This window comes from Zingiber officinale, chromosome 4A, assembly GCF_018446385.1.
Source record: "Zingiber officinale cultivar Zhangliang chromosome 4A, Zo_v1.1, whole genome shotgun sequence".
NCBI lineage: Eukaryota > Viridiplantae > Streptophyta > Magnoliopsida > Zingiberales > Zingiberaceae > Zingiber > Zingiber officinale.
The window spans coordinates 156954554-157015501 of NC_055992.1; the positions used below are offsets into that span (position 1 = coordinate 156954554).

The 60948-nt window shown below is 38.6% G+C and overlaps 3 protein-coding genes across 3 annotated transcripts; 2 read left to right on the forward strand and 1 right to left on the reverse strand.

The window, feature by feature from the left end:
- Positions 1-28312: 28312 nt before the first annotated feature.
- LOC121971842 (ATP-dependent Clp protease proteolytic subunit-like) lies at positions 28313-29316 on the reverse strand. Its single transcript, XM_042523308.1, has one exon. It carries the CDS (start codon positions 29249-29251, stop codon positions 28496-28498), a length of 756 nt encoding a protein of 251 aa, XP_042379242.1. The 5' UTR covers positions 29252-29316; the 3' UTR covers positions 28313-28495.
- A 989-nt stretch (positions 29317-30305) lies between these two features.
- Positions 30306-52282, forward strand: LOC121971843 (exosome complex exonuclease RRP44 homolog A-like). Its single transcript, XM_042523309.1, has 24 exons — positions 30306-30466; positions 30542-30682; positions 30766-30923; positions 31252-31307; positions 37148-37270; positions 37351-37481; positions 37572-37812; positions 37882-38035; positions 40407-40647; positions 40768-40924; positions 40991-41059; positions 42458-42583; positions 42732-42784; positions 43563-43669; positions 44190-44244; positions 44361-44460; positions 44532-44643; positions 45411-45531; positions 45633-45692; positions 45774-45879; positions 46743-46838; positions 50236-50317; positions 50399-50464; positions 51813-52282. The coding sequence occupies exons 1-24, from the start codon at positions 30413-30415 to the stop codon at positions 52009-52011; spliced, it is 2808 nt and encodes a 935-aa protein (XP_042379243.1). The 5' UTR covers positions 30306-30412; the 3' UTR covers positions 52012-52282.
- Positions 52283-52565: 283 nt separating this feature from the next.
- LOC121971844 (mitochondrial import inner membrane translocase subunit TIM17-2-like) lies at positions 52566-59306 on the forward strand. The gene is made up of 2 exons (XM_042523310.1): positions 52566-53415; positions 59055-59306. Exon 1 carries the CDS (start codon positions 52674-52676, stop codon positions 53382-53384), a length of 711 nt encoding a protein of 236 aa, XP_042379244.1. The 5' UTR covers positions 52566-52673; the 3' UTR covers positions 53385-53415; positions 59055-59306.
- The last annotated feature ends 1642 nt before the right edge of the window (positions 59307-60948 follow it).

Genomic DNA, 60948 nt, shown 5'->3' on the forward strand with positions numbered 1-60948 from the left:
GAACAAAATTTTACATGTACGAGTTTACTAACTAGATCTACTCTTAGATCTATATGTTTAGAAAATTACCCTTGATGCGTGCCCTTTTCGAATCCCGCTCGTCCAAGGAAGTGCCGGATCTCAAGATTGTCAACGCAGACAATTCTCTAGAAGTATCCACACGAACAAGATGTGTTCTCTAACACACAAGGATGGAGAAGAGAACACCACAAGTGTGCTAGCACTTCTTGATGCTCTCGGATGGGATTGGAAGAAGAAGAAAGGAAAAGAAGAGAACACACTCCTCTAAAAAATCTCTATGTGACTTTCACTAACCTTTCTTCTTGGATTAGACTCACTCTCCTTTCTTCTCCCTTGCTTGAAACCCACGACCAAGAGAAGAGAAGGAGCAAAAAGAGAGCTTGAGGAAGAAGATGATGTGAATGTGAGTGAATGAAAAATTCATTCTCATTCAAAACCAAAAAGGTAATCCCCATTCTCATTAAATGTGATCATTAAAGAGAATAGATTTGTAACCCCCATGAAGTGACACATGTGATGATGTGGCACATCATCATTAGTTTTCCTAATGCCAAGTCACAAATGATATGACATAAAGTCAAGTCAAACTTGACTCTTCCTCTTCCTCTCAAGTCAAGTCAAACTTGACTTAATCTCTCTTATGGTTGATCTAATCCAACCATTTAATTCAAGCCAATTTAATATAATGAATCTAATTCATTTAATTAAATTGATTCAATGAGTCATAATCTAAATTAGACTCATTGAACACATGAATTAACTTGAGTCCAACTCAATTAGCCCAATTAGGATTACTCTTAATCCAATTTGATTCATCACATGAATCTAATCCTCTTGGTTCATCATATGAACCTAATCTCCATCCACTTGTTCTTTGTGTGTGACCCAATAGGTTCTTGTAACGTTGGCAATGCCCCTAAACTCATTTAGAAGCATAAGTAATGAGCGGTATCTAGCAATATATCATTACTACCCAAGTTACAAGAATGTTGAGATCCAACATCACCTTGTGACTACTAATTGTGACTCCTCACAATATATGACAAGTGTCCTTCTATCCTAGACATCTAGATTGATCAATGTGAGGCATAGACCGTGTCATCCTCTGATCAATCTAAATCTTGAACTCCAAGTAGACTAGGACTGGAATTTTTTATAAAATTCCCGACCCTTCCCGACTCCCAACCCGTTCCCGTCCCGAATTGTTCCCGACCCGAATATTTCCCGACCCGTGTGGTCGGGATTTTTCCCGACCCGACCCATATTCGGGAAAAGGATCGGGTACATAAATTCTACCCGACGGGATTCCCGACCCGACCCGAATATATTAATAATAATTTTTAATTCACCGTTTTAAAAAAAAAATAATATAGAAAATTAGATTTAAAAATTAAAATATCTAAAACAGTAAAACACGAAAGTATGATTTTAATTTTTAAAAAACACACAAAAAAAGGAAAGTAAGTAAAGTAGTAAACAGTAAACTAGATTAGCGCATCTCAAATTCTCAGAATCTCATTCACTTCTCGAGTCCTCGTTCACTTCACGCCGTTCGCCCTTCTCCCTTCACCCTTCGCCGGTCGCCGTTCGCCCTTCTCCCTTCACCCTTCGCCGTTCCCCTTTCATCGTTCACCCTTCGCCCTCGCGGTCTCGCCCTTCACCCTTCGCCGTTCGCCGACTTATTCCATTGGAACCCTAGCCCACGCCCACACCGCCACACGCCCACACCTCCTTTTCGATCCGCTGCTTCTGCCTGTCCATTCGAGAGCTCTCTTATCTCTTCCATTTCTCTGCGTGTTCGGCTAGCTACAGCATCCCTAACAAGTCCAAGCCGCGCTGCCTCCTCCGTTCCCGTATCAGGTCTTCACGACTGACGTTTCCCTCCGGACCCTCCCTCTCTTAGTCTGTGCTCTACTGGCCAGTAAGCCAAGGCAGCAAAGAGCTACATTGATCTATAAAGGTATTTGCGAAAACTCATGATGGTTATTAGGTTATGTATCCGAACCCCTTTTTGGTTATATATCTGGAATTAGAAATGTTTAAGCCAAAGTGAAGGTAGGCATAGAAGTGGATGTTATTGTAGAAGATATTATGATTTATGAAACGTCATGCATCAGTAGAGTTATACCAAGTTGTTGCATCAGTAAAATTTCAAATAAATTTTGGATTCTCTAGTTTCTTTTTATATTGGAGTCTGATCATTTTAATGTTTTTAGTTTGATGTGGTTAAAATGTATTCTTGGTAACCTTTCTTCCTTTAAAATGAATCCAAGATATAGTGAATAGGAATGTAATTTCTAATTGTTCATTGTGATATGCCCAATAAGTATAAATGGATCCTGGGGCAATTTTTGCTTATAGTTGTCAGATTGCCTATGGATTTTGGTCCTAGATCATGTTGAATTTTGTATGGTTATGGTAGTTTATGGAAATATCATGGTCAATTTTTTTTTGTTATTATATGACTAGTGTTCAAGTTACTAGCATGAGTATTACTGTAATAACTTATGTTTGATGTTATTGTATTTCTATTTTTCTTAAATCTTGCTCACCTAGCATTCTCTTTTTAGTAATATTTGAATATTTCTAACTGTGCAGCTATCTGATTCTGAACGATATTCATATTATTGTAGCCGTTCATAAGTTCATTCATGGATGCATCTAGCGGAAGTGGTAGCTCTCCTTCCATCACTCAACCTCACACAGTATCTCCATCCAAAACATCAATCATTCATGAGGAAATAGTAGATATTGGAGGCAAAAGGAAAAAAGTAGCGGATGTATGGTCACACGCCAAGAAAATTATAAGGAGAAATGACAAAAATGAGGTCACTGCTGTTGTTGCTATTTGTAATTATTGCAAAGCTGAAGTTCCTGCCCATAGCAAAACACATGGGAATAATGGCATTGATGGGCATGTGAAGAAATGCAAAAAGAATCCTCATAATGCGGTGAAGTCAGGTTCTTCTCAACCAATCTTAACACAGTCGTCCATGAATAATGCTTTGACACCCCACATCTTTTGCCAAAAAAAGCTTGAAGATAAGGTTGTTGCATTTGTTATTAAAGATGAGATGTCATTTAGGGTAGTGGAAGGGGCAGGGTTTGTAAAGATGATGAAGGAAGCTCAACCTCGATTCAAGATTCCCAACAGAAAGAAAATTGCATCTCTTGTATGGGATTTATATGCACTGGAGATGGCTAAGATAAAGAGTGTCATTGGTGATCAAAGGGTAAGTATCACGACCGATACTTGGACCTCAATTCAGAATATCAATTACATGGTAATCACAGCTCATTTCTTGGACAATGATTGAAAGTTGCATAAGCGAATAATAAATTTCACCAAGATTACCTCTCACAAAGGAGATGACATTGGCAAAGTTTTAGAAACGTGCTTGAGCGATTGGGGGATAGATAAAGTTTTCACTATCACAGTTGATAATGCTAGTACAAATGATAAAGCGGTGGAGTACATGGGAAAAAGGCTAAAGGAAATGGGCACTCTATTATTTGATGGTAAATACTTGCATTTGAGATGTTGTTGTCATATTATAAATTTAATTGTCAAGAGTGGGTTGAAGTTTCTTAATGAGTCAGTTGAGTCCATTAGAAACTGTGTGAAATATATTCACTCTTCTGGGGCACGGTTGGACCAATTTAGAGAGTGTGCTATCCTATTGAAGATGGATAAAATGTCAACCGTTCCAATGGATGTGCCTACGAGATGGAATTCCACCTATACAATGCTTTTTGTTGCATACAAGTTTAAAAAAGTGTTTGGTAGGATGACAGAGAATGTTCAATTTGTTGAATACTTTGAAGAGGTAGATGGTTCGGAGAAGAAAAAAAGAGTGGGGCCTCCTATGGAAAAAGATTGGGAGAAGGCACAAGTCTTTGTGAATTTTCTCAAGAGGTTTCATGATACTACATTACAACTTAGTGCTACCAAGAAAATTACATCACCCTTGATTTGGGAGGAAATAGTTGCAATGAGGATGATCATTGATGAGACAATACTTGATACTACTGATCCTTCATTACAAGAAGTTGCTAAGAGAATGGAGAGTAAGTTCAATAAGTATTGGGGTAATCTTGAGAAGGTGAACAAGCTTGTTTTCCTAGGTCACATTCTAGATCCTCGTTATAAACTTCAAATGATTGGGATCCATTTGGGAGATATGAAATTGGATGCTAGTAAAATACATTCCTTTGTTGACAATTTAAAGAATTATCTAATGGAGTTGTATCATGCATATAAAGGGAATTCACCTTTGGATCATATTAATGGGATTGATGATGGAGATGTAGATAAAGATTTGATGGAAATGTATAAGAATGATCCCATTAAACTAAACTATCATCTGAAAATGGCTCAACTAAGAAAAGCTCAAAAACAAGCAGAAATAACCAATGAGGTGGACAAGTACTTCTCGGATCCTTTTGTGAAATGGAGCTCAAATTTTGATATTTTGGAATGGTGGAAAGGAAATACAACGACATTTCCAGTCTTGTCTAAGATTGCCAAGGATATTTTTTCAATCCCTTCATCTACTGTTGCTAGTGAGAATGCTTTTAGCCTTGGGAGGAGGGTTGTAGATCCATTTAGGGCATCATTGCATCCCAAAATGGTGGAGGCACTAGTGTGCACTAGTGACTGGCTTAGAGGTGAAGAAATTAACTTATACAAGGAGCCGACAGAAGATGAATTCAACTTTTATAAGGATTGTGAAGAAGTGGTCACAAGTAAGTTAATATTTAACTTGTTTATCTTGGTTTATACTATAGAATATAGATTATGCTTATATGATATTTATTGTTTGTAGGTACCGTCATTGCTTAATTGTGGATGCTCCTGCTTACCAGATAAAGGCAGATATTGAATGATGCTCCTCCTAGTGTTTTGTGAATGATGATCTTTAAGACATCTACTTAGTTATCCGCTGACATTTTCATAATCAAGTTACTAGTCATTTATGAACATTTGTATCTTTTTATTACCTGCCACAACTGCTGCTGCAATGATGCATTGTAATGATTCTAAGGCACATGAGTACGTGCATTCTCTTCTTTTGAAGTTTGACAGTTCAGGTGATTGAAATTGAATTCCCATATCTTAATTCTCGCATGTGATCTATAATATTTTAATTCAACACTTAATTTTATATGTCTTGCCTGGTCATTGGAGTATTATTTGTTCTTGTTCTCTTGTTTATTGAATTTGTTTTCTGTTTTATATCATTTGATATCGATCTCAATCTGGTGGCTTTTCTGTGAAAAATGAAATAAAATTTGTTTTTTATGTTTTCATTAAGGGGATTTGAACCGCATCTGAGTGTTTTTGATTATCATATATAATGATTTCCATATCAAGTGATTGTGAAAAATCTAAATGCTCATTTACTAAATTAATTAGATTGTTGGATATACCTTTTTTCCTGATTCTTTTTTTGTTTGTTTAATAATGTTGTCTCTCAACTTTTTTCTAATGTATCTGATTTTGTTAATTTGCTACATCTTTCTCCTGAGAAATTTTCTGATAATAGAAAACTAGTGCGTAATTGCGTATGGTTGCCAGATTTTTCTTTAGTTTGCACTATTTCTCTTAAAACTTGTTTGCCTGGAGACAAATGATTTTTCAGGCAGGATTTAATGTGATTTCATATTGTGACCAAATGTGGCTAAGAACATCTGTTGAGCTAATAAAGGCTACACATGACATCGAATCACAATTGGACAAGGTAATTTTTTTTTTTACTTGTCCTTCAAGATTTCATTTACTTTAATATTTGTCACAAACATATTCCTTGATTGAACTTGCAAGATACTGCATTTGTAGAGAAAAAGAGAAAAACTTGTAAATTATATAGAACCCTCACCAGATTTGATTGTTGAAACTTCCCAAGTATCTAATGTAGTTTCCCACTTTCCCTGTCGCACTTTCTAAGTCATCCATGCTACCCAATAATGTTTATTTAGAGACTAGGAAACTAATGCATTTACTGTTTTTCTCTATCAGTATCAGTGTGTCACTAAACAATCAGTGTCGGCGATGTATGCAAATATTGATCAATGCTTACATCCAAAAGGGCAATATACTTGCCTTATCCCAATACTTCTTTTTACTTGATACAATTTTCTAAATTGTCGACTTGTTTCTGTTATTATATTTGCCTTTAGCATGTCTGACATAGGACTAGATTAAGTGAATCATGATTACATGCAAAAACAAGTTTCTAAACTGACCCCAGCAAATGTCTCAGGTTTGTTCGCCATTGCTCATTCTCCATGGCGCCACAGACAAAGTTATAGACCCCAAAGTTAGCAAGTTCCTCTACAGCAAAGCTAGCACAAAAGATAAAACCATGAAGCTGTACGAAGAAGGCTATCATGCCATCCTAGAAGGAGAGCCAGACGAAAGAATCGCAAGTGTTATTCAGGAAATTATATCATGGCTAGATTCTCACTCTGCAATGATTTAATTCATTGCTTCTTGACACATGCAATTAATTGTGATTGTAATTCTCGCACTGTGTCAACGAGATTGAATTGAGACTTGAGAGATGCAGCATTAGTTTGTTTCTTTGTTTTGATGTTTCTTCTTCCAAAACTTAATCATCCGATGTTCAAAACACTCTTATTATTCCTAGCAATCTACTCTTCTTATTCCAAGCAATCTACTCTTATTATTTGATCGAACTGATATTTGACTCAAAATGTTACTGTATAATGAAAATATTTGAACATTCGGGATATCATCTCCCTACCCGACGGGTTCCCGAACATTCGGGATCCCGAACATTCGGGTCCCGACACTTGTCGGGTACGGGATCGGGAGAAAAATTGATTCCCAATTTTTATCGGGATGGGAATTGGGTAAGATGCGGGACGGGTCCCTACCCGATTCCACCCCTAAAGTAGACTCACTAAATCAAATGAGCTCAATATCTTATATTGACTCATTTGGGCATGGCCATGCACTTCGTGGTCTCACTCTATCAAGAATATTGATGTCTCTCCCGTCATATAGGAGGGATAGATCCCATCTACATCACTCACATCCCTCCGCATAATTTGTTACATACCCAGTAATCGCCTTTATAGTCCACCCAGTTACGGGTGACGTTTGACGAAACCAAAGTACATAACTCCTTATGTAGGGAACCATGGTGACTTCAGGTCTAAGGACTAGTAGTCATACTAATAGCCACATGAGAAAGTATATGACACTCATATAACGATCCATGATACTTTCTCATGGCGGGTCATTCAGTATACATTCTCCAATGCATACCCATGTGTCAACTTGATATCTCCATATCCATGACTTGTGAGATCGAGTCATCGAGTTGACCTACATGCTAATCTTATTGCATTAACATTGTCTCTGAATGTTAATACTCGACTAGCAATGATTAAGAGTAGTGTTCCTTATATCATCTCACTATCGATTCAACCAATCGATTGATATAGGTAAGAACCTACTACTCAAGGACGTTATTATACTTAGTTTATTTGACACCAATACAAGTAAGTATAATAACAAAAAACAAAATGCCTTTATTTATATAGAATATAATACAACGTGTCCAAAATACAATCATCAAATGATTGGCTCTAGGGCTCTAACTAACAATTTCCCACTAGCACTAGTGCCAATCAATGTAAGCTCTAAGCCCCAATGACCTAGTGTGACCATCATGCTTCCTCTGTGCCAAAGCCTTGGTCAAGGGATCTGCGATGTTAGCCTCTGTAGGTACTCTGCAAATCTTCACATCTCCTCTGTCAATAATCTCTCGAATGAGATGGAAGCGCCGTAGTATATGTTTGGTCCGCTGGTGTGAGCGAGGTTCCTTAGCCTGTGCTATAGCTCCATTGTTGTCACAATAGAGCTCAATAGGGTCAGCTATGCTAGGAACCACCCCAAGTTCAGTGATGAACTTGCGGATCCAAACTGCCTCCTTTGCTGCCTCTGATGCAGCAATGTACTCGGCCTTTGTTGTAGAATCAGCTACTGTGTCCTGCTTCGAACTCTTCCAGCTCACAGCACCACCATTTATGCAAAACACGAACCCTGACTGCGATCGATAATCATCCTGGTCGGTCTTACCTGAAGGGGTGATGTACCTATTTGGTCTGAGTCCAATCCGGACTCCCCTCCCGAGCGACTTCGGTAAGAATTTTACTTGTGCATTCGCCTTGATTGCTAACTGATTTTCTCCTTTTTCCTTTACAGTGGACATTGTCATGGAGTCCGTGATGGCCGGGATTTTGAAGAGGAAAGCGGCGGCGCTTGAGGCCGCAGCTGCCAAGGAGATGGAGTCGCTTGGCATTGAGTCGGTCAGCTCACACGAAGGGGAGAGCGAGACGAATGCGGGGGAGTCGACCGCTCAGGCTTCTCTCCCGGAGCCAGCGGGTGACGCAACTTCTGGCCAAGGGCCTTCCGTCCGGGAGGAAGGTTCTATTCAGGAGGAAGAGCGCCCGCTTAGGCAAAAAAAGGCGCCGAACGGAGACACCACTCCGATCGGCCACTTCCGCGGTCCAGCCGTCCGAACGGACCACTGCTGATTCTCGCGGCAAAGCCCCAGAGGTGGAGGCGATCTCGTCCGATCGGACCCCATCTCAACTGGACGCGTCTGCGGACCCCCTCGAGGCCATACCTGTCAACGCCCTTCCGCCCTCTCCCCGCCGAGTCCAACGCTCGACCATTTTGTCCCAGTTTTCTGCACCGGCCTCCGATCCTTCCCCAGCTTCCGCTCAGACGACTCCCGGTCGGCGCCGTACCATCAGGGCTACACTGCATCTCCCTACCGAGGAGCTTATGGCCGAGTCCGCTCGGCCAACTGTGCCCGAGCACGTGATTACTATGAAGGGGCCCCTAGCCGAGATGTGGGCTGATGCTAGGGCTCGGGCTGCCTTGATTCCGCTCGGCAACTTGGCTAATAGCCATATGCAGCAGACCACTGGGGTAAGTGTGTTTTCTCCCGAAGTTTCTTATGCCATAATTCCAATCGGCTTATTAATGATTTTATTTATGTCAGAGATGGGTAGAGGAGATTGCCGTCTGCAATCGTCTGGCCATGGTGGACGAAGAGTTAAAGAGGCTGAAGGCTTCGGGCGGCCCGTCCGGCTCCCAAGGCCCCTCATACGCCGAGCTGCAGAAAGAGCTCAAGAAGGCCCAGGATATGTTGGTGGCTGAGCAAAAGAAGACGGCCGGCCAGACCCATATTCTAGTCGAACTCGAGCGACAGGTCAAATCACTGGACCGTAAAATAAGCCTGGCAACCGATCGGAAAAAAAGGCTATCGCCGATCTGGAGAAGAAGAACGTCGAGGCTCGGGGCCTGGAGCAACAGGTTAAGGAGCTGACGGAGTAGCTGGCCGGCGAGAAGGCGACCCGATCGGACGAGGTGACGAAGCTTGAGGCTTCCCTGCAAGAACACCAAACAGCCGCCGATGCTTCCCGAGCGGCCCTGAAAGAATACCAGGAGGCTGAGCCAGGCCGAGTCGCCGCCTTGAGGCTAAATTACATCCGTTCGGACGAATTCTCGGAGAAAGTCTGCGAACGGATGTACACCGCCTTTGAGCTTGCTATGACTGCCACCACAACCTACCTGAAGTCCAAGGGTCAGCTCCCTGACTCCGCCAGCATCCCGGCCGAAGACTATGCGGCGCTCCTTAGCACCATCCCTAAGGATCTTTATGATTTTCTGAAATAGAAGTCTGTAGGTAATTCGGCCGTTCGGCCAAAAACTTCCTTTTTGTAATTCGGCTGCCCGACCTTGATTTCTCTAATTTCAATGAAAATTTTATCTTTGTGCAACTTCGTTTTTACTTTGCATGCTTGTGGGTGATTGGTCGGGGTCTATGACACACAACTCGACCAACTAGGCCTCCCGAGCTGGAGTAGGTGGCATACGACTTGCCACTACTTTGCCGCTTATCTTCAAGCGTCTTTCGTTCTAGCCGGGGGGTTTATAGTTGCCGGTCCGACTCTCGATATTTAACGTCGGAGCTCGACGGTCTTCCGGCCGGGGGGTTTATAGTCGCCGGTCCGACTCTCGATATTTAACGTCGGAGCTCGACGGGCTTCCGGCCGGAGGGTTTATAGTCGCCAGTCCGACTCTCGATATTTAACGTCGGAGCTCGACGGTTTTCCGGCCGGGGGGTTTATAGTCGCCGGTCTGACTCTCGATATTTAACGTCGGAGCTCAACGGTCTTCCGTACGGAGGGTTTATAGTCGCCGGTTCGACTCTCGATATTTAACGTCGTAGTTCGACGGTCTTCCGGCCGGAGGGTTTATAGTCGCCGGTCCGACTCTCGATATTTAACGTCGGAGTTCGACGGTCTTCCGGCCGGAGGGTTTATAGTCGCCGGTCCGACTCTCGATATTTAATGTCGGAGCTCGACGGTCTTCCGGCCGGGGGGTTTATAGTCGCCGGTCCGACTCTTGATATTTAACTTCGGAGCTCGACGGTCTTCCGTCCGGAGGGTTTATAGTCGCCGGTTCGACTCTCGATATTTAACGTCGGAGCTCGACGGTATTCCGGCCGGGGGGTTTATAGTCGTTGGTCCGACTCTCGATATTTAACGTCGGAGCTCGACGGTCTTCCGGCCGGAGGGTTTATAGTCGCCGGTCCGACTCTCGATATTTAACGTCGGAGCTCGACGGTCTTCCGGCCGGAGGGTTTATAGTCGCCGGTCCGACTCTCGATATTTAACGTCGGAGCTCGACGGTCTTCCGGCCGGAGGGTTTATAGTCACCGGTCCGACTCTTGATATTTAACGTCGGAGCTAGACGGTCTTCCGTCCGGAGGGTTTATAGTCGCCGGTTTGACTCTCGATATTTAACGTCGGAGCTCGACGGTCTTTCGGCCGGAGGGTTTATAGTCGCCGGTTCGACTCTCGATATTTAACGTCGAAGCTCGACGGTCTTTCGATTCGACTGACGATGCCTTATACTTGCGCTAATTTTCCGATTTTTTACTCCTGCATTTCAAGTATATAGTCGAACGGAAAGTATACAGCATATATTACATTGGCGCACTTTTCACCCCGCCCGATAAGGCTGGAGGTGGTTCACACTCCATGGTCGATCCAGCTGCCGTCTGTCTTCATCCTCCAGATAATAGGCACCCGAGCGGAGCTTTTCGATGACTTTGAAGGGCCCCGCCCAAGGAGCCTCCAGCTTGCCAACATCCCCGACCGGCTTTACTTTCTTCCATACTAGGTCGCCGACCTGGAATGCTCTAGGGATCACGCGCCGATTGTAGTTCTGCTTCATTCTCTGCCGGTACGCCATCAGCCGGACGGACGCCTTGGCTCGCTCTTCGTCGATCAAGTCCAACTCCATCTCCCTCCGCTCGGCATTGTCATCATCATAGTTCTGGATCCGAACGGACTCTACGCCGACTTTAACTGGGATAACTGCTTCGCCGCCGTACACTAAATGGAATGGTGTGGCGCCCGTTCCCTCCTTTGGGGTTGTGCGGATAGCCTATAGGGCGCCCGGCAGCTCGTCCACCCAGCTTCCTCCCATATGGTCGAGCCGAGCCCGAAGAATGCGAAGAATATCCCGGTTGGCTACTTCAGCTTGACCATTGCTCTGGGGATACGCCACGGAAGTAAAGTGTTGTTGGCTCGCTCTTCGTCGATCAAGTCAAACTCCATCTCCCTCCGCTCGGCATTGTCATCATCATAGTTCTGGATCCGGACGGACTCTACGCCGACTTTAACTAGGATAACTGCTTCGTCGTCGTACACTAAATGGAATGGCGTGGCGCCCGTTCCCTCCTTTGGGGTAGTGCGGATAGCGCATAGGACGCCCGGCAGCTCGTCCACCCAGCTTCCTCCCATATGGTCGAGCCGAGCCCGAAGAATGCGAAGAATCTCCCGGTTGGCTACTTAAGCTTGACCATTGCTCTGGGGATACGCCACGGAAGTAAAGTGTTGCTCGATGCCATAACTTTTGCACCATTCTTCGAGCTGCTTCCCGACGAACTGTCGCCCGTTATCAGATATGAGCCGGCGAGGAATGCTGCCAGATAAACCTTTTGACCATCTGCTCTGTGATCTTGGCCAGTGGCTTGGCCTCCACCCATTTGGAAAAGTAGTCGACCGCCACTAGAAGAAACTTCCATTGACCGGTCGCCATAGGGAACAGACCTACGATATTCATTCCCCACTGATTGAACAGACAAGAGACTGTAGATGCTTTCATCTCCTCCACCGATCGGTGGGAGACGTTGTGGTACTTCTGGCAGGAGAGGCACGTCGCGACGGCCCGAGCGACGTCTGCTTGCAGGGTTGGCCAGAAGTATCCGGCCAACAGGATTTTCCTAGCCAGCGATCGTCCGCCCGGATGTCCTCCGCACGATCCTTGGTGCACTTCCTGGAGGATGTACTCCGCGTCCTCCGAGCTCACACACTTCAAAAGTGGGCGGGAGAAAGCCTTCTTGTAGAGTTCGTCTCCAACGAGTGTGAACCGGCCGGCTCTCCTCCTCAATAGCTGGGCTTCCTCCCGATCGGACGGTGTCGCACCCGAGTGCAGAAACTCTATGATGGTTGTCCTCCAATCGCTAGGGAATGCGAGACTCTCCATCCGGTCAATGTGCACCACCAAGGATACTTGCTCAATTGGCTGCTGGATGACGACCGGTGATATTGAACTTACGAGTTTAGCTAACTCATCTTCCGCCTGGTTCTCTGCTCGGGGTACCTTCTGGATAATGACTTCTCTGAAATGGGTCTTGAGCTTTTTTGAATGCCTCAACGTAAAGTTTGAGCCGAGCGTTGTTAATCTCAAAAGTGCCCGAGAGCTGCTGGGCGGCCAGCTGGGAGTCTGAATGGAGTGTCACCCGACCGGCGCCTACATGCCGGGCTGCCTGCAAGCCGGCTATGAGGGCCTCATACTCCGCTTCATTATTTGTGGCTTTGTAGTCCAGCCGGACGGATAGGTGCATCCGTTCTTCTTGGGGAGAGAGTAATAGCACACCAATCCCGCTCCCGAGCCGAGTGGACGATCCATCCATAAATATTTTCCACATAGCTTCGGGCTCGGGATTTTGCACTTCGGTAACAAAATCTGCTAAGGACTGCGCCTTTATCGCCGAACGGGGTTGATACTGAATGTCAAATTCACTTAACTCCGTTGTCCATTTGATGAGCCGTCCGGATGCTTCTGGGTTCAGCAGCACTCTTCCCAATGAGCTATTTGTCCGGACGATGATTGTATGTGCTAGGAAATAAGGACGAAGTCTCCGAGCGGCGAGAACCAAAGCAAAAGCCAGCTTCTCGAGCCCGGTGTAGCGAGATTCAACATCTTTTAGAATATGGCTCAAGAAGTACACGGGTTGTTCTTCACCGATCGTCCTCACTAATGCCGAGCCTACTGCCTGCTCGGTTGAAGATAAATAAATACAGAGCGGTTCACCTATAGCTGGCTTAGCTAGCACGGGCAAGGAGTTCAGGTATGTTTTCAGCTCCTCAAACACCCGATCACATTTCTCGTCCCAATGAAACTTAGTAGCTTTGCGTAGGATCTTGAAAAAAGGGAGACTCCGGTCAGCAGTCTTAGAGATAAATCTTGACAATGCAGTTATCCGACCGGACAGACGTTGTACTACCCTCAGATTTCTTGGGGGCGACATATTTTGCAACGCTTTTACCTTGCTGGGATTTGCCTCTATGCCCCGCTCGGTCACTATATAGCCCAAGAAACACCCGCCTTTTGCTCCGAACAAACATTTCTGAGGGTTCAGCTTGACTCCATACTTTCTCAGCGTTCGGAAGGTCTCCTCCATGTCCGTAAAAAGATCAGCCGCTCGGACGGACTTGATGAGAATATCATCCACGTACACTTCTAAATTGTGTCCGATCTGCTCCTTGAATACTTTGTTCATCAAGCGCTGGTAGGTTGCTCCCGCGTTCTTTAGTCCGAACGACATTACATTGTAACAGTAAGTGTCGTCGGCTGTGACGAAGCTGACCTTCTCTTGATCTTCTCGGGCGAGCGGCACCTGATGGTAGCCCTGATAGGCGTCTAGCATGCATATCAGCTCGCACCCGGCTGTGGAGTCCACCAGTTGATCAATCCGGGGCAGAGGGTAGAAATCCTTTGGGCATGCTTTGTTGAGATCCCGGAAATCGATGCAAACTCTCCACTTGTTGCCCGACTTGGAGACTAGCACTACATTTGCGAGCCAGCTCGGGAACTAGACCTCCCTTATATGGCCGGCCTCTAGGAGCTTCTCAACCTCTGCTCGGATGATGGCGTTTTGTTCGGCGCTAAAGTCCCTCTTCCTTTGCTTCACCGGTCGAGCGTCCGGTCGGATGTAAAGCTCATGCTGTGCTATACTTGGCGAAATTCCCGGCAGCTTATGCGTCGACCAAACGAAGACGTCGCAGTTTCTCTGGAGACATTTGATCACCTCCTTTTTCTGGCTTGTCTCCAGATCGGCCGCAATGAATGTGGTGGCCTCCGATCGGGTCGGGTGGATCTGCACCTCCTCTTTTTCTTCATAAACCAAAGAGGGTGGTTTTTCGGTTATGGCGTTCACCTCGATCCGTGGCATCTTCCACGAGGAATTAGCTTCGGCTCGGACCATTTCGACGTACCATCGCCGAGCCGCCAGCTGGTCTCCTCGCATTCTCCAACTTTATCTTCAACCGGGAACTTAATTTTCTGGTAGAAGGTGGAGACGGCCGCTCGGAACTCATTGAGCGCTGGTCGCCCCAGGATAACATTGTATGTTGAGGGAGAGTCGACCACAACGAAGTTGGCAGTCCGCGTCCTTATAACGGCTCTTCTCCCAATGAAATAGCCAGTCAGACCTGTCCGACCGGTAGAACTTTATTGCCCGTAAACCCGTAGAGGGGGGTTGTCATGGGCAGCAACTCAGCTCGATCAATTTGTAGTTGGTCGAAGACCTTTTTAAATATAATGTTGACCGAGCTGCCTGTATCAATGAAAATGCGGTGAATAGTATAATTAGCTATTACCGCTTTGATGATGAGGGCGTCGTCATGTGGCACTTCGACTCCCTCAAAGTCCCTGAGCCCGAAGCTGATTTCGGGCCCGCTCGCCCGTTCTTGACTGCAGCCGACCGCATGGATCTGGAGCTGCCTGACACTCGCCTTCCTTGCTCTGTTGGAGTCACCTCCGGTCGGCCCACCAGCGATGATGTTGATTTCGCCCCGGGACGTGTTGCTTCTATTTTCTTCCTCCCGTGCGGACGGCCTAGGCCGCTCCCTTGATACCCGGGGATTGTCCTCGTGCCCCTGAGGATGATACCGCTCGGGAAACTTTCTGGATATCCGCCGACCAGCTTCATGGTGTTGTTGTCGCCTATCGGATGATGGCGATCGACGACGGCCACTCCGGGGAGCGGGGTGGGCGATCAGGGTAAGGCTTCGGCAATCTCGTGTGTTATGCGTGTCGATCCGGTGGAACGAGCAAAACATGGGGGTCCATACCTTCTTCTTTGGTTTGGGCCGCTCGGCGGTTACCTCTTGGATGGCGTGGGACCTTGCATGGTGAGGACGGACTGCTTCGGCTCGCGGTCCTCTGGGCGGCTGGTGGCCAGTGAATGACTTCCGCTCGGCAGGGGCTAGCCGCTCAGTTGGAGCTTCTTTTCTTCGGGCCGCCTGGGCTTCCTCCACATTAATGTACTCATTGGCCCGGTGTAACATATGATCATAGTCTCGGGGCGGCTTTCGAATAAGTGAACGGAAGAAGTCACCGTCCATGAGGCCTTGCGTGAACGCATTCATCATTGTTTCTGAGGTGGCCGTTGGAATATCCATGGCCACCCAGTTGAATCGTTGGATGTAGGCTCGGAGCGACTCCCTGGGCTCTTGCTTGATGGCAAATAGACTGACACTGGTCTTTTGGTAACGCCGACTGCTTGCAAAATGGTGGAGAAAGGCCGTGTGGAACTCCTTGAAACTTGTAATGGATCCGTCCGGCAGCCTCCGGAACCATCGTTGCGTCGATCCCGAGAGGGTGGTAAGGAACACCCGACATTTCACTCCATCTGTGTATTGATGCAGTGTAGCTGTGTTGTCGAACTTACCTAGATGGTCGTCCGGGTCGGTGGTTCCGTTGTATTCCCCGATCGTCGGGGGCACATAATGCTTTGGCAGAGGGTCCCGCAGGATGGCCTCTGAAACTTGCCGGTTGATCCGCTCGGGGGAGGCGTTCGTTCAGGGAGCCTTGCCTTTTCTGTAGTCTCACCTGGGTGCCTCGTCGGATGAAGATCCTCGATCAAGGTTAGCGGGTGCGACTTCAGGAGGCGTACAGAATAAGGCCCGATGAAATGGAATCGGGCCAGGCGGTGCTTCTCCTTGGATGCCGATCGGATCCTTATCTCGACCCCATGCTGAGATGTTCTCCGGTCGGAACTCTGCTGCCGCTCGGCCTCCTGACGCTGACGTCGCTTGTTGCTCCATTCGCTCGGCTTGCGCCTTCTGTTTCTGTTGCTCCACGAGCTTAGCTGCTCTTGCCTCGATTAGAGCGTCGAGCTCCTCCTGGGAGAGCATCACGGTGTGAGGTCGTCCAGCTTCGTCCATCGCTTCCACTCGGATGCAGGTGCATTCCCACAGACGGCGCTAATTTGATCCTGTCCGAATGCTGAGTCGACGGACGCTGGGGATGTGGCGCTCTCCTCTATCTCCAACCAGCCGCACAAATCTCCGGCGAACCTGCAAGGAAGTTGGGCCAGGAGGAGTTTCTGACGCTCAAGTCAGGCAAGAAGAAAACGATGAAGTGGCTCCAAAGATGAGAGATCGCATACCTCTGATGAAGTTTGTGGGCTCTTATATAGAGCTCTAGGGAGGCTTGTGCACACATGTCGAGGCGTACACGTATCCTTTACCATACCTCAGTATGGGCTTACCAGAGGAGCATGCCTGACACCATACTGCTACAGTCTGAGCATCTCTCTGATGGGACAGCGGAACCTTCCGTCGTAGGATTCTGCGTATGGCCTGGTCGTCGAACATGCCTGTTGTCAAAAGATGTTCCTCAATGTCCCCTTGTCCTTGTCTCTTTTTTCCCTGAGCCGAGCGTCCATTCGCTCGGCAGGCATTGGTCCGACCGGGCGTAGGTATCGGTCCGACCGGGAAGATTCCACTCCCTCGCGTGCTCGGCTGAGACTGTTCCTTCGCACCATTGCTGCTTTACGCCTCGGCTGAGCGGGCTGCCCGCTCGGCCAGGCGACCCTGTTCACCATGAGCGTCGGAAACCTGACTCCCCGTCGGGCTGTCTTTGATTCCGCTCGGACCTGTTCGGCCGGTCGACCCACCCCTTCTCCGATCGGCCGGACCTCATGCTGACCCTTTTGACTTTTGACCTCCACGTGGCGTTGACTCCCCTCCAGAGGGGGTCCCTCGACCTTACTGCCGGATCAAGAACTATAATAAAAAAATGAAAACTTTCCACTGGTTTATATTCTAAAGTGTATATTTTGTTTTATTATTTGTGAATATTTTTATTTTACTAGAGAAGATTTTTGTTCTGATCTTTTTTCCTCTATTTCTTTGCCCTTTTGAAAGAGTTATCTTCTAGCATTTTATTAAATAGATGATCGGGAAGTATTCTCATTTTTCTTTAGTTTTAAGTATTACATCCGAAGAATTTGACAAAGGGTATGTTAATGAAAATATGAACCTTTGCAATTCATATGTTTACAAAGATAAGGAAACAACAACACATATGAACCGGTTCACTCATAGCAGGAAGATTGTTAAGTCAAATTGACAATGCAATTAAGAACCATTGGAATACTCATCTATTTAAGATTTAAGAGACTTAAGAAAGAAGGAATCAAGTCTAGATAGCTAAATGCCTTTTGTAAATAGCTTCCTAATTTTGGCTTTTTTTTCCTTTCAGGCTTACAATTAGATGTATAATACTTACTTTTTAAGCTTCGAATTAGCTGTATAAAATAGATTAAGCTTGTGAAAAAAATGAACGGAAGCTAAAAAAGATTAAAAATGAATGGAAATTAAAAACTGAAATGAATGGAAATAAAAAAAAACTAACCTTAGAGATTTGAACAAGTTTGAAGAAGGTGAAATCTAAAGTCTTCTTTTGAGAGTTGAAACTTATCTATAGATTATAGAATTGGATGGAAAAAAAAGGAGAGCTTGATGAGATTCCGCAGGAGGCTCGTTGGAATGGAGTGGAGGCTGCAGCTGTGAGTTGTCAAGAAAGAAAACAAAATAAAGCTGTAGCTAGGTTTTCAAGCGAAAAAGTCAAAAAGTAGGGGAAAAGAATCATCAGTTCACCATTTCCCGATTGTTGACCGATTTTGACTAGTCAATTCACATTTTTAGCTTAATGGTTGATCAGACCGGATCAATGATCGGTTCACGATTTGGCCGGTCGAATCGGTCAATCCGGTCCGATTTTCTCAACATTGCCGAAAAGGAGATTGTCTTGTCGGAAAATAAGGCCAAGTGCTCAGGAGGCATCTCGGATACCATACATGTCTCTTGTCTCAATCGGAGTGAGGACCGAAGTCAAATAAAGTCCAATAGATATGTTGGGTCGAAGAGAGTTAGCTTAGAAAGGATTCCTCTAGATGGAAAGTCGCTAAGTCGAATAAGTTAGGCCTAGCAGGCCGAAAGACTTTCATATTGGTTGCTACTCGGAAAGCCTAACGGTTCCACTATACAAAAATTTTGTACAAAGGTCTGAACCTTTTCCTAGCTACCATATGTTCTTTTAAATTAAACTTGGATCGCCTGCGGAACTTTACACGTTTGATCTTAAATTTAACTTATTTGTTCTTTTAGATTTAGACTTGGATCTCCTGCGGAACTTAACACGTTTGATCCAAATCACTTAGGTTATTAATTCCATTAAATATTAATTTCTAAAATTGGCTTCCAGGACTGCATGGCGAGGTACATGATCTTCTTGGATATGGGAGCAACCACCGCCGCCTAGACAAAGCCTTTTAAGGAAAGCTAATATTTAATTTCCTTAAATAACTCTAGGTTAACCAAAAAGAACAATCGAAGCACAAGTTCGAAAAGAAAACAAAAGAACACAACATCGAAAACTAATTCGAAACCTAGAATCACATGCCTCTTGTATTTGGTATTTTTACAAAGAAATAAAACTAGTATGATGTGGGAAATAATTACTAGTTATACCTTTTTTTGTGAACTTTTAATGACCTCTTGATCTTCTACCGTATTCCTCTTCTAACCTCAGACATTGTGTGAGCAATGATCTTTCGAGATGAGAACCACCAAGACACCTTCTTCTTCCTTCCTTCAAGTTTCGGCCAAACATATCTTCTAAAGGATGAAGAATTTTTTTTCACCAACCAAGCTCCAAGGGATGCAAGCTTTTTCTCCTTCTTCCTCAAGTTAGATCCGGCCACCTCCTCCAAGCTCCAAGAGATAAAGGATTTCAGCCACACAAGAGGAAGAGAGAAAAGGATAAGGGTCGGCCACACAAAGGAAGAAAAGAGGGAGAAAATAGAATAGAGTCGTTCACCCATGAAGGCACCTCTACCCCTCTTTTATAATCCTTGGTTTTGGTAAATAAGAAAATTTTAATAAAAACTTCCTTAATTCTTTTGCCATGAAAAGGAAAATTTAATTAATTAAAAATCAATTTTATTTTCTCAATTCATATGGCCGGCTACCACAAGCTATAAACAAGGAGAGTTTTAATTAATTAAAACTTCCTAATTTGTCTCCAGAAATTTATAAAAATTTCTCCAATAATTTTAATCCTTTCATGGTTAGTAAAAAGGAAATTTTATAAATTAAAATCTTTCTTTTAAACATGTGGATAAAAAGAAAGTTATCTCTAAAAATTAAAATCTCTTTTAATCTACAAATAAGGAAAGATATCAAATCTTTTCTTAATCTCTTGTAGAAACTTATAAAAGAGAATATTTAATTTTTAAACTCTCTTTTAAATCATGAACATGGTTAAAAAGGAATGTTTTCTTAAAATTTAAAATCCACCTTTTAATTAACAAATAAGATAATATTTCAAATTTTAAACTCTCTTTTAAACATGTAGATGATTTACAAATAATGAAAGTTTTTACCAAAAATTAAAACCATCATTTTAATCTACAAATAAGGAAAGAGATTAATCTCTTCTCTTAATCTTTTGTAGAAAGCTATAAAAGGAAATTTTTAATTTTTAAACTCTCTTTTAAAACCATGATATCTACATAAGAAATAATTTTAATAAAAATCATTTTTAATATTCCAGTGGCCAACCACCTAAGCTTGGGACCCAAGCTTTGGCCGACCACCAACTTGGCTCATCCACTTGGTCTTGGCCAGCCCTAGCTTGGGTTCCAAGCTAGCTTGGTCGACCCCATTGGATGGGTAAGAAGGTGGGTATGTGGTGGGTATAAATTTCTATATACAAGAGGCTACGATAGGGACCGAGAGGAGGAATTGGTTTTGGTCTCCCGATGAAATTAAGCATCCCATGTTCGCCCCGAACACACAACTTAATTTCATCAATAATAATTCATTCCACTAAAGAACTATTATTGAACTACCGCACCAATCCCAAATTACATTTTGGGCTCCTTCTTATTATGAGTGTGTTAGTCTCCCTGTGTTTAAGATAACAAATGTCCACTAATTAATTAAGTTACTGACAACTCACTTAATTAATATCTAGCTCCAAGAGTAGTACCACTCAACCTCATCGTCATGTCGGACTAAGTCCACCTGCAGGGTTTAACATAACAATCCTTATGAGCTCCTCTTGGGGACATTATCAACCTAGATTACTAGGACACAGTTTCCTTCTATAATTAACAACACACACTATAAGTGATATCATTTCTCAACTTATCGGGCTTATTGATTTATCGAACTAAATCTCACCCATTGATAAATTAAAGAAATAAATATCAAATATATGTGCTTGTTATTATATTAGGATTAAGAGCACACACTTCCATAATAACTGAGGTCTTTGTCCCTTTATAAAGTCAGTATAAAAGAGACGACCTCTAATGGTCCTACTCAATACACTCTAAGTGTACTAGTGTAATTATATAGTTAAGACAAACTAATACCTAATTACACTACGATCTTCCAATGGTTTGTTTCTTTCCATCTTGATCGTGAGCTACTGTTTATAATTTATAAGATACTGATAACATGATCCTCTGTGCGTGACACCACACACCATGTTATCTACAATATAAATTAATTGAACAACTACATTTATCATAAATGTAGACACTTGACCAATGTGATTCTTATTTCTAGATAAATATTTATACCAAAAACTAGGCTTTTAGTATACATCCTAACATTTCAGGCCATGCAGGGTTATGGGGAGGTGGTCAACCCAGATGAGAAACTCCGGATACTAACAAGTGAAAAGACAAACATTAGGCGCTATGGTGCCTAGTATGCCATACGGTGCTTGAAATCATCGCCCACTCAGAGTCAGGATGCTAAAGTGCTGGGATGTTATCATGCTTGAGTGCTATGGTGCTCGGGATGCTTCAGTGCTTGATCGTCTCCACTTGGACTTGAGCACTCGGAAGCGTCACACACTCAGGCTTTGGGCATTCGAGAATGCCACCCACTCGAGGTCGGGCTGGTCGACGAGGTAATTGGCGAGAAACAGGAATGTGGGCTGGTCGACGAGGTAATTGGCGAGAAACAGAATATCGTGCAGCGGCCTAGCCATACTTGTCACTCTCTATATCTTACATCATACGGTCGTAGTTTGCATTTTATTTATGATTCAACATACATAGATGTTTCTGTAGTTATCTGAATTTCAAGAAGAGAAACAAATATTACAGTTGATAGAAGCATGACAATGACCTACCTGAGTTTTTTTAAATCATACCTATATAGCAACTTCTTTTTGATCGAATTATTGTTTACAATTGAAGAGGGGTATAGGAACAATGATTGAATTGCCTTTTTTTTCACTTCTACCAAACAACTTATTTGAGTCATAAATTACATATCACATAATTATATTCCTTTTTTATTATTGTTGATGACCTATGGAAGCCTATATATCCACTGTGTAAAATAGGAAACATAGCCATCATATTGTAGCAAGTTTTCTCCCTTAGCCATATTCTGCTTGTTCCTATAGCAAATATGACCTCCATTCCCACTCCATGTCCGCCTTCAATTCAACTTATCATGTCGTCAACAGTCAACACCATGTCCACCTCCACTTCTACATATCATGCTGTCGACACAACCAATCTGAAGCAATAAGATTCAGCTTCAAAATCAATTTCGTCAATCTCTTTTCCTCCCTGATACTGAATTGCTGCTATCTTGTTGCTATTACCACCAAACAGATTATAATCACTCCAATCTTCAATTTGTGTATTCCCAACATGCAAACTAGATTGAGGGGAAACATGGATCAAAAGCCATCCATCTCCAATGAGTTAGGAATTGAAGGAGAAACAAGACCTGAAACCTTTTTCAACCATTGATGAGGGGAGATACATGTTAGACACCCTCTTCAACATTTAGAGAGTGTCTGAGAACATCTAGAACTGCAACATCATTAAAACTAATCTGATATAGCATCTTCATGTTGGAGTGTAGAGATAGAGAGTGCATTACCTAATATATTTTATGTGTTAGTCTACTTCTCTCTAATTTCTTACCTTAATATCTTATCATAGTCTCCATTTTTTTTCCCCAATCACAATAAACTGATGCAATCCATTAGTATAAATTAGGGCATCTACCTTATGTTCATTGCCAAAGCAGTGATGGAATTCCACAATTGCATCAATAACAAAATCTTCTTTGACCAAATAACAGTGATTGAACTCTAACAGACTGCTACTCATAGTTAATTTGTTTTGAGACACTATATGCACGTAACTTTGCTGTAGCCTTTATGGTAAATAATAGACCCAGACTGGATCTACCCCGACTGACACATTCAATGAATATTAGAATCTTAGCTTGTCATGTTGGGCATTTTTTTACTTCATGTGCTCGCTCGTTCAGTAAAAGATTCTCTGTGTTTCATGTTATTGTAGGATGATTAGTGCCCTAGGATCCAAGCATACACAAGTTTTGCACGAGATGCTTCCTTGTCTAATATCCTTTCTTAAAGATGAAACTCCAGCTGTTGCTCATCAAGCCATTACCACCGGAACTGCACTGTTTTGCCACGTGTTAGAGAAGCTTTTTCTTATTATAAACCTGTTGAAGAACTTTTTCGATTGTCAATGAGACATTATTAACTGTTAGAGAAGCTTATGTGAATTTACTCTCTTTTCCTCTGGATTTACTTCCTTGTTTGCCCTCATCTAAGACGTGACTAAGTGAACACTAGCATTATCTATGGCCGCTCAACTGCAAAGGTATAATTTCTAGCAAAATTTTGAACGATGTTGTTATCTCTTAATTTTGAAAGAGATCTGCGGCTCAGCATTTTTCTGCTGTTCAACTAAAGAAAAAGTCATGGAGAGTGGAAAACTCCTTGTGCCTCATGGATAGTAGATTAAAGGTGTCATGAGGGAATACTTTGTGGATACTTGCTGGTCGATGGGAGTAGAAGATAATTGTGGGTCTTCTAGAAATATACATTAAAGTGTACAAGGTATCTGATGAATTTCATTAGAGAGTTTAGGCTATTTTCAATCATTATTTAGTTTGGTTTTCATGAAAGTAGAACTTATGGCTAGCTTGAATATACAAGAATGTTGTAGTTAACTTCCATATGTTGTAGTGGTGACCTTGGACGCTCTTATGTAGATCAACACACGTCAAATTAAATTAAGAGCATTGGAGTTGTCCGACAAACCTCCTCGATGCTTAAATCACTAATTAATCGTGCTTTGAGAACGAAGGATGCATAGAGAAATTATAGAGTTTCAAGATAGATCGGTCCTTTGCGTACTCTTCCTTATAAGAGAGTTGCTCGAAGATTGAGGCTGTGCTCTCTTGGAAATTATAATCGTTTAATTGTTATTGTACTCATGAGTTGACACAGATACTACTGTACTCATGAGGATGTTGGTTACTCGATCATTTTATGTCGAGGATTGATATAGGGAGGAGCCACTCCTCTAGAAACGTGGCCCACCCCACCATGGCTAAGGTGGACGAGTCCAACCTATTAGAAAGGTTTGTCGGGGTTGGAGATTCTAGCTACCGCCCGCCTAATTGGCTTGGAAATAAGGTGCTTGAGTGTCCAAATGGGTGCTCGGCTGGGCAATCGGGATCTTCTGTACCGTAACTCCTGATCCACTCTTGGACCAAGGGTTACTATGAATTCTACCTATATAACAAATGAGGTCCATAAAATTCCACCTATGAATGAAGTGGTCCATTCTCTGGACCATATTTTGCGGTCGAAAAGATCCGGCCTCTCGGCTGGGAGGTGAGGTGCTGAGGCAGTCAAATGCCTACTCGGCCTAGAGGTGAATTGCTATTGTGATCACATCTAAAGATACATATGTTATTTAGTGGTCGGCTATATGTTGATGTCATGATTTATCTCACTTTACACACCTGAGGATAAACGGTAAAAGACATCTGAAATAAACATAATCACTTATTTATTACCATGTAAGTTGAAAAACTGTGAACTTGATAGAAGATGATTCACTTTTATTGATTCATTGATGCTACAAATGGCCGAGTTCAACTAATTGATTAATACTTAGGGAGATTATGACATTGAGTTTTTCTTTTCAAGCATATCTAAATAATCAAGTTTAATCGAGTGGTTTTGATATTTGGACAAAGTTATAAACTTATATTGTGTTTAGTAATGTGATTTATCAAAAGTGCAAGTGTAAATTACAAAATTATTATAATTTCAATGGATGAAACTTATGTAACTAATGAAGTGATAAAAGATCAAATACTTAGAAGATGAAAGCAGATTAAGAGTGATTAGAGGATTGGCAGAAATTCATAAAGGTGTGACTCATTACAAATTTCATCAAATCACACTTGATTAATTAAGATGGATAATCTCTAAGTCCAAATCAACCTAGATCAGTCTCAATCCCAATCCAAATAGTGTTCAACTTGTATGTCGAGTACTCATAAATTAGATTCCGAATCGAAAGGTGCATAACATAAAGGGGTGGTTTTTTGTTTTCTATTGTTTTTTAAGCTGTTTATTTATAATAAAGGTGATTATATTTGTAATAAAAAGTAATTATACTAATCTCAAACATCTCATACTCCTCAAATTATGTGAGAGAGAGGTAAATAACAAAATCAATTTATAATCGACCATCAAATCATTAAGGGATGAATTTTTTTTTTTTCAAAAACATCTACCTACCAAAAATTAATCTCGACATCTATAACCCTCCAACAGCACCCCCATAAGGACTGTAATCAACTTTATTTGAACAATATTGTTGAAAAAGCCAATTTTACTAATTATTCATTTTATTTTGTTTTTTTTTGTAACTTAGACAATATTCTAATTTTGAAATATACGATTTTCGAGAAGATTCTTTATTTCATGCATGATATCCTGTTCTACAATTTCGAATCTCGATTTTTTTTACACGATAATATCTCTTATTTATTTTTGTTTTCTAGGTAGCACCATATATCCAAATCCTCCGAACCCTCTAATTCTATACGTCCGACTCCATCAAAGTTTTCCATTCACTATTATGATAAAAGATAAATTAAAAAATCTTTCTCCAACGGACGATCCAATAATCCACCAGAGTCATAAAAATATCGAGAAATTGCATAGAGAGTAGCAATATATATCTCACGCGTGAAACTTAACACCCTGACTCTCTTTAAGTCCTGATCATTATCATTTTCGAATGTAATGGTTACAGTGGAGATACAAGGAGAAATATCACCTCATGATCAATCACATAGCTCCCAAGGTGTCAAAAAAACAGAGCACAAAATCAAATTCAAATTTTCAAGGTGGAACATAAAATGCAACTATTTCTTTACCCATTTAAAAGGACGAGCAAGGAAAAGATGATGCAAAATTTTATAACTCGACATCAAAACTCAAATGTTACTATAATAATTTGTTACTCACCATAGAGGACACCCAAATTCAAGAATGATAATCATATTCTTCTCTGTGGAGAGAATCTATTATCACAATGAAATGCACAACATAAAATACACATGTTATACATAATCAAGGTAGCTTCTTGGCCGCCGAAAAGAAACAATCTAATAAAAGAGCAAACAACACGAACTGAATTCCCGACAAAAGTTATCCAAATCAATAGACAGTAACGATCATTTGTGGCAAAAAGGTGATAATGCTCACCTCAGGCAATCCAGTATCGTCGATCCCTCGGCTAGATACAAGCTAGACTAACTTACAAATAAATGAAAAATATAGTATACAACAACTCTTCTCAATAACATATATTGAGAAGCAATCCTTCTCTTTATGTCCTCCAATCTCCAAACACTTCTAAAGATGTTAATTCCCAAGACAACTAAAACTTGAGGCAGTAATACCAAACTCGAGGTCCTATTTGTACAAAGATTGCTATAGCAACAATACATGTTAAATGATGATACTCAAGATTTATTACCATAAATAGAGAATGTCAATAGATTGAAGAGTAATTAGTATGAGCACGCAATGACTGAGACAACGTACACAAACTCATTATTAAATCAAGAGATTATGAGATATAATGGGCAAACAACCTTCTTATAAATGGAGGATGGCAACAAGGGTGGCTTAGCTATGTGCCACTGTGATGATAACCTACATTGACAGTGACAAAGGAAGAAGAGGAGAGATAAGTGATCATGGGCTTCTTTCGATCAAGGTTTGTAAACGCTCGTGGCAAAAGGGCTACTATTCAAATGGGTGAACAGGAGGAGGACGTGCTTGCTTAGCTCGCAAGAGAAGAGAAAAGAGATGAGTCCGTAAGGAGCATTCAGGAGTTCAGCGAAAATAAGGAGTGGGTTTTGATGCACAAAACTCTAATTTATCGTTGAACCAGTCAACAGGACCATCCCAGTTTAGTTCAAGCCTGGTCCCACCTCGGTTCGACCATAAGATTAAGCCTAATTTGAACACAAGATTAACTTAAATATATCTATACCAGTTCTAACTCTCAAATATTGATTAATAAATTTCCAAAGGAAAACATGAAGCAAATTCATGCCCTTTGCTCCATAATAAAATGGATTAGATTGCTCAATAAGAAAATGGGTTAGATTCTATAGGTTCAACAAAACCTATGGGAACTTAATAGTGGAGTGGAGTGGAATAAAAAGACGAGAGAGAAAGAGAACTAAAATAAAATAAAGAATAAAGCAAAAAAATAGCTATAAAAATAAATAGAAAATGGAGAGGAGTCCTAATTGTGAATGAACAAATTCACACACAAAATTTAAAAGGATCTTTCTAATACTCAAAACAGAATAAGGGCCAAAGGAATGATCATGAAAGATTTCATGTTTTTAGCAGTTAAATTATAAACAAGTTTCTAATTTTTAGGACTCTTACATTTCCTTGGGAAAATGCAATTTACAGTTTAGAAGGAGAGGAAGGCGCAAGCCAGACCAAAAAAAAAAAAATTGTTTTCCAACTCCATTAGTAAGAATTTGAATTTGAAGAACTTTAGTAAAAAGGTTCATTTTAAAAGGAGGATTATGCCAAACAAACTCCAACTTTGAGTTTTTCTCAGAGTTGCATTCTGTTTCATTTTAATTCTCTTCGCCAGGCATCAAGGTTTGTTACAGAGCAATCTTGGCCTCTTTTGATAGGGTTCAGATGGAGTTGCAATGGATAGGTTTGTGACTTTCTACCCATTTTCTATGCTTAAAAGTTGGTCGGTAAACATTACTATACTGTTATGCATATCACACAAATGACAAATCCTTTGAATTGAATAGCAGTTTTGAACTGGTTTTTGTCAGACTACATGAGGTATACCTAAGAAAATATTTCTTCCTGATAGTGATAATAGACGCTAGTTGGGCTTCATATTCTTCTAGCTAGAACTAAAATGAGAAGAAACTTAGGGAATTAAATCATGTAAAATTCAACAGAAAAGGGTTGGATATAAGGAACATGTTTATGATTAAAAAAAAGAAGCATGAGCAATTCTGAATCCTGAAGATATTTTGTTATGGAACTAACAGTAACAATTGTGTTTAGTTCAAGCTAATCTTTATAAATTAGCAATACCATATCAGAAAATAATGAAGAATCAATACTCACATAAAAACTTTGAAATATGTGAATCTAGTATATTTTCAAAAGAAATCAACTAACTAATTATGTAACAATGCAGATAAAAAGCCAATTTTGACATGTCTATGCAATCAGAATATGTGATTACGTACTCAAAACAAATACTTCTCTTACAAAGATATTAGTTAGTTCCAATATTTTTCCATGCTCAAAAATCAACAGGACAGGAATAAAAAAGATAAGAGTTACCAAGATAAGCTAGGGAGAACAAGAGGAAAAGTGGCTGGCCATATGCTAGAAACTTCATTTCTGTTCCTTGCCCCCACTTCCATCATCATTACCATTCTTAGTTCCTTCGTTAGAGGCCTCTTGGTCGGGTACAGCATCAGTAACCAGTGCCAAAGGCCGGTGTGCAATTACCTCATCGACCAGCCCGAATTCCTTGGCTTCATCAGGGGACATGAACATGTCACGCTCCATGCAGTGCTCGATTCGCTCGATAGGCTGCCCCGTGTGGCGGACATAGATCTCATTGAGGCGCTCACGGACTTTGAGAATCTCCTTGGCATGGATGGCAATTTCAGTGGCCTGGCCGGAGGCCCCACCAGATGGCTGGTGGATCATGACACGGGAATAGGGGAGAGCGCGGCGTTCTCCAGGGGCACCAGCCGCAAGCAGTAGCGAGCCCATGGAGGCGGCCTGGCCTAGGCAGAGGGTGGAGACCGGGGAGCGGATGTATTGCATGGTGTCATAGATCGCAAGGCCGGCCGTGACAGCACCCCCAGGAGAATTGATGTAGAGGTGGATGGGCTTTGCGGGGTTTTCGGACTCGAGGAACAGAAGCTGCGCGACGACGACAGAGGCCGTGTCGTCGGAGATAGGGCCGTTGATGCAGACAATACGCTCCTTGAGGAGGCGGGAGAAGATGTCATAGGCGCGCTCGCCTCTGGAGGTGTGCTCGATCACCATGGGGATGAGGCCGTAGGAGCGGCAACCGGCACCGGCGCGCCGTGCGGACGGAATAATGGACCCGGAAAGGGCGAGGCGGCGCCACAACATTGCGCAGTTCAGGTTAGGGTTTATGCGGGAAGAAGGACCGAACTACCAATTAACAAGAAAATATACAACTTTGCCCTTTTATTGCTCAAGGAGGTGACGAAATATAGGGCTTTTTGATTTCATAATTTTTTTAACATTATATATATATATATATTCTTTAATATTTTTCAAAAAGATTAAAATTTATAAATCTTAAAAATATTGCGTCAGATTTATACGATATCTTTAAAATCTATCAAACTCAAGTCTTTATTATAAATAAACATGGTAAAGCAACTCTAATTTTTTTAAATTGGGTATCATGTAACGATTAATTCTGGAGTTGTCAATTTGATTCTAAGGAAATTTTTTATTGGCTCCAAGTTAAAAAAAAACAAGATGCTTTTCTAATTTTTTACCCATATAGCTTGTATATTCTAATTTTTATATATTTTTATGTACATATATTTGGAAAATATTTTATCATTTATTTACCATATACATATTTAATTCATATCATCATATTTTGCGTATATATATTTATAGGATTTGATATACCCTATGGACTCATCTTGTATACATCATCTATAGTCCCCACGGATAGGTCTAATGGCTAGCACATGAGGTGTTGTCATAATGAGATCTTTGTCGAGGTAAATACCTTCCTTATGTGCTAGTCATTATTCCAAAGACTAGTAGTCGCTCGTGATTTACCTCCTCCGTGTTGGCCTTAGGACGGATTGACAGAGGCACTGGGGGCGAGCGTATTCATTTTTTTTTTTACCACAATTGTATACATCATCTATATATTTTTTTTCTTTATTATTTTTTTTTATAGCTGAAAGTTTAGAATATATAAATAATTTTCGCTCGAGCTTCAAAATAAAATTTTAAATTTGAATCTACATATTCAAACTAAAATTTAAAATGACTTAAATTTGAAATTCGATTCGAATTATTTGAATTTGAATTTAAATATATTTATAATTTTATTTAATTAATCGGGCCGATCAATTTTATCATTAGTTCGATTATTTTATCAAAATATTGATGATTTAGGCTAATTTCCGAATATTCATACGCTTGTTACCCTCCTGGAATTCGCTATAAATTTCCGTAACCTAACCCAAATCCTGTCTCTTTGCTCTTCGTCGTCTTTGCCCGGAGCACAAAGGTTTAGAGATGTTGCAGAGCAAATCGTTTGCGAAGAAAACGAAGCAAGGCCGCGTGATCAAGGTTCCCTTTCCTTCCCCAAACCCTAGTCCTACTCCTCTTTCCCGTCTCCGTTTTTCTTAGGTTTCCGTTGCTCAGGTGGTGAGGGAACACTACTTGAGGGATGACATCTACTGCGGGGCCACGTTCTGCAAGGTCTGCGACACCTCCGCCGCGCGCCTCAGCGCCTCGGCGTCCGCTACCATCTTGATAGTTGACACTAATGTCGTTCTCAATCAGGTTTTTTTCGATATCCTCCTCTGCGTTGTACTTGTACGTCCCGGCCGTGGCCTCACCTTGTTGATTTTGGAGCAATTTTGCAGATTGATTTACTGGAGAACCCGAAGATAGATGACGTGGTGGTGCTGTCGGTGGTGTTGGAGGAGGTGCGGCATAAAAACCTTTCTGTGTATAATAGGGTGAAGGCTCTCTGCACTAATCCTCTGAGGAAGTTCTTTGTGTTCTCTAACGAGCATCACAGGTAGTGTTTTTTTGCTTTATTTGTGTTATTTGTGTTCTCTAACTTTTCTGCATTCTTTTTTTTTCTCTTGCATAAGATAAAAAAAAAAATTAGCTGCCTTTTCAATTGTTTCTTTCCTCGGTTTCTATGCTTGGAAGTCGTTCGCTTTAATCTAATCTGCATGTTTCACTCATTTGGGTTTCCACGCTTTGGCATCTCGCGCTTCTACTGTCTGAAAATTTCCCCCTATTGCATTGTGCTTATAAATCTTTGAAGTCACACGTGATTTTCTGTAGTTCCTCCTTTTCTACATCTTTAAACTCAATTTTTGATTTATGAAATGAGACAGGGACACTTATGTGAAAGACATGATTGGAGAAAGCCCAAATGATCGGAATGATAGAGGTATTGCATTCGCATGTTTATTTCTAGAATTATTTTTATGCTAGTTATATTTTTCAATGCAGAACAGAACTGTAATTGGTCTTCTTTGAACTACTTTATCCTTGTAGATGATCCCCACCTTACATCTTATATGAATGATTATTTTTGAGATTTTACTTCAATTGCTATCATATTTGAGAACTAAGTTGCATCCACTTGTACCTTCATATGACATTCTTGATTTTTACATATCATGTAACATGCTCAGCTTATTATATATTAAAACGTATTGATGTCGAGCAACATAAAATCTAGTGTTTTTGGCTTCTAGCACCGATGAGGTATGAAAGGGAACAAAGTAAAGTAAATGTCAAATAAATATGGAGAAAGGCAATTTCCTTTAGACAGAGAGGGAGTGAACTAGGGAATTTGTCATATCAAGTTGAGTGCAAGATTCTACGTTAGTTTTTAACTAACTATCACATGATGGAAGGGATTTCAGAACTGAAAAGATTCATCTTCTTGCTTTTTTACCTTAGTGTGTTGTTTGGCTGCACTAGCCTATCATCTTTGAGATGCTCAATTTAGTTATTTTTGTAGCACAGGGCTTTAAGTTTTTTTTCATATTTTGGTAAAAAGAAAAGTAATGGTAGATAAACAAAAGTATAGTTTCAAGCCTAGATGAAAAGGTTGAGGGTTGCATCATTTTAGATGCCTAGACTCTTATGTTAATGGATTTAGCTAGTTCATTACTTGGAATTGCCACGTGGGCCTTCACCACTTAAGAATCATGATGTGCAAAGGGTGTCTATAAGGTTTTTCAAAAGCAATCTAGTATATTAGCACACTGAGATGCCTTAAATATTTGAGGACTTCCACATTATGTCAATGAATGTGGGGCAAAAAGTTGGTTTGTGATTATAGGATTTGGTTAGCAACTTGGAATGTCAGAACACTTTAGGGTAAACAACTAGAAAAGGTAGATGTGATGATTAGGACAAAAAGCATAGTATTTAAAAATGAGTCGAGAAGAGGCTAGAGAAATAGGTGATACAATATTGAAGGTTTTAAAATTTGATTTATTAGAAAAGTTAAAAGAGAGCGAAAGGAGCAGGTATTATGTTACATAAGGAGTATAAGAGAACCCTACTCCATTCTAACAAAAGAGCAAGAATGGAGTTCTTATATCCATCAATCCTCTAAACCATTGAAAAGGCTAGAATGGAGTGGTTTATTAGAAAGGTCTTCATTGATCTTCAACGATCCTTTGAACCTCTACTTTAATAGATTCAACCTCGTGAATTATAATATGTATTGGCTACATCATTTTAGATGCCTAAACTCTTATGCGAATGAATTTAGCTGGTTCATCACTTGGAATTGCCATGTGGGCCTTCACCACTTAAGAATCATGATGTGCAAAGGGTGTCTAGAAGGTTTTCAAAAGCAATCTAGTATATTGGCACCCTGAGATGCCTTAAAATATTTGAGGACTTTCACATTATGTCAATGAATGTGGGGCAAAAAGTAATATAACCATACTATCAGCTTATTTCCTCCCATTTTATCACCTCTCAGTGCTACAACTAATTAGCATATTCCTTCCAAATAATTCATCATTCTTATCCATAAAGTATGGAGGATGGTAACATAGTGGTATCTGACTCTTTTTAGGTTAACGGACACTTAATAATCACACGATTTTAGAAATTGCATTTCATTTTGATGATTTATTCTTTATCTTATTAATCTATGTTGCTTTGACTCACCTTTCATTCCCTCTCATACCCATGTTGACATCGACACAAGTCCAATGGGTTGACCTCTTGACGACAGCTCACATTGCTCATGGAAGGAAGGGCCTCGACTAGTAAATCTTTGGGCTTCACATCTAGATTATGTTGCACAGGGTGTCATAGGCGGTATCATGTAACGAAGCTTGTGTAGTGAGTAGCATCACTTGATGATGATGGTTTTGCATTAAGCGGAATACGAAAAGGGGATCGCAATATCTGATGTTTGTTGTCGGGTAATTAAGATTATAATATGTCTTTAAAAACTTATTATATAGCATATAATATAACTAATAACACAATATATTGTGGAGATTATATAGCATATAACTCATATAATATACCTTTATGTTATATTTTATAACTAATAATTTAGTAACACTAATATAACTTAAATTAGAATATATAATTTATATATTTTATAACATATCCATGTAGCTGTGTCCTAACGTTACATTTTTTTGATGAGTTTTTGTATCACTAGTTTGAAAAGGTTTTATATCTCACACTTGGATCTATAACTATATGAGATACTTATATCCAAATCCAAGTAACATAAGTTTTAATGATATTCAACAATATCTTTTTATTGCATAATAGATTTAGTATTTTTGAAAGTCTTACCTAATATGAACATGTGGGTTCATGAAAAAGTACAAATAAAAATATTAATATTTGAGAACAATTATTTGGATCTCCAATAGATTGAGTGAAAGTATCAAAGACTATTAATAAGACAAACATGTAGGACAAAAGTGGTGGATAGTTTAGAGTGGAAAGGATTGTGGGATAGAGGAAGAGCAAACACAATTGAGTTAAATAATAATTTAGTTACTTCAAATTTTCAATGATATATTGCCTTCCATAGAATTAAATAGAGAAGCCCTTAGGTAATGGTGCAACGGCAGGTATCTAAGGATCGAGTCCCAGTTTCGGTGAATTAAAGGATGAATTTTTATTAATGGACAGTTGACCTAAGAACGTTGGACTGACGAGCTAGCCGCTAGCTCGGAGTGCTTCTCGATTTTTCCTAGTGGTCGGTAGGAAACTTTCGTGGGCCGAGTCAGTCACCCTTAGGATTAGTCGCCGTAAGTTGGATACCCAGTACCAACTAATTTTTTTTTAGAGAAATAGAGAAATAAGATCGATTTAGTGATTTAATAGATTCTAACTATTAGATAACACCACTAATTATGAATGTATATGAATAAGTTCAACAATAAATAATAAATGCTACATAAACAATAAACATATATTATAATAAATAATGGAATCAAAATGTATTCTAATATTATTAAAAACACTTTTTTTTGTAAAATTGAATACACTTTTAATTAATTGATAATTTTTTTTAAATTATTTTTTTTGCATTGTAAGGTTTAGTTGGGACTTAATCACATCAAACATTGAAATTAGGTTTATAGGACCTCTCTTAATCTATGGTACTTGGAATAGACTTTGAGAGAGATAGATAGATGAAAGGATTGGTCTAAGCCAATACATTTTTGTGAACAATAGATAGAACTATCAATTTTTTCCTATATTGTGCATGCTTACTATAATTCAAGCATGGATCAACAAAAGTTTGCTAATTTTTAATATTCTGAATTGATGTAATTTTAGCCAAATCATGGTTTGAAATCTTATCTGGTGTCAAGTGATAAGATTGAAATGAATTATTGAGTCAACTTATTGAAACTCAATACTATGAGCTAATTTCAAGGTTTAAAATTTCGACCCATGCCGAGGTTTAAGTCCAGACCGGAACGATACGGTTTCGGTATCGTATCGTCCCGTGCCGATACGGTTTCGGTATTTTTTATTTATATATAGTAATTATTAGATAAATATATTTATTATGTATAATTTAAAAATAAGTTGTATATTAATTTTATAAAAGTTCTTCATTATTAAACAACTTAATATTGTTAAAAAAATAATTAAATATAGTTTTCTTTAAAGAAAATTGATCTATCAATAACTCGAATTAAAATTGATACATAACCTTTATAGTTCTCCAATATTCAAATTAAATAATCATAATTATATAAATTAATATAAATACTATTTTATATATAATAATTATATAATTAACTATTTATTTATTTAATAATTTAAATAATATATATTTAAAATAGTAAAAAAAAAGAATATCAATTAACCATTAAAATAGTAAAATAATTAAAAAATATCAGAATATAAATTTGATGTATTAGAATTTTTATAAATTTTTTTTTTTTTAAAAAAAAATTTAGAATTAAAAAAAATAGAATTTTTTAGAATTTTTAAATAAAATTTAAAATATTAAAAATAATTTCAGAATATTATTTAATAAAATTTATTAAAATTTTAAATATATTTTTTATATTTTATTGGGATAATTTAATTAGGATTTATAAAAGTCTCTTTAAAATATCACATCTAGGGAATTGTTTGATTTATCAAATTGTAATGTTAGTTTTGTACCGTTACTGCTCGCCCTCGCGCCGCCCACGCACCCTCGCGACGTCGGTACACCCTCGCGACGTGTCCGGCGACGCCTCTGGCAGCACCGGAAGCGTCCGACGACGCCTCTGGCGGCACCGGAAGTGTCCGGCGACGCCTCTGGCGGCACCGGAAGTGTCCGGCGATGCCTCTGGCGCCACCGAAAGCATCCAGTGATGCTTCCGGCGGCCCCTTGCAACGCATCCGGCGGCGCCTGAGACGCTTTCGTCTCCGCCATCGCGTCGCGATGCATTGCGAATGTCATTGCCCGCGATGCTGATCGCCCTGGGACGCCTCCGACGGCGCCGGAGGAGTCCGGCAACGCCTCCTCGAGACGCCTCCTTGTTGCTCGAGATTCGTGCGTGACATGCCGGGCGGCACAGAACGGTATTTCAATCATTGGCTAATTTATTATGTATCATTGTGTCAAATTATGTTAATGAATATCGTTCCATATTGGCATTCTACAAATGATTTAATTATTTCAATTTTAGCTTGTGTTTGTACAATATAATGTTAAAATCATATCATCCCAAATGAGCAATGAATTTTGAAGTTAGAAATATAGTTGTGTTTTTTTTGCTTTTTCATCTCCTTCACTAAATTCTCCACTGACACTATACGTCATAATACCAACACAGTACCCAAACACTATTGTTTTAATCACAGTCTAAAATTCTAGCACAGCTCAAGATTTTAAATTTGAGCCAAATTACAAGTTAGACATTTTACTCTCTATTTTTAAGCAGCGTTTTTGAATCTTGTGCTTTTTTTATACTTCTCCATTGATCTTTTTGAGATGACCCACTTCTTGGGAAAGATTGGATCTACTTTTGTTGATACAAAATCCAATTCAACAATGATCAGTTTGGGCAATCCGTATCAGTATGGACTGATCTTAACAGCTATGATTTGTGTAAAGCTTTAACAGCTATGGCTTGTCTTCAATCACACATTTTATTGATGATTCCATGCTTGAGCAATTTAATTGTTAATATTTTACCCTGCAATAGTCTCTAATATCCCTAACTTGTTTACTTTTTATGTTTTCAAGGTCATCTTCAGACCTTATTTTATGCTCTCATTGTGCAATAATTGAAGAACAAACATTGTCTTTGAGTCATCATTCATCTTATTAGTCTATCTAAGAATATGGCACCTAACCATTTTCAATGGTTCTCAGATTTTTGCACCCCACATTCTGGTATACCATTCTTCTATTTGGACAACTTAGGGAAATGATGTAAAAATAAAATATTCTTGTAGCAACTTATTATTTGTAAATGATCCCTACTATGCTTGTCTTAATGAGAGTGATTTATTCAATGAAATCCTAACTTAAGTTCATCATTCCAAATGGACTTGGCTTATATGCTCTCTTCTTTCTCTTTTTGTATAGGCATTTAAGTCATTTTTATTTTCATCACCTACATTGTCCAAGCTTTGATCTTATTTATTGCACTAATTAATCCTATGTCTTGAAGTTAGAAATGCATTTATAAACATGCACATTGTTTAGAGCAATTTTTGATGTAGTTTAATCTTGCTACTAATGCTATGATTACCTTATTTTTTTCACTTTAGCAATTCGCGTTGCTGCTCGCTGGTATCAAAGTCATTTAGGTGAAAGCACACAAATTTTACTAATTACCAATGATAGAGAAAATAAGAAAAGGGCCACTGAGGAGGGTATTTCTGCTGAAACAGGTAATCCTTCTTACAAGCTATCTGCAAGTAAATTATGTTAAGCCAAAGATTTGGATTCTCAGTGAGCTTTTTTGTTCCAGTTGAATCATATGTTAAATCTCTTGGGAAACCTGATCTACTTGACCTAGTTGTTCTTTCATCTTCTGTGGATGTTCCTATGGAAGATGTTGAAGATCTTAGGCCATCAAAGAAAAAAATTATCTACAGTGAGGTATTCTTCTTCAACAATTTTTCATAAATTCTACAATATTTCTTAGTTTCTTCCTTAATAACCGCTATATCCATTTACGTCTTCATGCAGCATAAACCCATGTCAGAAGTAACCTCTGGACTGCTACACGGAATTTACCATCAAGGAAAGCTTCGTGTGAACCGCTATAACCCTTTTGAGGCTTACGTTGGAAGTGAGAGTATTAGTGAGGAAATAGTCATTTGTGGACGAGCTAACATGAATAGGGCTTTTCATGGAGATATAGTTGCAGTCGAGCTATTGCCTCAGGATCAATGGCGTGATGGGAAGTCCTTGATCATTGATGATGATGGTATGTTTTTTCTTTATTTTTAAAAACACATATGCATTGGCTGATGAGTTATTATAATATTTCTTTTAGACGATGATGAGGAAGAAGTTCATTTGGTGCCTAATAGTGCCGATGACGTGCCAAGGTTTGAAAATCCGGTTCAGCCTATGAGCGGATCTTCACCTCCTGTATCAAGTCATCCACCAGGCCGAGTTGTTGGAATTATAAAGCGGAATTGGCACTCGTGAGTCTGAATCATATTTTTTTAGTCTTTTTTCTTTCTTGAAAGATATACTAATAGTAACCTTTTGGGCAGAACTGGCTAATTATAACTTCTATTTTAAAGATTTATGTTTAGTTTTCCATCGGAAACCTTATGACTTCTTTTGAACATTGTATCTAGAAATAAAGGGAAGCATATTGCTTAGCTTATAGTATCTATCTTTACTTTTAACTTATTGTGTCTAGATGAAAACAATCATTTATGGGAGTTGTATACACTAGAAGATTAATTGATGTGCATGTATACACACACAAAATTGATGCTGCAAGTAGAATGCTCTCTTATCACATCAAGGTAGTTTTGTTCTGGAAACTACTTTTGTCCATTCATATCTATTTCAGAAAAATCAAGATATCCTAAGACAAATGGTTACCATTTGCTTGTAGCAAATGGTTACCATTTACTTGTAGCAAATGGAGGCGGAGGCAGCCACTATCCTCGAAATGTGTTTTTTAGTGAGCAAAATCTTGGGATACAATTTAGATGTGGTGGTAAAGTCGATCTAACCTAGACACCTTGGTTTTAGCAATCAACATTGTGGGACACGATTTGGATGCAACGACAAAGGCACTCAGTGGAGGGGATTAACATCTTCGATGCGCAGGAGGTGATTGTTCGCAAAGAAGATACAGAGAAGAAGATGTGATCCACATGTAATTTCACAGTCCATGGATTTTTTTTGCCTTTTGCCACATTTAACTCAAAGGGCATAAGAGAGATAATGCATCAAGCTATTTGCAAGAAGCCAACATGATCCTTATGGTGGACTTTGCTTTATTGACCACACTAATTAGTTTGTGGTAGTCGAGGCAAACTTCTTATTGCACGGTGGGAATTTTCCTCCCATGTGAATCATGCCTTTTAGTGAAGAATAGTTTTGTTTCCTGCAAAAGCAACCTTAGTTGCGTTGCTAGAAGAACTACTTTCAGTGCCATAATGGAGTTGGGTTCAATAGATAGACTATCGTGAGGGTGAAAAAAAGACTACTCACATTCATGCAGCAGAAGCAATATGTAAATTTTCTTTCTCCCTATCTCAATTTAATCTAAAAGATTCAAGGATGACTTGGTAGACATGTCATTAATTGTCATGTCTACGTTCTATTCTTGAACAATTCACTAAAGGACACTACATAGGAAGATGTGATGCTTCTTGTGCACAAGACACTTTAAAGGATTTTGAGTCGAGATCAGTTTGTGAGTTGGAAGGCTTATTTTCAGTGCTCTGCTAGGTTTTGAGGCTTGGCAAAGGAAGAGTCTTTTGTGTGGTCAGAGGCTGTGATCTTGGTCGAGATAGGCTGTGATCTTGATCGAGATTGCACAATGGAAAGAGAGGAAGGACCAAACAAGATACTTACCTATGGCTTCGATACCATGTTATGGGCAAAATCAAGTAAGATACCCTAATCCTAAATGGGTGGCTTTGCTACCATGTTAAGGCCCAAGAACCCAATCCATTCCTTGCTATTAGAGCTAGTCCCTTATACATCTATTGATGTTGTCCCTGAGGGGAAAGGGGGAATGTTAATGAGGGTAGAAAATGAGGAGGAGATTATTTAGCCCCTCATCTTCAAATGAGGATTCTCAAACCAAGAAATCTACCACCTTAGTGAATAAGAATTTTAGGTTGAATTGGGCTTCATGTTGGGCATTTAACGATACAATATCACTTTATATAAGAAGTTTTATGATGGGAGCCAAAAGATACGAATATATCTTTAGCTTATATTTGAGTATTTCTTACTAAAAATTAGCATCATATACCGGTGCGTTTCATAACAATAGTCACTGGTTAACCAGTCATGTTTAGTCTGGTTCCATAGCAGAGATTCTATGTTTAAATCTTTCGAGTGGAAGTAACACATTCCCAGTTATTCCATGCTTACTGCTTAGGCCAGTTCAGTTCAGTTCGGTACAGTTTGTCCATTCACACGAGGGTAGTGTCAATAATATGACATATATTGATATCCTTGGTATTAAGTCTAGTTTTGAGATAAATCGTTAACCAATCAAATTTTCTATGCACTATACTTATTCATTTTGTGATTGCCATGCTTCTTATTAAACTTTGATTTTGTAATTTTTGGACAAGTATTGGTTTCCCTATTTTTGTACCCTGTATGAATTTCACATTTTGATGATATACCAAAGTGAAGTGAAGGCAAATTTAGTTTGCGACATTCTCAATATAGTCTTACTTGTCTTTACATTTTAGTAAATACAAAACTGGGTATCATTGCCCTTTTTCTAGAGATAGCTTTTTTGCCATAGAAAGAACAATTTTGATTGCTTGCACTTTATGTTGACATTGCCTCTTGATTATTATTGTGCAGATATTGCGGGTCTTTAGACCCAATGCCCATGCCTGCGGGCAATGCTGGTGTGGCCCATGCTTTATTTGCCTCCAAGGACCGGAGAATTCCTAAAATTCGAATTCAAACTCGGCAACTTGGAAATCTTCTAGATAAAAGAATTATTGTTGCTGTGGATTCATGGGATTGTTTGTCTCGCTATCCATCAGGGCATTATGTACGTACCATTGGGCAGATTGGGGATAGAGACACTGAAAGTGAGGCAAGTAATTGTATAGTAGGATGCTTTTCTATCTATTTAAAATTTCTGCCAATGGGTGATTCTTAAAATGCAAGAATACATACAATGCACTTGGATAATTATTTCTATATTCCTAAATAGGTTTTGTTGATTGAGAATGACATTAATTCAAGGCCTTTTTCATCACAAGTTCTTGCTTGTTTGCCTCCTTTACCATGGTCTCTGTCATTAGAAGATTTGGCTAATTCCAATCGAGAGGACTTGCGGCATTTGAGAGTTTTTAGTGTTGACCCTCCTGGTATGTTGTCATCATCAATCTTGGTCTGCTTCTATATTGGTGGTCACATTTCTTTGTTTGTCTCAGGTTGCAAGGATATTGATGATGCATTACATTGCAAACCACTTGGGAATGGAAACTTTGAAGTGGGAGTTCGTATCCTTTATCTGGTTATAAATAAAGTGAAATTTGCTTGTGTGAAAAATAACTTGCCTTGATTTGACTATTACTGTCTTTTTCAGCATCTTTGCTGCTTCAATTTTTATTGAGATATTTAATGTTTCTTTAAGTTGCTTGGTTTGTCTGACTGACTGCTTGAGTAAATTGGATCCATTAAAAAAATAAATTACGTATACCCAAATCATTGTGCATGACCTAAGATTCAAGTTTGAATTTATTCATTTGGAATCTGCCTGTATTTAACCAAGTTTGGGATGGATTTATGTAACTGTCATTGAAATGATCTTCTATACGTTTCAGTAGACGATGTAAATTCTTGACCTGTCATTGAAAAGCCTGGTTTTTTAGTATAGGGGATCTATTACCCATTACAAAGCATGTTTTATGGGTTGGTTTTTTTCGATGTTGCAGTTCCTATCTATTGATATTGGCATACATTTGTAATTATGTCTCAAAATGACCAGGCTGATTGGTATTTGAATATTTTCTGGTTTCTATCTTGATATCCAAATAAGTACAAGGAAATTAGCAGGTTATTGATTGCTTCCATTTCCATAACTTGTTTTCGAAAGTGAAGATTTTCCATACTACATTAAGCACGCATGCTTGCAGTTTTATTAATATAATGAATTCGTTTCTCAGTTCTAACTACCTAATATGATATTGAGGTGTGGTCTTTTGAAAGCAAGGCCACTGTTGTATGTATCTAGGGAAATTTCTCTGTGACTTTCCTCTAATGAAAGCTAAACTGTCACAAGAGAGTATAGTTTCCCACCATTTTGATGATTTGTGGCATCTAATTTTGTGATTCAATGACCGAATCCTAGTCCGAAAGAGTTGTTATCTCTTTGCAGTTGTTTCTTTGCTGACCCTTATTTATAATTGAGTTAGGCCACCCAGATTCCTTGAATTTCCCTACTTGAACACAAAGCTGAAACCATTGTAATTGATTTGCCTACCTACTCAGGTTAGAGCTGCTATCATATAGTACCATTGCTCGTGTACAAAACTGAAGCTAACTTTTCAGCAAAACATGCTAACTAGTGATCGCAGCTATCAGATAAACTGAGTTCTATGGTGTAAAACAATATACTTTAAGTAAATATTCATTCTTTTTTTATGCTTTACTCTCATTCATTATTCATACTTCATATGAACAGCTACAAAATCTCAGGAGAAGTCTTCTTTGATGAAAATGCCTTGAGTTTGTGTTTCTTAAGAAAGTTCGTAAGCAGTTAGAGTGATGAAACAGTGAGTTTGATTAGATAAAGCAGGGTGTGAGTTATTTAGAATTCATAAATTTTAGGAAGTGTATGCATCTCTTGTTTGCGTGGCTTGATATTGCACTGTGATCCTTTATCATAACATTACCAGATATTGCTGATGTCACAAATTTTGTTCTTCCTGGCACTCCCCTCGATGAAGAGGCTTCCCAGAGGGGCACATCAGTTTATCTTGTTGAGAGACGGATTGATATGCTTCCCAAATCTTTGACGGAAGGTTTCTTCTTCCCCTTTTTCGGTTTATTGTCTATTGATATTTACAACTAGCACATATTTCTGGTGTAATTAGGAATGAGTTGGCTTGAACTGGTCTCTAAAGTAGGAAAACTAATTGAATTCTCACCCTTGTGTGTTGTTTCATGTAGATATTTGTTCTCTACGTTCTGATGTGGAGCGGCTTTCTTTCTCTGTCATATGGGTAACTTTATTTTCATTTTACCATTTACTTTTTACTGCTTCTTTTAGATGACTCTAGAAGGATTGGATTATTGGATATCCCTGAAATTCCGAATGCTAAGATTACTAAATTCCATTTTTGTGCTGAGAAGGAACCACTAAGAGATCATGGTGTCCTAATTTTGCTGTTTATAAATCTCCATCTCAAATTTTTTTTCATGTATTGAATATTGTAAGAACAATGGCAATACCAACTAGGAGATGTACTTCCACTATTTGTGCATATGTAAATTAAGATATAGGATATTCAAAAGTTTCTTTGATTTTATTGAATATTGATATGGCTGAAGGAAACATATAGATTCTTTTTTTAGTTGATGACGTGATATGCACTGCTGGTATTTGGTACTTAAGGTTCTTAACAAAGTCAAGGTTGGACCAAATTTCAAATGCCAGATAGTTTAATTTTGTCTCCTTAGTAGGTATTATGAAATGATATGCTGATGTCTATAATGCCAATGGGTCCTCTTCAGTTTTTGATTTTGGAGCACTATTGGGTAATACATCTGAACTGTTTGTTATGATCAATATTGAATCATTGTTCAAAAACTTAGCTTTACTATTATTTTTCTTTAAATTTGTTTTATGTACTTGAATATTTAAGTCTTTATGATATTGAGTAACCTATGCTACAGGATCTTTAATACCTCTTTTTATGGTAATGAGTTGTGTACTCCATTCATGTTGATTGAGTTGCTTTCTACTTCAATTTATAGAAGTTCCTTTTCCTTCCATGGCAGGAACTAACACCTGATGCAAATATAGTATCGACTAGATACACAAAAAGTGCTATCAAGTCATGTGCTGCATTGTCGTATGTTGAAGCCCAAGCGAGGATGGATGATAGGTTCTGTTTTTTTTAAAATATATTTATCATTAACCATCAGTATAATTTAATATACTTGGATCTTCTATGTTTACTTCTGAGCTACTTAGCATTGTTTAGAATAGGTTCATTAATGATATTTTGTGATGTAGTCATCCTGATACTTCTGAAGTTTGGCACTTCCAAAACTTTCCACTTTAAAGGGAATTGATATAGTTATCTTTAGCTGATAAATGAAGACTTCTACTGTTAAGGAAGCTGCTAATCATTCCTATATTTACTATTTTGCGTTTTAATAGCAATAGAAATGACGTTCTTAACTTGAAGCACCTAAAATAATAAACATAGATGATTAAATAAATTGTAAGACCACTGGGTTAATTAGTTTTTATTGCCTGTGATAGCATATTGAATTTGCTCTCTAATAACCTTCAATATCTCTTTTCAAATTTATTGGAACGATTTTACCTTGTTTGATTGATGTCTTCCTTTACTTGCCAAGCATCTTGTGTAACTACTAAGAATAGAATGCTTCTTGCAGCCGGTTGATGGATCCGCTAACCACTGATCTGCGAAATTTAAATTCATTAGCAAAGGTTAGCTTGTCTGGTTTAATTATTTACTACTTAGCCATTAGGTGGCTATTGTTGTATAAATATTATTCTGAAGACTGATTTGATGATTTGAACATAAATATTTTCTGCCTAGATAGATAATGAGACTTCGACGAATTAAGAGAGGAGCTCTTACACTTGCTTCACCTGAAGTCAAATTTCAAATTGACACTGAAACTCACGATCCGCTAGACATAGGTATATGTGGAATTGTTTCTTTTCTTTCATTTCATAGTGCACTTATTTTTGATTTTTTTTTTTTGTTGTAGGTATGTACCAAATTCGTGAGGCTAATCAGATGATTGAGGAGTTTATGTTGGCTGCAAATATTTCAGTTGCAGAAAAGATCTTGAAACATTTTCCTTTATGCTCTTTATTAAGGTATCCATGATTTATCATATCTAGTTGCTCTTGAATTTATATGTTATTTTTTTTGGAAGTTTTTGCTCACAATTCTGTAATTTATCTGTATGCATATTTTTTTTTAATAAATAAAATCTTGTGATTCAATTGTGAGGATAGATGCTTTGTCGCATTTTTTCTTATGTATCTTTTTTTTCCTTCAGTTCTCTTAGGTAGGATTTTTTCATTAGAATCAAGTAGGTGGTAATAGGAACAAGTAGAAAATGGAATAGCTAGCTAGGGCACATTCAGTACTTTATTGATTTATCAATCTAAACACAATAATGGACTAGTTTTTTTTTATTTTTTATTTTTATAACTTAGAGCGCTTATGGTAATCCTCCAGTCATTTTTAGGGATTTCAGCAACATAGTTGCTTTCTAATAATTGAGAACATTTTTTCTGGTTATGTTTGGTTATCCAGAGTATTTTTGAGCTTCTCAGAAATATATGGATTGCTTTTCCGCTTTTTGGGATTAGAGGGTTTTGGGGATTTTAATGATTTGTCTCTTTTTTAATATGAATGTATTGGTGTTTTAGTCTAATGCATTGTAATCTATTATATTGTGAACCTAAAATTGTCTTGTGACTTGATTTTGTTAGTTGTATAGATATATATATCACGGTTAAAGTAACTTGCTGAGGCAAGCCTATAGATACTCATTCGATGCCTAATTCTTTTTGTTTTTTTCTCTTGAAACATTATTCGATAATAGTTGATGTAACCTAATTGGCTATGTGTACAGGCGTCATCCTAGCCCCACAAAGGAGATGCTTGAACCATTATTGCGAACCGCTGCCGCTGTTGGTCTGGATTTGGATGTTTCATCTTCAAAAGCATTAGCTGATTCCCTTGATCGGGCAGTTGTAAGAACACATCAATTAATCTTGACATTGTGAATTGTGCACTTCTCTGGGTAAGCATTTATGCCATATGTGTGCAATTTTCTCATCAAGAGCTTCTGCAGGGTGATGATCCATATTTCAATAAGCTAATCAGAATTTTGGCAACCCGATGCATGACACAGGTACTTTGAAAGGCCAAAATTTGTACTAGTTTACGTACAGGTGCAAATGTTGTAACATGAACTTAATCTGTCAAATTTTAGGCCATTTACTTTTCTAGTGGAGATTTGAGCCCATCTGAGTTTTCTCATTATGGTCTAGCAGCACCTATTTATACCCATTTCACTTCACCAATCCGTAGATATGCAGGTCAGTTTCTTGCTTCTTAATTAATCATGTTTACATAAAAAAAATGCAATTCCAGTTAACATGGTAATTAGTTCTTTGGTTCTACACTCAATCTTCATTTCAACTTTGTTGTTGTTCTCACTATTTATAATTTATCTAGGTCCCTTCAATTGATGCCAATATGTATCGAGGATTTTTAATTTATTTGCTAGTCATGTATGTATCCTGTTTATATTCCCTCTTCCCTAACAATGCAACAACCATCAAAATCGAATCATATATAGATTGTGCAGTCCCCAGATACAGTTGTCTTCAGTTAGGACCAGGTAGACTATGAAACATAGTCTGCATCCAACCAAATCAAATGGAAAATCTCAGATATTTCCTTTCTTGTTCCCTTACAAATAGTCCATCATGTAGATGATTAATTTTTATGATTGTGAAAATTTCATAAATTTTGTGATGGCTATTGTTTTATTCTTTCAATTTGTTCTCTTTCCTAAAGCACATTGACCTCTTCATCCATCTACTAATCTTGCACGATGCTCTTACCATTCCACATTTTTTAGTTTTTCAATCTTTTGGACTTGGAGCTTTCTAATGACTCAAGATCAAGTAGCCTTGGAAAACCTACAACACTTGCATTTTTATATAGCAAGTGTTTATCAACTTTTATAATGAGATTCATATGAAATCCTTCTGCTAGCTAAAGAAAAGCTACGAACGCTCTTAATTATTTTCTTTATTGTTAATAAATTTATTTTTTTTACACTATTTATCAACTATTATGTCTGTTCTTTCCTTGTTTCTGCTTATCTGAGTCCTTGTGGTAAATGAAAGGTTGTTAAAATAGTAGTTTAAGATGGGATTGCTCTTCTCTGCAGATGTTATTGTGCATCGGTTGTTGGCTGCTGCACTAGGAATTTCCAGGCTTCCTCCAATTTTCATGGATGGCCCACAGCTTACATCCATTGCTGACAGTAAGACTTAATTTCTAATCGTTATGTATTTTGATTAATGATTTATCAAACTTATCATATATGATTCCTTATGGTTAGGAAGAAGGATAGAAAGATTTGTAAATATTGCAAGGTCAAGTGGTGGAAGTTAAAGGATGAGAAATAAAATATATTTTAGGAGAAGGTAGAAGTACAAGTATTAGATGAAATATACAGTAATTCTAATACGACATGAGATAAGATGATATCAAAATTGAAAATAATAGCTAAGAATATACTTGGTGAGTCAAAGGGACATGCACCAATAAGTAAGGAATCTTGGTGGTGGAATGAGAAAGTACAAGAGAAAGTGAAGGAAAAATGGAATTATATATTTGTAAGAATGAGGAAAACTTAAACAAAATATACAATAGCCAAGAAAGAATAGTGAATAAAGCAAAGAATGAAACTTTTGAACGATTATATCAAAAATTGGATACAAACGAAGGGGAAAGAAACTTTTATAGAATAGCTCAAGTGAGAGAAAGGAAGACAAGAAGTCTTATTCAAATAAAATGTATTAAAGATGAATATAATAAGGTACTAGTAAACGATGGAGAAATAAAAAAGCAATGGAAGAGGTATTTTCATCAACTTTTTAATGAATGTTTAGGTGATCAACTTAATTTAGGTAATTTAAGTAGGTGAGCATAGAAATTTAAATTTTTATCATAGAATTCAAATTTCAAAAGTAGAACAAGCTTTAAATGGGATGCACAATGAAAAGTCATTGGACCAGATGATATTCCGATAGAGGTATAGAAGTGCTTAGGGAAATAAGGTATTGAATGACTTATAAAATTATTTAACATGATCTAAAAAACGAAAAAAATGTTTGATCAATGAAGGATCAGTACTCTAGTTTCCTTATATAAGAATAAGGGAGACGTACAAAATTATGCAAACTATAAGAATATTAAATTAATGGGTTATACTATGAAATTTTGGAAAAAGGTAATTGAAAAAAGATTAAGGAGATCAGAGTGACTGAAAATCAATTTGGGTTTATGTCTGGAAGGTCGACAATAGTAGCTATACATCTTTTTAGATAATTAATTGAAAAATATTGGGAGGGAAAATAAGATCTACACATGGTATTCCTTGATTTAGAAAAATCTTATGATAGAATCCTAAGAGAAATTATATGGAGAATTCTAGAAAAGAGAGGTGTTAGTGTAACATATATTAAACTAATTAAGGGTATATACGAGGATGTAACGACTAGAGTAATGACTTCAGGTAGAGTAGCTGAAGGATTTTCAATAAAGATAGGATTACATCAAAGATTAGCTCTAAATTCCTATCTTTTTATACTAATTATGGACGAACTCACTGCATACGTTCAAGACAGTACCATGGTGCATGTTGTTTGCAAATGATATTATTTTGGTAGATGAAACACGTGAAGGAGTAAATGTTAAACTAGAATCTTGGCAGGAAAGGCTAGAAAGGAAAGGTTTTAGGCTTTTAGAATAAAGACAAAATATATGAAACTTATGTTTAGCAATATTAGACATAATGAGACAATTGTTAAGATAGAAGATGATGAGTTGCCTGGAACCGAGAGCTTTAAATATTTAGGATCATTTTTGCAAAATGAAGGGTAAGAAAGATGTCTTACATAGAATACAAGCAGGATAGTTGAAATAGAGGAGAGCGTTGGATATTTTATGTGACCGTAAAGTACCTCTAAAACTTAAAGAAAAATTCTACAGAATCGCAGTTAGACCTATTATGTTATATGAAGCTGAATGTTGGGCTATGACTCGAGCACATGAGCATAAGATGAGAGTTGTAGAGATGATGATATTAAGGTGAATTTGTGGACTAATGGACAAAATAAAAAATAAGAGCATTAGAAAGAAAGTCGGAGTTGTATCTATTGAGAGAAAACTCTGAGAGACACGTTTAAGATAGTACGGGCATGCACTTAGACGACCAATAAATGCTCCAGTTTGGCAATGTGAAACTATGACAAACACGTATATTAAACGAGGAAGAGGTAGACCAAAAAAGACTTGGTTAGCAACAATAAAATAGGATAAAATTTATTTTAATACAGATAATGATATAGTAGGAGATAGAGCTCAATGGCGTAAAAGGATCCATATAGTCGACCCCACCTAGTGGGATAAGGTTTTGTTGTTATTGTTGTTGTAGTATTTAAATTTCATATTCCCTTTTTTTAAAAAATTATGAAGTTCACCAAATTGCCTAATTTTGCATCTCATTCCAAGTGAGGCACAATGTCTGCACGACCTTTGCTTGACTTTACAAAGCTTACAAGCATTGTCGAAGACAAGACTACTCTTGTTGTTCTATGCCCTGCAGCCATAAATCCATGGTTGGCCATTGACTCAGATAGCATCAACTGTCTTTTCTACCAACTTTTGTGGTCGACTTTGCTCAATTAACTAATGAAAATCTTACATATGTAAGTTTGACATATGTGAGGCCTATCATGCACCTGTTTTGCAACCACTTCTATTGAAATTCAATGTGTTTCAATTCATTCACTTGATTTGTCTTATTATGTGCCTCAAAGATAAATTTCAACAATATTTGCTGTGCCATGTATTGGCAAGTGTAACAGTGTAATAGAGGTACTTCTAGGGTTCTAGGCATGGTTTAAAATCTTATACCGTGCCGAGCGAAACGGTCAAAATGTATCATTTGGATAAACCACCAAAACTCGATCTCACTTGGCATCAAAGTTCAAGATCTTGAACCGTCTTGTAGTTTTAGTCTTTGACCAGAAGATACTATTTTCGGTGTTGTGCTGATGGTCCAATGCATGGCGCTGGTGACAAATTAGAGGTTGAAGGAAGAAAGAGACCGAATAAAGGAAGGAATATTGTCATTGTTGAGTGGTATCAAGTGTCGGTAATTTACAGAAAGATATATTTTGATCGTTTCGCTCATCATGGTACAAGATTTAAAGTCATGCTCGGTACAAATAATGTCTCTTTCTTATGCTTCATCTCTTTCTTTTTTCAACTCAAATCAATTTTTGACATCATGCATCGAAACATCGGTACGATACCGAAACAATATCATTTCAGTCAAAAACTGAAACATCGGTACGATACCGAAACTTTTTTCAAACCTAGGATGTGTAAGATCACAAGTACATGTTCTATTTATCTGTTTCGTTTTCTGTGTTTTGTTGCTCAGCTAGCGGTTCTCTCTAGTTTGCTTCTTTCTATAGTGGATAGCTTTTTTATTTTGTTCTCAAGATTTATACATTTTCTTGATTGCATGTCTTAACAGGTGCTCATTCCTTATCTCAATTTTGAATGCCCTCTGTAGTTTTCTAAGATTATTTCACCTTGTGCACAAACCTTTTATTATTTTTGACTTATAATTTTATATCTTACAGATTTGAATTATCGACATCGAAATGCTCAGATGGCCAGCCGAGCCTCAGTTGAACTTCACACAGTTATATTCTTCAGGAATCGGTAAAGTTTTATGTCAGAATCTTTATAGCATTTTTTTTTTTAATTTTTTACATTTTCTAGTTTACACCATTTATTTTACAGGCCAACGGACACTGAGGCTAGGATATTGAAGATCAAATCAAATGGATTTATAGTTTTTGTTCCCAAGTATGTTCCATTAATATTTTCGCTATTATCATCCTTTCATCTTGTTGATATCAAGTGTCATTATTTATCTTGACCAAAAGACACACCAATACATATGCTATATGTTATAATATTTCTAGTATTATTATCCTTGCATCTTTTGATATCAAGTGTCATTATATATTTAACCAAAAAAAGTACCATACATATGCCTCATGTACAGGACAATAATTTATGCATTTGTTCTTGTATAGGCCATTAGACATTTATATTTGCCCGTAAGGTTCATTTCTTCAAAAAAGAACATATTTATGCAAAATATTGTATGAGATGTTTTCCCTTGTTTGGCTCTGTACAATTAAAATATTTCCCTTCCATTCCTTGCTTGTCTGCTTGCACCACCAGCAATGGCTTGTCCGTGAACTTGCTGCCTGCTGATCCTCACCTACTGCAATCATTTGTAATGGCATGAATTGCTCATGTCCCCCATATGATGTCAATCCCTAACCACCTAGGTGTCAATCCCTAACCACCTAGGTGTTGTGCTCAAGCTCGAGCTCCTGTGCATGCCACTTCACAACGTTACTACTGAAGCCAAGAGGAGGTAGACAGGGGTAGATTGGCTAGAGGGGGTGCTCATTTGAGTTGAGAGTGGCTAGGGTTAGCTAAGGGGTCAACATTGATGGAGGTTGAGGCATGGAGATTGACTCATTAAGGGATGAAGTAGCCAATGAGAATGAAAAGAGGTGACAACAGTTAAAGATTGGTGCAGGTTGACTCGTGAGTCCAAAGAGGTTGCAGCTATAGGGATGGAGGGGATGGGTTCGTGATAGATTGGGGCGGTTTGCATAGAAAGAGGAGTGGACAGGTGGGTAGGATGGTGTTACTCTGGAAAGCCCCATTTTCGTTTCGCAACATGATATGTTCAGTTGCTTGCAATTTCACATTGTGCCAAAGACTGCAATACGAGGAAAGGTATTCTAGGAAACCATAATATTTGAAACAAATGACCATTAGTATAAAGTGCCCTATTTTAACTTAAAAGCTAATATTGTTTAATTATATTGATATTTCTTTCCTATTTATATATTTTGATTGAACATTGCATGACTGCATATGCCTTCACATCCACAATACTTCAAATATGTGGGCTTATGACCCCCCATGCAACGGCCATGTTTTTCAATAGCCAGGATTGGATGGATAATGCATGTGGTTAGCATACTGCATGTGCACGTTGAAATGGAATTGATTTATGTGTTCATTTTTCCTCTCAATCATGGTAGTATTGATTACTGCTTCCATGACATTGGAATGCAACAAATATTTGTCAAAATGCTGATTGCAAATTTTTTGCAATGCTTTCCAGGTTTGGGATAGAAGGACCGGTCTACTTGGTGGCCAAGGATAAAGGAAGTAGTGATTGGGCGGTGGATGAGGCACATCAAAAAGTGACCAAGGCTGGGACAAAAATAACTTATGGCATCCTGCAGACGGTGAGAATTCACATGGAGGTAGTCGAGCCACAACCCAACCGTCCGAAACTTCAACTCACCCTAATTAGTTAGTCACTATACGTTGTTCTGTCTTCATCTCTGTATGTATGATAGAAACGTAGGTGTCATTGTACCTTGGGTCTGTCAAACAATAAGAAAATATGTATCAGCTGTTTTTTTTTCTTAATCATTGTCTATTTATTTTTTCTAGGTTTAGAGCTTGTTGGTTTACGATGTCAAGTTAGTTTTGATAATTTATGGTAAATTGTAAAAGTGTGATAGGATTTGCTGCTTTAGAATGGCTATATTGTATCAGCTGTATTCATGGTTTAATTTTCAATTATGATGTATTTGTAGTGATTATTATTTCTAAATAGAATTTATAATTAAAAGATGTTGGACTTTGGATAGTAGGATAAAATTTAGATTGGTCAGTAGAAAATTTAAAAAAATTTATTAGGTCGGACTGATCATTCCAATGTTATATCGGTGGATTTGCGTGGAGGTATAACGAAATTTTTAATAAATTTTTATTACATATATCATTTAATTAAATGACGAACCGAACCACGATTCAAACCAGACCAGCCGCATCTAATGGGCGGCTTGCGCGATTTAAGTCTTTGCGCTGGTAATCGTTCGGTCCTTTCTCGTTGCGCGACCGTGCTGCGGCGGCACCGAAACGCAGTTTTAGGGTTTCTTCTCCGTTGTCGAGGAGCCGTGCGAAGCAGGCGATGGGCACGCCGGAGACATCGCGAGAGCCCTGCCCCGACCGTATTCTGGACGATGTCGGCGGTGCGTTCGGCATGGGTGCGGTCGGTGGCTCCGCCTTCCACTTCATCAAGGGCCTCTACAACTCCCCCAACGGAGAGCGCCTCACCGGAGGCGTCCAGGCCGTCCGCATGAACGCCCCCCGAGTCGGGGGCAGCTTTGCCGTCTGGGGCGGCCTCTTCTCCACCTTCGATTGTTCAATGGTCTATCTCCGCCAGAAGGAGGACCCCTGGAACTCGATCCTTGCGGGAGCCGCCACTGGAGGGTTCCTCCAGATGCGCCAGGGTGCAGGTCCTGCCGCTCGGTCTGCTCTCTTCGGTGGCATCCTACTCGCTCTCATCGAGGGCGCCGGCATAATGCTCAATCGCGTTCTCAGTGTCCCACAGAACCTGCCTCCCTTGGAGGATCCCAATGTCCCAGTTACCCCTCCTAACATTGCTTCAGTTATCCCGTATAATGCCCCTGCTTCGGGGTTACAGCACGTGCCCTTCCAACTTGATTCCTCTGACAGCACTTCGTCTTCCTCTTCATCTTCGTCAAGCTGGTTTGGAGGGTTTTTTGGCGGTGGTAAAAAGCAGGAAGAAAACGATTCAAAAAGAGGAGGCAGCAAGGCAGAGGTGTTGGAGAGCTTTGACACACCAAGCACACCACCTCCAAAGTTCGAGTACAGATAATTTAGGAACGGTTTAATTATCCAATAAAGAGGTAAGTTTGTTAGTCGTCTTTCTTTCTATTTGTTACTGCAATCTTGAGCTTCAGATGTTACTGACATTTCATAATCTTTACTTGGCTGACTGATATCAGTTTTCTTTTAAACTCTTTTTATAGATAAATGACAATATTAGGATTAAAATAATTAGTTTGATTGTAGGAGTTAATACACCTGTAATTATAACAATGATACCAGAATTAATTAGTATTCAATGGCCTATCATTTTGATTTGGACATTTGAAGATCTTATCAAATTATGAACCTTTTGTCGATTAGAAAATCCTCGGTGAGCTCCCCTGTTTAGGTTAGCTGCTCTGGTACCGCTCTGTTGTTGTCAGATGCTTCTATAGAAATTTGTTAATACCAATTAACTCATGATATTAAGGAGACAATTGTATACATAGCAATGTGTTTATTAAGTCTATCTCCTTTGTACTGGAAAATGAAACATTATGCCAAATAACCAATTAGAAATCAAAATTCCAAACACAGTAGAAACCATGAGCCAAGGAAAGAAAAATTTGAATATGGTGGGTGGATTTATAGAGTACAGAAACAATAACAAAAGTAATAATCTAAAAATCATTGACATTGAACTCTATATGACTCTTTCAGATAGAGCATAGTCAGATCCAATAATAATTTCTGTTAATGTGTTCTGAATTCTGATCGAACATGGAAGGTGAAATTTCTTGCTGAACTTGGAGTTTTTTTCTGGAAAATCTCTTCAACCTTCTCAATTCTTTTGAAGCATCTGTGGTGGCCAAATTTCTACTTCCAAAACAAAGAGTGCAATTATAACCGTGCCAAGTTCCTCTTGAAGCTATAATCATGTTTCCAAATGTGATCATTTTGTGTCAATCTCAAGCCATATTTATGTGTGTACATTGTTGTTAGCTTGACATACCTTTGAGGTATCTCTAGGACCAATTCCTCTATTGGAATTTAACAGAAATCTGCTGATAACATTGCGTACCCTGTAATGTGGAAAATATCAAATTTCTAATTTTAGGCATACTGTTGCGTGCCCTGTAAGCACAAGAGAGAATATTTATCTTTTCATATAATTACGTTAAGGACATTACTTGCAACTGAGTGAAACGATAAGTTGAATACTATCTACTTTAGCCTCAACCATATCTTGAAGCGCCTTTTATATATATATGCCTCTGGTGATAGTCATATTCTCCCGGTGTTCTCTTGAACCAGTGGTATCCAAGATTCTGATCTAGTCCAAATCTATCCGGTAATTGACTTGCTTATATTTTTTTAATATCTCAATCTTATATACATAATTATTTACTATTAGCTAACTATCACATTTATCAAAATAGTGTTACTATTATCTTATTTGCCATTTGTTTTTTCATTGAAAGTTCTTTTTTTTTCCCACTTTTTTGGTGCCGATTTCAGACTATATATACTTCATTAGCCTACTAACCAGTTCTCTTTCCCTTTCATTCAAAAGCTGTCAACATGGTCAATTTTCCAATCCATTTTCATGGTAGTCTGATAGATATCTTTGCAATTGTTAAAAAACATAGAAAAAGAATTCTCTGATTTTTTTTAAACTTTCTAACTCAAACCCCTCAAATTTTTTTCTTTTTGATCCTACTTGAGGTGCAAAAATACTAAATTTGATGACTTCATTTAATCCTACTTTGTGCATATCGATAGGAGCACCTGTATGTCATACTATGGGTGTATCAAATTATATGCAAATTACCAAACCCTTTCTACGCTAAAGTAGCATAGGGATGACTGGGATCGTCTCCCAACAAATGTAACGATAGGATGATAAACTTAGGATTGAATGTTATTGCGTTTGGGTTTTTGATATGAAAATGGGGGGTTTGGGTTGAGTGCTAAGACTACAAAATAAAATAGCAATGCATGTAGTGAAATCTAATCCTAATAAATGAAAGACAATGTGAGTAAATGAAACCTAGCCTAACTTAAACTATGATGGCAAGGAAATGAAAAGCAACATAAAATAAGCATCTAAAGAAATAAAGCATCGATGAAACCTAACCTAATCTAACTTAATTGCAAGAAATAGAGCATCAATGAAACCTAGCCTATGTTAATTGCATCAAAACGAAAGACAACCATAAGAGAACATAAAGCAATCAAACTAACAAAACATTGCAAGAATCTAAGCTAAAGAAATTGTAAAACTAAAATCTATCTAATGGAAGAGACAATTTATCAAACACATTGTAGGCATGAATCAAATAGCAAAGTGTGTGTGCAATCTAAACATGGGAGGTCAAGTTCAATACAAGTTAACACACTAATGATCAATCACACATAAGAAACAACCCAACAAGAAGACACAACTACACATAAAGAAGTCAACCAAGTGTGCGTGGATGAATGGAGCTTCTCCCTCAATCGTCGGATGGATGACGGCGGTTGTGGAGGAGATCAGACCTTCCCCTTCTAACCCGAAGAGGAAAGGGGGCTTTCAGGAATCCTCCTTTTCTAACCCGAAGAGAAGGGCTACCAGATGATAGAGTGGGCTTTTCTCGTGAGTTGCTTGACGAAGGGATGTGCTGGAGAAGGGGAAGAGAGGTTGGTGTCTGGGAGCAGAATCGGGAAGATGCAGAATGAATCTGGCATTCTGTCCTCTGCGTTCCGTGAGAAAAGATGTCTGTGTGAGAGGGATTGGCGTCAGATGAGGTGGGGGAGGATCAAGATGCGTGAGATCCTTCTGTGTTGGCGTCGGCTTGTGGAAGAAAGGTGTCGGATGGAAGAAAGGGAGGATCGACCGGAGAGGGAAATGGAGAAGAGGGATGGTGGTATGGCTGGCGGTGGATTGAGATGGAAGGTGGCCACCGGCTGTTGGCGAGGGAGGTGGAGAAGCTTAGGCAGCGTTGGGTGTGAGGAGCGAAGATTTTCTAAAGAAGGATCCACCTCCTTTTTCTTCTTCTTTAATCTCTAATTTCTGGCCCTTGATTTGAGTGTATGTGTGGCTCAGATTGAATCAAACGCAACACCTCTGATTACTTCAGATCTGGAAGAGTGGTTGAGATTAAATCTGGATGATAGCTTGATCAGATCTAAATCAAACGGTTGAATTATGTTCCTTTGCAAGAATGGTCTAGATTAACCCAGATTTTGATGAAGGCCTAAGATCGCTCAGATCTGAATAGAGAGTCCGGATTGCTCCATCTTCACATCAATAGATGAGATTAATTTCAGCTAATCTCCCATGTTTGATCTTCAAATTAAGGCGAACTTGGTCCGACTCGACTTGGATCTATGGCTCTTTGGATTTCCTACAATACCAAATTCAAAATCTAAGATATAAGAAATAACATCATAATTGTAGGAAAATTACAATTAAGTCCAAAATATGTTCCTACTCGCAAAACATAATATAAACACAAAATTAAGCATACGAGAAGGTATAAATGCTAAGTATAAGAGCCAAAATAGTGTGTTGAAATGCTCGTTATCACATATACACTAATTACATTAATAGTTTCTTTTGCTATTATTATCATGAGTGTTATAATCCTATCTCCCTTTTTAATTACTCTTGCTACTTTATTCTTTTGTGAACTATCTACTACAATACTTATTTCATTTCTTGTTTCAGTCTTTCTTGTGGATTATAACTTAAAATTCGAATTCTCTATCATCTTTGTCTGCTCTCCTGTCCATTTTGTCTCTTATACACATAAAATATTAATTCTTCTCTTAATCATCGTATCTACTACTTTCATTGCTTTACTAGTGAGCTTTGCTAGGTTTCATATTCCAAATCTAAGACAATTAGTTTTCAGATAGTATTTGTTCTTATCTAACCTATAGTGTGTGAGTTTTTGCATATTTAATATATATCTAAATTTTCATGGAGATGTAGTGGTCTTTGTCAAAAACGTTACCCTATAACGAGCTACTTCTAGAGAACAATCTAGCATTAACACAATAGTCTATCATTGAATATTTGGCTGACAACTTAATGCACAACCCTCACCCTTTTTCATCCTGACTTGGGACCACATTGGCATGCTTTGGAAGTTTATTAAATACATGCCAAAAATTCAGTATATCAAAAATTTCGTTTGTCGTAATATTTAGTATGAAGTTTAAATAAAGTAAATATTTTATTTTATTTCTAATAATATTTCTATTTAAAACTAGTAGCAACCTGTAAGCTTAAATTTATATTCGTGATTAACAATTTAATGTGTGTATATAGCACTTGGAATTGTTTAGTATATTGTACAAGTTAATTTTGCTACTTTTTACCATGTTTTGCCGTGTTAAAATAATTAATCTTACGGTGGCATGATCTAGAAAACAATAGTTTACATAGATGAATGCTAGATCAGAAGATCTTTGATATTGAGGTGACTTTATAACTCATAATTAAGACCAATGATGTTACTTTATATGGAAACCTAAACTAGATTGTGGCAAATAAAAGGCGAAGCGCTCGCTCCCGCCAGCCCGTCCCAGAATCAATATGGAGGAGGTAAATTATTGTAATTGAGGAGGCAAGTGGATGAGAGAGTGAGTTATACGGGATGTAGGGATTTACACCCCGCCAGTCCCAAGGTTCGATCCCTCGACATCAATTGGCAAACCTCCATCCACTTACCACCTCAACTATACCCGTGGGGGCAGCCTAAACCAAATCGTGATTGTATATAATGTGGAGGTAAGATTTGTTACTTATTCGGTTCAGATACTTGGGATCAAAATAATGTTTCATATTAATCTTATTATCACGAGATACCAATTACATATAACACTTTTGAACCTTAATCCTAACACATCTAATCTGACATATATATAGCCATTATGTAGACTTACCAGGTGTATGTATGAGCTTTTAGGTGTGCTTGCATGACCTTTTTTCTTTTATGAAATTAACCACATGTCATTGTTATCATGTGTGAGCTGAAAACTATAGGATTTTGGTTGCTGATGAACGAGACAATTCATGAATTTGACGTGAATTTGATCTGGCAATGCTTTCTTATTTGATCACTTCACTAACAATGTATACAAATTTATGAGCCATAGTAACTTGAAGTAGATTGTGGTGTTGTCTTAGTAATACAGAGTGACCCTTCTCCAGCTTTAATGAAAGCATGAATGCTAAGGCTGGCTTTATTTTGTTGTGAAATTTGGAGGTGTAGGCCAGAGGTGGGAAGCAGGGAGAAGACTGACCAAGTTACACATTACTTCGTTACCTTTTCTACCATCTCCTCCCTTTCCATTCTAGAAAATCCACTGAGTATAGACATGATCTGATGAACTTCTCAAACCATGCAACAAATCTATAATCCAAGTGTCCGGCAAGGCACAGTGTATATGCTCCTTAGAAAACAACAAATAGAACACATTAGTGTTAACTGTGTAACAAAGCTTGAAACTCTAGCAAATGATCAAGCTTTAAGCCGAATTATTTTCATAGGCCATTCATGCCGAAGCAAAATATGTACTTTCACCATGTTATGCATATTTGCTTTGGATACTGTATGCTCTAGGCTCTAGTTTTTGTTGATCTTCTACTCATTCCACGAAGCAGCAATTAAATATTACAATTACTGGGATACATGCTCACTGTGTCTGTTGGAACAATAACTTGACTGTTGCCATTTTGGTTTTGTAGGAATCTGATGCGAGAAACGGCTGCAGCATATCTGTTCTGGATTCTCCGTTCTATATATTTGTATTGCATACAGGTGCAAACATTTTCGAAGCTATACTTGTCAAATATTTGATGCACTTGTAACGTCAGTTGGATTGGATCTTTTTGATTCAACATTCTATGTTGTCTAAGCTTGCATGCTTGGAGAAACCTTGGCTAGTCCGGTTTGTATCTAAATATTTTTCAAACATAGATAAACTAATAATTTTATTATTTTTGATGTTATTTGGCTATTACATAAGCAAAATTAGTAAAACAAACTAATGATGATAGGAATACTTGTGTTCAAATGTTGAGGGCCTCAACATTGAGTTATCTTAGAAACAAACTCTGTTATCTTTCCTATTTCACTACTATACTAAGGTAATCCTAGAGATCTTTGCTGATATATAATAAATTATTGATAAGGATGAGAATTGTAAATCATAAATTGTACCATTATCTTTGAGCCATCCAAATAACATGTCAGGTGGATACTACCTTATCATTTTAGTAATCTACTTGCAAAAAATGAAAGAGATATGATACAATGGAAGTGGAAACCATTAGGAAGGATTGCTTGGCCGATATAAAGTTCAAAATTTTCTAGTAGATTAGACGAACACTTGGAAGATCAGAGAGAAAGAGAGAACTCAATCAACATTTGGTTGTTTCTGAGAGGAACACGAGGATTGTGGTCATTCGTTGGTCCATCACTATGTAGTGGGTGTTGGACATTTGCAAGAAAAATACATTGGGCAGAGAAAATTGAGATCGAACTTTTATTATATTATAATTAAGAGAATTGCTGTTAAATAACTCTTGTCGAACTAATGTTGAATAATTTTGGGTCATTGTGGTTAGGTTGATCACATAATTTTGATGTTTGATAATAGTCTTATGCGAGAAGTTATGACAGATGATCTGTGTTTGATTTACAATTCTAGCAAGTCCTTAGATGATACCAAACTTGAGTCGAAACTCGGCGTGTTCGAGCATGCTTTTCACTATGCCTTGGCCACCTGTACTAATGGCTAGTAGCCACCCGTGATTTACCTCTTTCGTATTAGCCTAGAGACGGGTTGGCAGGGACGCTTGGAGTGAGCGAATCACCTTTTGCCACATTAGATGATACCAACCTTGTTGAATTAGTTAAACACAAGTATGATACCAAACATCTATATTTTGGATTTAGATGTAAATTTTTTATGAACAAAAAAAGTAACTAGGATAAATCTTGTTTACCTAGAGAATTATAACCTTCAAACTTGCAGCAAGATATTTGAGTTAAGTTGCTTATTTTTATGTTATGAAACATGATTTACTATGTTTATTTAGGCAGTTTAATGAGCCGTGCCCTTGATCCTACACTCTTGAGTCTTGAACCATCACTGCCTCTCCTTGAGTCGCCACATGCAACTTGTTTCATGTTAAGATAAGATTGTTTGTTTTTGTTTGAGATGCAATTATTCTTGTGTTGTTAATCCTAATTAGAGATCTATACTAACTACAAAGGCGTGGAACTTGATGTGCACCTTGTGCTTTTATAAAAAGCTGATATTGGAACACTTCTTAAGGTAAAAACTTGTTTGTGAAGCCTAAGATAGTTCTCAAACTAATAATTAGTTTGTTTTGGTGAGACAAAGAATAAAGAGAGCTCTATGTGGACACTCCGTCCCGACCATTAGGATTTCTGTAAGAGGCTTGTAAATAAGAATAGTGAGTGTTAAAGAGTTTTAAGGCACAAGTTAGGAATCTACGCTTAGGTTGTTAGCCTTTACCCTTTATTTTTCTTCTTCTTGTGCATGAATTTTAAGTTGAGATGAGGAAATTTATTTAGAAATAATGAACCTTTTCTTAAATATGAATGAGTTTC

Excerpts from the sequence above, each read along its gene's own strand:
- LOC121971842 (XM_042523308.1), bottom strand. The coding sequence starts at position 29,251 with ATGTTGTGGCGCCGCCTCGCCCTTTCCGGGTCCATTATTCCGTCCGCA.
- LOC121971844 (XM_042523310.1), top strand. The coding sequence starts at position 52,674 with ATGGGCACGCCGGAGACATCGCGAGAGCCCTGCCCCGACCGTATTCTG.
- LOC121971843 (XM_042523309.1), top strand. The coding sequence starts at position 30,413 with ATGTTGCAGAGCAAATCGTTTGCGAAGAAAACGAAGCAAGGCCGCGTG. Across the intron at positions 30,683-30,765 it reads CTAATGTCGTTCTCAATCAG|ATTGATTTACTGGAGAACCC; the intron begins GTTTTTTTCGAT and ends GCAATTTTGCAG. Across the intron at positions 37,271-37,350 it reads GGGTATTTCTGCTGAAACAG|TTGAATCATATGTTAAATCT; the intron begins GTAATCCTTCTT and ends TTTTTGTTCCAG.